Genomic DNA, 72,089 nt, shown 5'->3' on the forward strand with positions numbered 1-72,089 from the left:
AACTAAATCTAAAAATTCTACTAAAAATATGCTTCAAACATGTGTTAACTTACTATTCAGAGTGTTGTGATTAAGTTGTTGTATAAATTGATTGAGTGATAATTCATCTCCATCCCATATCAGAAATATATCATCTATAGAGCGGCACCACAGTTTACACTGGGGCAACGCTATATTATGATCCCATATATTGTCTGACTCCCAAAGTCCTAAAAATGAATTGGCTAAGCTAGGGGCAAAGGTAGTCCCCCATCGCCATCCCGCACGTTTGAATATAATAATCCCCCTTCAAACAAAAATAAATTGTGCTCTAATATAACAAATGTATACTCTCTAAAATAAATGGTTGTTGTGCTGAAGGTAAGGTAGTGGTGGACAAATAGCGATTTACTTGCCTTTTAACCATCGCTATGTTTTATAGATGTGTATAGGGCTTGAACGTCCATTGTAACTAATAAAAAATTGTCTGACCAGCTAAATTTGTTTAGTGTAGTAAGGACCAAGAAACACGGTAAAAAGAATACATTTCCCATGGATACTCCTATTTTTATAATGAAATATAATCCATTTTTCTCTCAAATTAAAAATGCACTTAACAAACATTGGGGAATAATTAAGGAAGACCCAATTTTGGGAAGGGTTATGGGAGACAAACCCAAGCTAATCTTTAAAAAGTAAAATATGGAGTGGCGCATGCGCAACAGCAAGGAGTGTGGACGCATAGGCTTAATGCTCTTTGCCTCGCTCAGTTAATAAACTGTGAAAAAACCACAAATCAGAGTAAAATACACACCACACAGCACGGAAAGAACATTAAACAGTCCAGGATGTCAAAAAGAGGATCGAGAGTCACAATGAAGAAGGGTTTGCCTGAATATTTTGGCAGAGCTCGGCAAAGCAGCGCGGGGTCAGAAATGGCGCCGATTTCAAATGCAGGCTCACAGACGGAGCCAGATGGAGAGGAGGAAGAAAATAACAGCCAGGCCCTGATGCCGGTTCGGCAATGTGACTTCACACGACTTTACAAAGATCTGCGATCAATGCTGCAAGCTGAGATGAAAGATCTCAAGAAAGGTGACAGGACTTGGAGAAAGGACTGGAGTCCTCGAGAACAAAGTGGATCAGTCCATCAAAGCCATCAAATGGCAAGACAGAAAGACATTGGACTTACAGGCACAAATAATGATCTCCGGGACAGACAGGAGGACGCAGAGAACCGGGATAGAAGAAATAACTTGTGGGTTAGAGGAGTGCCAGAGGCAGTTTTGGACTGTGATGAATACATCAAACGGTGGATGGAAACGATACTGCCGGAGACGCAGAAGAACCTGCTGACAATGGATAGGTGCATCAGGGCATTAAGTGCCAAACCACTGCAGAATGAACAACCAAGGGACATAGTGATAAGGCTACACCACTACCGGACGAAGGAGGCAGTGCTTCAAAAAACAAGGCCATTACCAGCAGTGCAGTTTGAAGGGGCCCGCTTACTGGTATTTCAAGATCTAGCTCCGGTAACACTGGCAAGATGGAAAAACTTAGGCCCGATCACCAAGGCTCTAAGAGAAAACGGCGTCCGATACCGGTGGTACTTCCCCTTTGGCCTGCTGGTAACGCATGGAGGCAAGGCTATGATTATGAGGGAGCCGGAGGAAGGCCCTGCATTCTTACACAAGCTAGGGAAGGCCCCTGCAAACACAAGCCCTGGGGAGCCAAGCCTGGACCCCATATGGTCACAAAACCCCAAATTTCCAAGAACGAGAAATGACACATAAAGACTAAGCAAAAGGGAACAAGGAGTTCTATGTTAACAGATCTGTTTTTACTCTGTTTACAAGTTTGAAGTAATCCCAGCAGTTACATGTGTGTGGTGCTATATATCAGCCATTTCTAAGGTGATACACGCACGCCAGCAAAGACTCACCAACCGTGACCTGCAAAGGAAATAAGTGTACCTGGAATCGATGGCCTTCAATCCCCAGGTCATGAAAACGAGGTCCGAAAAGATGGCGGCGGCGCTGGAGGCATCCCTAGATCCACGGTGACCCGCAGGACCAGGAAGGTACAGGATGGCGGGAACCTGGAGAGAGCGCGAACACCTCCGTCCAGTCAAGAAACAGAATCCAAAATGGCGGCGGACCGGAAGGATGTCATCACCCCGAGTCGAAAGGACAGACGCCATCTTGGATGTGGCAGCCAAAACAGAATATGGCGGGCATGGATGATGTCGGAGGAGGAGGGAGACGCTAGTAAAAGGACCCCAGAGGTGGCTGAACAGTGCCGGACCGGCTTTTGCCACATTGAAGGGTTGGGGACTGGCGGGAAGGAGTGGAGGAGGCTAAAGGGAAGCTGCGAGAGATAGGAGGAGAATAATAGTAGGGTAGGGGTGGAGGAAGGTAGGAGAGGGTGTACAAAGTGGAAAAGGAAAGCGGAAGGCGATAATGAAGGACAGCACAAGGTAGGCGGAAAGGGGTGCGGGGGAAGAGGCAGACAGAGAAGGGGATGGGGAGGAAGGGGAGTAAGGAAGAAGGAGTTAGGGAAGGGATTAGGCAGGGATAAGAATGTTGAGAGAGGGAGAAAGTTAAGGCAGGGGAGAAGCAAGTGTAAAGAAGGGTTAGGTAGGTAGATGGAAGGGTAGCGCAAGTGATAATGGGAGTGATGGATTGAGTAGGAGAGGAAGAGGTCGGGCTAGTTAGACTGGAGTCTGCGAGCTAGAAAGAGATAATGCAAGTGGGGTAGCCAGGCAAGTAGCGGAATGATGGAAGTAACAACGAAAATAGCGACGAGGATTGAGGGGAGAGAGGAGACATAGGAGTGCAGGAAAGCACCAAAGCGACAGGGGGACCAGATGGATAGGGGAGGCAGGTAGGATGGACTAGGGCGGATGGAGTATGATTCGGGAGCAATGGTGGTGGGTCACAGGTTACTAGGTGGGATAAATAAGTTTATAAGTGGTTTTAGTTTAAAGTTTAAGTTGAAGAGCGGGGCAGGAGTAGAGGAGGTCCTACGCCAAAGTCCGCTTGGGCCGTACGTTAGGAATGAGAAGCGAGGCTCTTCACCTGCCTAACGAAGTCCTTTGAGCCATCGCATCCGGAGGACACTACACACTCTCCAGGATGAAGGAACTAGCCCCGCAGACCGGGCTGGAGCTCAAAGGCAGCAGACTCAGAGCCAGAAGAGGAGAGGGAAGGCGCTGAGAAATGTCATTTTCTGTGGAATGTTGTCTTGTGTTTATGTTCCCCCAGGTTTCCCCATTTGTGTGTCCCCCCACTCATTGTTTCCTCAGGGAGGTTGGGCAGGAGGAGTGAAGCGAGAGAAGAAAGAGGTCGCGGAGAGGATCAGCTACACACGAGATCCGTAAGAACACGACAGATCAAAAGGCAGAAGTTCACAAATGAGTAAGGAGATAGTCTTAATTTCACACAACGTTAAGGGTTTCAACAGCCCAGCAAAAAGAAGGGTTGCATTTAAGGACTACAAGCGTAAGGGTGCAGAAATTCTATTTTTACAAGAGACACACTTTTCAAGAAATAATAGGCCCAAGTTTCTGGATAAAGATTTCCGGACGAGTTTCTTGTCCACGGCACAAGTTAAAAAAAGAGGGGTAGCCATCTTAATTCATAACAGATTACCATTCATAGCTGACAGAACACCCATGGACAGGGAGGGAAGGTACATTATAGTAACCGGGACTATCTAAGCCCACCCCATCACTCTTGCAGCAATATACGCCCCATGCGAAAATGCCACAGATTTTTTCAATGTATTTTTTAGCAAGCTAGGCAAAGTAGCGAAAGGCAATATTATACTGGCAGGAGACTTGAACCGGGCATTTAACACTGACTTGGACAGATGTTCTAACACTAACAAGGCCCACAGCCAGGACTTACTAACAATATCGAAAGGGTTGAAACACTGTCAACTCTTGGATATATGGAGGGAACAAAACCAGGGAGTGAAGGAATATACTTTCTACTCCCACCCTCACAACAGTTACAGCAGGATAGATTATTTCCTTGTGTCTAATAGACTGGTTCCCGGGATCACTCGCTCAGAGATACATGATATTTCATGGTCTGACCATGCATCTATAGAGCTGCGATGCACCTTAATACCGCTAGACAGACCTAGAGCGAATTGGAAACTAAATGAGATCCTTTTAAAAATACCTGATTTAGAAAGAGAAGTGGGGGAAAAAAATCAAAGAATATTTTCTGGAGAATGAGGGGAATGTAGCTACACACTCCACGCTGTGGGAGGCCCATAAGGCAACCCTCAGGGGGATACTAATGACGAAGGGAAAGAGAGAAAAAGATAAGAGATTTAGAAAAACAATTAGCAGATCTCTCAGCCATTCATAAAGCAAACAAGCAGGATTTTATCCTGAAACAGTTATTAGACACCAAAACAAAGCTCAATCTCCTGCTCTCCTCCCATGCAGAGAAAGAAATGATTTGGTCTAAGCGCAAATTTTATGAAAAAGCTAACAAGCCAGATACCATACTTGCCAACAAGCTAAAAAATAAGCTTCCAAATTCCCACATTCAAGCGATACGTGTCAGGAATCGGCGTTCCCCGCGCTCCCCACACAGAGCACTTTCTCCCCTCAGGGAGTCCCTGGACACACAAAACAATTCTGCCTTACCGGCCCCCGCGGCTCCCCACCCCTGCCGCCGTTCCGTGATCACTCCCCTCGGCGATTCCTCTGATCAGCGCCGGGCGCGCCCACGCCCGCACCCTCCCGCGCGCACACCTGCACCATCCACTGGCTCGGTCCACGCGCACTCTTCTTCCCGTCCCCCGGACCTCAGGCTCCGCCCACGCACACCGCACGGGCATACTCAGGTTACCAACAAGACTCACCTGGCCTGTTATGCCTGCACCAATCTGCAGTGTCTCCCTGTAGCTCTTCCTGTCCCGCCTCCATTCCTAATTGGACCTTCCTGCTTTATCTAGCTCCTCTCTGCTCTCAGTCTTTGCTCGACATAGTCTCTGTATGGAAGTACTTCTGGATTCTCTCAGTGTTTTCACAGGTTCTGACGCGGCTTGTACGACTACCCCCTCTGGCTCTCGATCTCGGCACTCCTTGAACAATGCTCACTCTGGTAACCCCTTGAACCCGGCTTGGACTACGACCTATCTCCGCTCTCCACTCCTTGACCTCGGCAAGCCATTCTTCACTCTATCTCTACAACCGGTACCGGCAAGTATTGTCTACCTTACTACACCTGGCCTGGCAACACTTTATACCACACTCCGGACACGCTCCCTTTGCTGTGGGTGCGTGTATTACCACTTCCCCCTTTAGCTCAGGGGACGGGTCTGGTCTGCGGGCAGCACCGGCGTAACAATACGGACCCAGATTGGGGATCTTAGATGCATTCCTGGGAAAATAGTAGAAGAATTTAAAACCTACTATGAAAAACTATATAATGGAGATAAAGTTCCCCACAACCTAAAAACAAAAGAGATGTTACAAACATTTCTGAAAGAGGCAAAATTACCCACATTGAACAGGGGAGAGAGAGAAGCATTACAGGCTGCTTTTACGTTAGAAGAATTATCAGAGGTAATTAAGAACTTAAAACCAGCTAAGGCGCCGGGGCCAGACGGCTTCTCGAACCTATATTACAAAAAAATACCTTAAATTATTAGCCCCCCACATGTTAAGATTATTTAACGAGATCCTAGCGGGGGCTTCCTTCCCAACTCAAATGCTTCAAGCCTCAATTTCAGTGATCCACAAACCTGGAAAGGACCCGGCAGACTGCAAGAGCTACCGGCCTATTTCTCTGATTAATTCCGACATTAAAATATACTCCAAACTCATAGCCAACAGAATGGGTAGTGTTCTTCCCAGGTTGATTCATACGGATCAAGTAGGGTTTATCGGGGGTAGGCAAGCATCAGACAACACCAGGAGAATAATTGATTTAATCGATTTGGCCAAACAGAAAAATATTCACTCCATGGTGTTGTCTGGACGCTGAGAAAGCCTTCGGTAGAATAGACTGGCCCTACCTAACAGCAACACTAGGCGAATTTGGTTTCGAAAGACGCCTCTTAAAAGCCATTCTTGCACTATACGAAGGTCCGACGGCACGGGTGAGACACCAGGGCTTCCCCTCCGAGCAATTTAATATTAGAAGCGGAACAAGACATGGGTGCCCGCTGTCCCCACTGTTGTTTGCCCTTTATATTGAGCCCCTAGCAGCCCACAGTAGACATAGCCCAGAAATAGCAGGAATTTCAATCGACAACCAATTACACCAAATAGCCCTGTATGCAGACGACGTCATTTTGACGCTGCCCAAACCTCTCACATCCCTGCCCAATGTATTTGCGATCTTAGGTAAATTCAACCAAATCTTGGGCTTAAAATCAATCAGACCAAATCAGAAGCCCTCAAAATAAATCTACCCAAAGAAGTGGAGAAATTGATAGAAATAAACTTTAATTTCAAATGGCAACCCTCCGCAATCAAATATTTAGGGGTATATATTACACGGGACTACAAAACGTTATATAAAGCCAATTTTCCCAGGTTAATTAAGACTTTGAGAGAGGATCTCAGAACATGGATGAAAGGCAGCATCTCGTGGATTGGGAGGATTCATAGCGTGAAAATGAACCTCCTCCCAAAGATGTTATATCTTTTCCAGAGTCTACGTATACCTATAGTAATGGCAGACATCCTCTCTCTACAGTCCCAAATTATGAAATTTATTTGGAATAAGAGAAAACCAAGACTTGCAAAGGGTATCTTAAAGAGACCCACCATAAAAGGAGATCTAGCGGTACCTTGCTTGTTGGCTTACTACAAAGCGGCCCAACTGAGTCAAATTACACAATGGCACATGGACCCAAGCTTAAGGAGATGGGTAGAATTAGAGAAAAGCTGCTGTGCACCTATTGAAATACACAATTTGATCTGGATACCCAAGAGAGGATTAATCAGGATTGCCACGCCACTCCAGACCATAGTCAGTTCACTAAAGGTATGGGAGGCCACTAAATTCAGATTCAATCTAACCTCAAAGGACTCACTTATGACACTGATTATCGGTAATCCAGATTTCGCTCCAGGGATGAATAGAAATAATTTGCTAGTTTGGGAACAGTCGGGTATTACACGGCTTAAGGATCTGGAGGGCAGAAAATATATACAAACATTTGACCAAATTAAGTCCACAAAGGCTATATCAAACAAGGAATTTTTTAGATACCCCCAGATCAGGGATTTCTATAACAAAACCCCAATCAGACATGTAAGAACAAATTTTGAGCAGCTGTGTTCTAGGGGAACGGACACAAGGGGACTGACATCTAGAATGTACAGGGAAGTGATCTGTCCTGAGACCCCCAATGAACCACGACTCAATTACATTAGACAGTGGGAATCTGACTTAGGCGCGACACTAGAGGACGAGGAATGGGACGAGGAATGGGACAAGATCATACAGGCTGTGGCGAAAAGTTTAATATGCACCACATTAAAGGAGAATGCATACAGTATAAAGTCCTTATGCGATGGTATTACACCCCGTTAAGATTAGCTAAATTTGTCAGGGGCTACTCCCCTCTCTGCCCAAAGCAGTGAGGGGAGGTGGCGGATTTGCAACACATGCTGTGGTTCTGCAACAGAGTGGTCCCAGTTTGGGAACAAATTCGAGATTGGCTGCAAAGGATTCTCAACTTGGAGATCCCCCTGGACCCGTGGGTGTTCCTTCTGAGCAGGCGGATCCCGGGTATATCAAATGCGACGCATAAATTGATCGTGCATTTTGCAACAGCCACAAGATGCGACATCGCAGCATTATGGAAGCAAAAGGAAGTACCAATCATCACCAAAATTAGAAACAGGATTTGGCATGTTTCCCGGATGGAACAATTAACGAGTCTTGTTAATGACACCGGTGAAAATTTTATAAAAGTCTGGACGCCATGGTTGGCACAGACAGATATCCCAAGGGTAAATACTACAGCAATATTTCAATGATAGCACTAAATGCGTCCTCCTTTGACGGCAAAGAGACCCGACACCACATAGCGAGGGACCGGTAGGCATAAAACCGACGACAGCCCCGACCACACAAAGACTAGAGAAAAGCAGGGCACAGGCGGAAACCCCCCGGGACAACGGTTGAACAGGGCACCACAGGAATCCAAGACAGATCCAAAAGCCTCAGCGAACGGCACAATAGCTCCCCCTCGCACAATGGTTCCTCCTCCCCCCCTCCCCTTCCCCCCAGGCCCTATGTCATGTATGTCTTGTGCATCACATCTAATGTGTTAGGTAATTCCCAATGTCTGTCATGTTCAATTACTGTATTCATTGTTCAATTAGAAAAAGAAACGGTGTACTTTACAATGGGTTGTGATACAGTATATTGTATACTTGAAAACACCAATAAAAAATTGAAGTTGGAAAAAAAAAAAGTTAAATATGCTTATGCATATATTAAGTCCAAGCATGCTTAAGGAACCCCCTAGGTCCGAAGCCATGACTCGGATACCTCCCAAACCACATGGAAACTACAAATGTGGAAAATCTGTAGTATGCAAGTTTATGACTTAAATAAGGAATTTGTTTCTCCATCTGGAACAATAAATCAATTAACAAATTCATTAACTATAAATCTTAGTTCATTGTTTATTTTATTACCTGCCCATGTGGTCTAAAGTATATTGGGAAAACCAAAAGAGAACTAAATACAAGAATCAAGGAGCATGTAAAAGCTGCAGTTCAAGCTGCCATTTAAAAAAAATATTATTTTCCCATTCAATGTGTGCATCAATACAATCTGCACACTGACAAGGGATTAGCTAAACTGCAGATCGATCGCTTGCTCCGGGTTATTTAATTCAGGATTGCACAGCATTCTGGACAATGTAGTCCTGGAACATGATTCAGTAACTACATATAATTGGTGCACTGCTAGAGAGAGGGTGGGGCTCAAGAGCCAGAGCCTATCAGAAGGGGAAGGGGGCAGTCACTTTGGAAATGCTTCCTACATTAGAAATATTAAAAATGTCTTTACAGGGATGCCCATTATCCCCTCTCCTGTTCGCTCTATGTATAGAACCACTGGCGGCGCAAATTAGAGGCAACCCGGACATCTCAGGGTTAAACGTATATTCTCAAACACATAAAGCGGCCCTGTACGCAGATGATATCCTACTAATTATTTCAAAGCCCCTCACCTCCTTGCCAAACCTATTGGATTTATTGGACAGATTCTCGAGCATTTCGGGATTTAAAATAAATCAAGCTAAATCTGAAGCCCTCAACATCAATCTCCCTAGACACGTAGAGAAGTTATTGCAACTGAATTTTAACTTCCACTGGCAACAGAAATACATAAAATATCTAGGAGTCCACATAGCCAAGAACACCAAAGACATCTACAATGCAAATTACCCCAACCTAATTCGGACGTTGATAGCTGACCTCCATAAATGGTCCTCTATACGAATATCCTGGATAGGTAGGATACATAGCGTCAAAATGAACCTACTCCCCCGTATCCTATACCTTTTCCAGACGTTACCAGTGCCACTCAGACTGAAGGATTTGCTCTCACTTCAGTCTGCAATCTCTAAATTTATCTGGGGAGGGAAAAAACCGAGAGTCAACAAATTAAATATGAAAAGATCTGTCCTAGCAGGGGGCCTAGCGGTACCCTGCCTGCTCTCATATTACAAAGCGGCTCAATTAAGCCAAATTGTTCAATGGCAATCCAGTCCACATTTAAAACGGTGGGTGGAATTAGAGAGTGCTGCCTGCGCTCCTTTAAAAATACGCAACTTGATTTGGCTACCTAAAACAGCACGACGATCTGCTAACATGCCGCTTTCCTCAATGACCAACTCGTTGTCTATCTGGGAGGCTAATAAGACTAAATACTCTCTCACAACGAGTAATTCTTCGATGTCCCCAATTTGGAACAATCCCAAGTTCGCTCCTGGCCTTCTGGAGGGAGATGCATCAATTTGGAAACATAAAGGTTATATACCAATTAAAGATCTGGAGGGTTACAATAGCAAGATTAAAACGTTTGATCACGTCAGAGAAGAAAAAGATATACCCCACTCAGAATTTTTTAGGTACCTCCAGCTTCGAGCATTTTATAACAAATTTGCCCCATACCCCCCCCTGACGTCATTCGAAAAGCTCTGTCTGGCCGAGACCGACACAAAGGGACTCACATCACAATTGTACAAGGAAGTAGTTGATTCTGCGAGCTTTAGACAGCAGCCACCGTCATTTAGAACCCAATGGGAAAGAGACCTGGGAGAGACATTAGAAGATGACGAGTGGAACGCTATATATATGGCCACGGCAAAAAGCTCCATATGTACCACACTAAAGGAGAACGCATATAAGGTCCTAATGCGGTGGTACCTCACCCCAATGAAATTAGCCAAGTTCGTGCCTGGATCCTCCTCACTATGCCCCCGGCAGTGCAGAGGATCGGCCGATCTGTTACATATGCTGTGGTCTTGCCCGCGGATCTCCCCACTATGGGAAGAAATTAGACATTGGATACAGAGAGTCTTCGACCTCACTATTCCCCCAGACCCATGGCTATTCCTCTTGAATAGACCACTAACGGGCCTGTCCAAAGCAAACAATAAACTAATAGCACATTTTGCAATAGCCACACGGAGCGAGATAGCAGCACTATGGAAACGCCCCGAAATTCCAAGTATCCCAAAGATTCAAAATCGATTGTGGTTTATCTGCCAGATGGAAAAGTTGACGAGTCTAGTTAACGACACTGGCACCAATTATCTCAAAGTATGGACGCCTTGGCTGGCGCAGACGGATATCCCCGGGGTTGAGAGGAACACAATCTGGCTGTGATAGATGAAGGTGCGTTCTCCTTTAGGAGCGGAAACTCAGCTCACGACGACTACACAGACAAATAGACAGAACGCCTACAGAGGTGTTAAACTGGAGAGGACGCAACCCACAAAGAACCTTACTAGGAGCGGTGAAGAGAACTAGCACGAGTCGATGCTCCTCTTCCGGCCGCGCCCCCCCTTTACCCCCTTCCTACCCACCTCCTTTTTTTTTTTTTTTTTTTTTTTCTTTATTGATTTTGTGTTTGTCAATTTGAATCAATCGTATTATGTGAATTATGTTATTATCTTTATTGCTAGTCTACCCAAAACAATCCGGTCGAGTAGGGCCTGAAAAACCGGGATATGTCTCACAAGCTGACATACGGTACTGTCTATAGCGGAGATTAACACTAAAAATGATTGTAATGTATACTGTATTCTGTATCACTTGTTTGGAAAAATGCAATAAAATTTAAGTTACAAAAAAATGTCTTTACAACATTTTTTTAAATGCTACAAGTATTTTCTCATAGTACAGAACTGATTTATTTTAAAAAAAACACACGTGTAGGATATTGCTTGAACTGCTACTTTAATAACAAAGAATGCAAAAATTCATTTGCAAAACCACAAAAAACTGCACAACGTGCACAAACATGTTTTATTGTTTCATAACTGTGAGGTAGATTATCTCATGTTTATGCGTTTGGAACAGGTCATGTTGAACAAAAGAGGTGGAGATAGAGAGATAAAATCCCTAAACAAAGAGAACAGTTCTGGATCTACGAGTTAGATACTAAAGCACCTAAAGGTCTATGGGGGCTATACGTTAAAAAGTGAAGCAGGGGACGCGATTCACTAAGGCCTTGAGCCCATTTTTTAACGTACCTGCTCAAAATAGCTCAGAACAGCCACAGCGTACGTGATGCTTTTTTTCTCCCTGCTAGCGTTCTTAACCTTTACGTACGCTAGCTGATAGAAAAAAAAGCCGCATGTAACATTTGCATGGAGATTTGCCATCTCCATGCAAGGCTGTTACAGGCGATCGTACACTAAATAAATACATTTTAATAATAGTGTACATGAGCAGGGGGTCTCAGGACCTGAACCGCATTGGTTTCAGGTCCGAGGACCCCCTACTTCAGGAGATATAGGCCCCGTTATGGGGTGCCGGTATCCCCTGCACTTTAAAGCTCCCGCCTATAAGGGGCCTATATCTCCTGAAGTAGGGGGTCCCCGAGGCTGAAACCAATGCGGTTCAGCTCAGGGGACCCCCTGCTCCCGCACACTATTATTAAAATTTACATTAATGCAGCTTCATTACCTTAGCAAATAGCCGCTAAGGCAATGAAGGGGTTAAGGCACATTAGCATGTTTATTGGGGACAATTGCCCCCAATAAACAACACACATCCCCCCTGCCCTCTAACACATACAGTACTCTAATGGGAAAAATTACTATTATCCACATTTGGATAATAATGCATTTGCCCATTTTAAATACATATAAATTACAATAAATACAATCAATATATATGACACTTACCTTTTACAGGCACCCACGATGAAGGCCGTCTTCATCCTCATCTTCATCCTGCCCATGCCCCTCCGGTGCTGCAAAATATGCACAACAATCACAATAGCCAATGTAATGTCCCTAACCCCTTAATCACCATAGCGGTTATTAACCGCTACAGTCATTAAGGGGTTAACCCACCCTCACCCACCACTCGGGAGGGCTACATACCCTCCCCCACCGGTTCTTCCCCGCAGGTGTCCCCCGTGGACCACGCAGCCTGGTACCCGTGAGAAGCCCGAGGATACCTCAGGTGGTCTCCAGAGGTCTCTCGCAGACCAAAGGAACAAACCCTGTATGTAAAAAAAATAAACCGGACCTATACATTCAATACATACATGCACCCCCCCCCCCCCAACGCATACAGTACAATAATGTGCAAAATAACTATTATCCAGATATGGCTAATATATTATTTGCCCATTATGAAACACATAAAACATGCATAAATCAAAACATGAATTCTTAATCTTAAAATCACCACATTGCATGTTACAATAAATCCAACATCGATTGTAAATATAAACCAACAAACCAGCAGCTACACAAATGTATATGAAATGTCACACAATTGCATTGAGTGTGTACAGTACATGATGCAATTAATCTGTGCATCATGTAACACTATGCAAAATATATGTAACAATAAAATACACTATGAACAATGTTCCCTAACCACCAATGCCATCATGAAAATCAAATAGAAACTAAGCAACATCAATACAATTAGCATCAATCAATTAATCCATTTCCTCAAACAATTACAATACAATACAAATCAATTATACAACTCCCTATTCAATTCCTAAAGCCAACCCATTGCCAAAAGAATTCTAATTTAAAGTAACCACCATCATTCTAATCTAACTACCAGAAATACGCCATTACAAAAAACCTGTAACTAAATACAAATTACATTATTCACAACAATGACAAAATAAAGCTGATAAATACATTAGCCATACATGAAAAGAACATAAACATTAGCAAAACAATCAATTATTATCCCTGTATGTCTATCCATATAGATAGATATACATAAAATACAGGGGCAATAATCTACTATATATTTGTGAAAGCGTCTTATGTGTCTATGTCTGTATGTGTCTCCCTGTGTCCCTCCCTGTGTCCCTAGCGGCAATCCCATTGGACCTTGGGCCAGGCCAATGAGATTGCTCCCTTGGCCCGCCCGCCCCCGCACATCTCTCATTGGCCTGAGGCGCAGTGACGGGCCAAAGGAGAGACGGAGACACACACACACACACACACACCCTTTCCCCCACGCTCTCTGCGGCTCTCCCCTCACATAGGCCGCTCCCCCAGCTGACCATCCCCGAGAGCGCTCCCCACGGCTCTCACCACCCATAGGCCACTCCCTCACCCCCCACCCGCTCACCCCCCGCTCTCCCCCTGCTCTTCCCCCCCGCCCGCTCACCCCCCTCTCCCTCCCTCCCCCCGCTCTCCCCCCCACTCTCCCCCCCGCTCACCCTCCGCCCCGCTAATCCCCCCCACCCACACACACAGAGCACGCTCTCTGCGGCTCTCCCCTCACACAAGCCGCTCCTCCGGCTGTCTCCGCCTCTCCCCGCGGGAGGCACAGCACCTTCTCACGGAGCGTCTCAGCCTCTCCGTGGAGGAGCCCGAGGTGGAGGAGGAGGGCGGCCGCTACCCGGAGGAACAGGAGCGCGGCCGTGTGCAAGGTGAGGAAACGCAGGGGAATTACCGCGTCCCTGACTCCCCCTGCCTTTGCCCCCTCCCTGCCCCCCCTACCCTCCCTGCCCCCCCTACCCTCCCTGCCCCCCCTACCCTCCCTGCCCTCCCTACCCTCTCTGCCCCCCATAACCTCCCTGTCCCCCCTACCCTCCCTGTCCCCCCTACCCTCCCTGCCCCCCTACCCTCGCTGCCCCCCCCCTACCCTCCCTGCCCCCCCCTACCCTCCCTGTCCCCCCCTACCCTCCCTGTCCCCCCTACCCTCCCTGCTCCCCCCTACCCTCCCTGCCCCCCCACCCACCTGCCCCTTGCCCCCCTGCCCTCCCTTCCCTTTGCCCCCTGCCCTCCCTCCCCCTGCCCTTTGCCCCCTGCCCTCCCCTGCCCTTTTCCCCCTGCCCTCCCTCCCCCTGCCCTTTGCCCCCTGCCCTCCCTCCCCCTGCCCTTTGCCCCCTGCCCTCCCCTGCCCTTTGCCCCTGCCCTCCCCCCCCCTGGCCTTTGTCCCCTGCCCTCTCTCCCCCTGCCCTTTGTCCCCTGCCCTCCCTTCCCCTACCCATTGCCCCCTGCCCTCCCTCCCCCTGCCCTTTGCTCCCTGCCCTCCCTCCCCCTGCCCTTTGCCCCCTGCCCTTTGTCCCCTGCCACTCTCCACCTGACCCTCCTCCCCCTGCCCCCCCAGCCCTTTGCCCTTTGCCCCTCCCTACCCTTTGCCCCGCCCCTCCCCTCCCTGACCTTTGCCCCTCCCCTCCCTGACCTTTGCCCCTCCCTGCCCTTTGCCCTGCCCCTCCCTCCCCTCCATGCCCCTCGCTCCCCTCCCTGCCTAACCCGCCCCTCCCTGCAACCCCCCCGCCCCTCCCTGCCCCCCCCCTGCACTCCCTGCCCCCTCCCCTCCTTGCCCTTTGACCCCCCCGCCCCTCCCTGCCCTTTGCCCCCCCCCCCGTCCCTCCCTGCCCTTTGCCCCCCTGCCCCTCCCTGCCCTTTGCCCCCTGCCCTTTGCCCGACCCTCCCCCCCTTCCACTCCATGCCCCCTGCCCTTCCATGCCCGGCAATGCCGGGTATATCAGCTAGTAGAGCATAAAATACAATGCATTTACATACAAAAATCACATACAATACACCCATTCAGTGTCTGTGAATGTATGTATATACATAGATACATTCACGGGCATTAAATGGGACTGAAAAAATAAAAGACTTGAATGAAAAATCCAAAAAACCTGTAAAAGTAAAAATAATAAACTTTTCTTTTGTTTACTCACCATTAGATGCCCACTCACCGAAAGTTTACTGCTATTGAAAATGCGTTACAACACTGGAGAGGCTGCAGTAGGGACATAGATCTGAGCAAACGCGAGATGTATTGGATACATAAACTTAACACCTTAATACCTAACGGACTTAATGCTGATTTTGAATTAGCCCCATTCCTTACCTAATACATCCATTGTACATCCTAATACATACATCGCTTCTCGGCCTTTTGGCTAAGATCAAGGCGATATGAGTGCTCCTCTCGACCTGCACAGCTATGACCAAATGCAGTACTATCCTATCTGGGGTTTCAGTAGGAAAGGTCTGTGGCAAGCATTTGGCCCTCTAGCTCGTTGAGAGGTGGTGTCCAGACCCCGGACCACAGAACCCCTGAGCCTTCGGGCTAAGGGGGGATGGCATTCGAACAACCAGCCCTTCGGGGCTGGGGTGCACCCGCACAACCCTCGAAAGAGGGGAGATGATGCGAACTCCCTTGCGGGCCTCGGGCCAGAGGGAGGAAGAGACGGATGTCCTGAATCTTAACGGAGGAAGGCATCAATGTCCCTGAAGACCTAGGCTTTCGGGCTGAAACCTTCAGGGAAACTGTGCACTGAGGGCGGGTCTGACTTCGGTTGGACAGTCCAAGGGCAAGCTCCCTATCCACTGAAGTGGACTGGGATCCGATGAGCGAGAGGGTGTACCCTCTCGGGAGGGGGGAAAAAATGTGACCATGCAGCAAGCTTAAGCCTATAGGGAACCATGTTAAAAATGTTTTTGGAAGCAAAAAGTGGCACTGTGTGCTCATTTGCATGTCATTCCCCAGAATCCCTTGCTGCAGTGGAAGTGCTGTGTGCTGGGTGATAATGGTGAAAGGCGGGGTTGCAGACCTACCTAAGACATGCAGATGAGCATACAGTTGTATTTATATTTGCTTTGCTGTGGAGGGTTTTTGTCACTTTTTTTACTCACCATAACTTAATTTGGGTGCAATCTATCGATCAATGTAATGACTGAGATTGGTTTCAGTTTATTAATATGTACCCCAGAGGAATATATGTTAATTGTTTAATTAGAATTACTAATTCCTCTAGGTATTGAAGTAGATGTGAGCGATAGGGCCATCAACCCCCGATGAAGCCCAGGGTGCGAAATGCATAGGGTTATGGTACAGGCACCCTTGTGCTAGTACGAAGCCAGACAGAATATTGTCGTCCCCTGTGTTCGGCGGATGCCAGAACCAAGGAGAAAGAGTGAGAACGGAGAGTGTCTGCCCCGCCGTTTGAAGCTTGGCGCCAAAAGAGAGGACGGAGGCAAAGACGCACGAGAGCACCACGTCACTTCTGGGATTCAGTGCAGGACGCTAATACCGGAGGAAATGCCATGTGAACCTCAGCTGGGACTACTGTCGAGATCTCAGTGCTCCACAATTCCCTGTGCCCGCGCTATTCCACGCCCGCCGGTGTTTTCTCACATGTGAGTGAGCGTTATTACTTTTTATTAGTATATCAATACATAATAGAAGCTATGCTTGTGTTTTCTTTTGTTTTTACATTACATCTTGTATACTTCCATTATTGTTCACTGTTTGTACTGTCTATATCCTTTTTCCTAGCTGCCCCCAATCCCAGCCCACTAGGAAGGTGTTAAGGCTTGACTCCTTATGGGTTACCTAATTGATCCCTCTGCTGGGTAGCATCAGTAGTGCTCCATCTCCTGTAGGCCCCTGTTGGCCTTGTACCTCTCTCTCTGTCTGATGCCAGTATCCCCATCTCCGGTACTGAATGCTATCTCACGACCTTCTGGGTGAGAGTCAGCTATAGACCCTCCGATTGGGTTGATCCAGCTATGCCTCTGGGCTGCGACTTTGCGAACCCCTTCAAGCATAGACTTCCTCTATTTGTATCATGACAGTAGTGTGTTGCTATTCCTGGGGATGCTATCTATGTAGGACACTGTCCCCAGCTATAAAACAATGAAGAGGATCTTTACCCTATATTCTAGACTATATTATAACCTAAAAACACTATTCACAGTGAGATCCCTCCTCTTCAGCTCCTCCGGGGACATGGACCTTTTGAAACCTCTCCCTACTATATATATCCTGCGATGACATCACTATCACTAGGCAGAAGTGGGCAGGGCTATTATTCTGCCTAGTCACCCCGCACCATGGGATAAAATGGGGTGTTACCCCGTGTCGGCCAACACAGTTAACCCCCTAAAGCCATAGTAATCCCAAAAGGGGGTTACATTAGAATACTTTTTTAACACGTCAAATAGCTCGTGAGTAAATGTTATTATGTCTCAATCACCATTACCAGTTTATGCCTCTGGAATACCGGGACTGCAGGCATGGAATGTTCTCTATAGATTGTAAACTCTCGCGGGTGCAGGGCCCTCATTACATTTTTACATATGTTTGTGCATACTTGTCCCTATTTGTATGTAGCTATTGATGTCATTATCAAATCCCTGTATGCCTGCTGTACCGCACTGCAGAATATGTTGGCACTTATATATAAACAATAATAATAATGTTCAATATGTGCCGAAATAAAAATGCGACTCCCATAAACCTCAGACTATTTGAATGAGATTTAAAGTTAGCCAAATATTCCATGTTGAAACCTTTTAGTGTTGGAGGTACGGTATGAAACCCTGCGGTATCAGGGAAATTAATTCCTTCCTTCCCCAAAGTTTTGGCACTCAAGTCACCAGATGTGTTGACGTTTATACCAGTGGAACAATGGTGTTTAATTAGACATAGGAAGTAATTAACTGAAGCTATATTACATTTATTGGCTTATGGAAATAATTCAAGTTGGGAAGTATTTTGTTAGAAACAGGAAGTAGTTATTCATTTGCTTAAGGAAGTAATTAATTAAAGGGATTTACGTCTTAGTGATAACAGAGGGTATCTACCAATATTGAATCTTTTTTTTCATATTGTATTCATTCTAATAGCGAAGAATGAAAAGCTGGTACATGTATAATAATCTTATTATTATTGAGTTTCATGGGCTAAAATGTAAAAAAGATAAACACCGGCATGATTAAGTAAATATTCTGGTTGTTAATTGCCAATAATTGCCCAGTAGAACAAAACTATTATACTAAATATATAAAATAATTGCAAGTTAAAATAAAAAAAGGTTACAATAGTGACACACGCCTTAAACCTCTCACTGACTGCCCCACACCTCTGGAATGCCATTCCTCTCAACATCCGACAAGCACCCTCTATATCAACCATTAAGACCCAACTCAAAACACACCTGCTTAAGGAAGCATATGAGTAGCTCTATGAGAGATAGTTTTACACTGTATACATAAACCTTGGCCCCTTGCAGACGCACTTACCAGAATGCCCTCCTACTGTCTCTATATGCCAACCAATTCCTACCAACCAATTAGATTGTAAGCTCTTCGGAGCAGGGACTCCCTTTCCAAAATGTTACCTTTATGTCTGAAGCACTTCTCCCCTTTATGTGTTATTTATATTATTTGTTATATATATTATTGTCACGTGTATTTCTGCTGTGAAGCGCTATGTACATTAATGGCGCTATATAAATAAAGACATTCAATATACACACCCTAAAAGAGGCTATAACCAGGATAATAATGCCCCAGCTGGGATAATAATAGTACTCAGATCACTGGTTTCCAACCTTTTTTTGGTGAAGGAACCCTATGTGACATTCTGAGGAACCCCAACCCTCTCTAATAGCGCGTCTGAGATCAGATGACCTGAATATTTAAGGGAACACTTTAGGGATGCCCGGGGAACCCCTGTTGAAATCACTGACTCAGATAATGCCATGTTCTTTGGGGATTATTACATACAGGCGCCTGTTCTACACACTATTTGAGATGCACAACATGATTACCTATTTAAGGGCTCTATGTACTGTATACAAGCACAAACATAAGCGCAAAGTTTTTATTTAAACGTAAATTGCACTGAAAAATACCTGCGCCAGTCAGCATCTATGTAGTAATCCTAGTTGCACCATTTGTGGGTAAGTGCGCGACGAGAAAAGGGATTTTTGAAGCGTGTGGGAGGAGTCAGGGTAGAGTTACATTTGCAAATGGCTCAGTTCTATGTGTGTAGTGTGCGGAATGTGCTACTTTTCTTGACGGTTTTCTCTGTTGTTTTTCTTAGTCCCCTTAAAGCAGCGATACTACTTTCCAACTTTTTTCCCCTCCTCCTCCTTTTTTTTTTTTTTTATATGTGTAGCATCTGTTCCCCCCCTTCCCCCCCTTGCCACAGGAGATCTGGCCACTACATGGGTATTTCCTTGGTACTGTAGCTCACCTGCTGGTTACAGGAGGTCTGAGTTGCTCCGCGGATGTTATGTGGGAGCAGCAACAGGGCAGGCTTTTCCTTCTCAGGGTGCAGGGCCTCCATCCCATGAGGATCCTGCTGGAAGCAGGATGGTACCCACAGGCAATTCTCCTTCACAATGACCACACATTATAGCTGGTACAACGGCATGTTTATTGGGTAGACAGCATGGCATCATCTCCATTTCCTGAAGCAAACCCCATGGGCTTAAGACCCCAAGAGTCCCTCCTTAGCTCCTTTACCCTTTTGTAGGGAAAAGGGCATCACACTATACCACACAGCCTAATCATAGAACAACTCAATTTGGTGGAGTGTCAGCTTTTATACCCGGGTGGAAGGGCTTGTAACCTGCCCCAAAACAGCACAGGTCTAGGTATTGACACTCCAACTGCCGGTTTAGGCCTGCCCCTAGATAAGGCAACATAGTACCCATCCATGCTGCAACTGCAGTCTAGGCCCTGTGCAGGACTTTAACTCCAACACTGCCTGTTCCTATCAGGACTTCTAGTATTGAGGCCAGTGAAAGGCTATAGCCAGGGACACTTGACTGCATACAGACGAGCCAAAGAGTATTCTAAAAGTTGCCTTAAAGTTGCCTTAAACTAGCCAGGTAACATGCTGGATACATGCTGGTTACATTTCAGTGCCATTTCTGCAGAGGCTAATGGCCCATCGGATTAACACATTTAATCACCGTTTGAATGGGACTGCTAGGGACCCCCGCTGTTAATCCGATGGGCCATTAGTCTGTCTGCAGAAATGTGTGAAATGTTGCAGGATGTACCCAGCATATACCCAGTATGTACCCAGCATATACCCAGCATATACCTGGGTCTCTTTGGAGATTGCCCCAGGTTTGTTTTAGAATAATTGTCGGCACTACAGAATGTAATGCATGTGACAATGTATACAGTAATTCTACATTTTTACCTAAGGTGGCAATCCAGCTAGTGCTCCTGTTATAAATCTGTGAAAATCCTGATTGTGTGCCTAAATTAGATTACAATGTATCCTGATATTACTAAGGTAACATTATCTATTGTTATAGTTTACAGCACAAACTGCTAGGAACATTTGCAACAAATGATCACAAACAGGAAAGTGCTGCAAAGATCTTGCACTGCTTGGGCAGTGGGCTAAAACCTGCTATAGAAATCAAAGGATGCTTTAAACTTCATTAAAAATGGCATTAAGAGTTGAATAAAAACAAACAAAAAAAATAACAGTCACTATTATATAATACTACAGAACTGATTTATTAAAAATAATATGTATATGTATACGTATATGTATATGTATACGTGTGTATATATATATATTTATATATATATTTATATATGTGTGTGTGTGTATATACACATATATATACACACACATATATACACATATATATAAACATATATACACACACACACACACACACACACACATATATATATACACATATATATACACATATATATAAACATATATACACACACATATATATATACGCACACACACACATATATATACACACATATATATATACACACATTATACACATATATACATATACACACATACATTATACACATATATAGATTTCACATGTTGTGCTGCTTTAAAGGTGGCTTAAGTCTTTCTTAGTACAGCATGTGCCAAGTTCAACAATAGTAGAAATAATACACTTAATAAATATGTCCCAAATGCATTAGCGCAGACCAATTTCTTAATACATAGACCCCTTCAGTTGTTTCCTATTTTAATATATTGAGGCCAAGGAGAACCCCTAATTTACATCGACTAGTTTTCACACAAGGGGAAAGCTTTTTGAGCATTTAGACTGTAGTAGTTTTAAATGTAAGCAATCAATAAATCCGGTGCCATAAGGTAATATCAGACATTTATTTTACCACATGGTAATCTATATCAGGGGTGCGCAAACTTTTGCCTGCTCACCCCCATGTTCGTGCCCCACCCACCCCCCACCCCTTACCTGTTCACATGCGTTTCTGACATGACGTCACGTGACCCTGCAGCGTCATTTGATGACAAATTATCATGGAAACGTGTTGCCAGTAGCCACCGGAGACCAGGTAAGGGACTTACAGAAGCCTCACGCGCGCTCCCCTGGCATTTAATTTAAATATTGTGGGGAAGAGCGCAGGGCCTCTGTACTGTAAGGACCCCCCGAAAATGTTATGCACCCCTCATCTAGATATTCAGTGCCCACACAACATTGCAATTGACTGTAGGACTGCCAATGCTTTACATTATTACCTTCGGCTGTGTTACATGTTTGCTCTGACAAAGGACCAGGTTCTAACCAACAGCTGCTGATTAGCAGGGAACAATCGCTCCATGTTCTAGAAGTGGGAACATTTTTAGCTAAGCTGCTACTTCTGCACCAATTCTGAGCGTGTTTACGGTATTTACGGTATTTGTTGGGAATGTATAGCATGTTTCTATATTAAAATTCATCGGGGTTATTTCCAAGTAAAGCAAGCCAGATTTAACAAGGAAAATGATTCCCATTGAAACCAAAATGGATTTTTTTTTCTTAAATCATAAATCTTGTGCGGTCATTTTGCAGCAGATGGGCCTCAATTCTACCTCCGTTATCTGCATTTCAAGGAACTGGAGAGAGAATGGGCGTAATTCATTTGTACATTAGAGGCTGTACGTGTACAGTATTATACACACTAATATTGTACTTATTTATGAAAAAAAATTCTGGGTTTATCAAGTTCAGTTTCAGAGTAATTAAATGCAAATCTATCTCAGAACACAGTGTGAAACGCGAAGCTTTTTCTAAAATCCTAATTGCTGGGATTTTGCATGAATGCACGGTGCCTTTCTTGACTTCCTAATTAATTTACAAAATGATCTTCTGGTTGAAAAATGAATAAACCGAGCCTTGCTCCTGTAAATGCAATGCCAGTTGAACATTAGATCACAATTATCTGCCTTCATTCTTCATACATTCTGACTCAAGCATTTTACGGAATGTAACATCCATAAAAAGAACATCATGTTATATAAACAACGTGTTAACAGTTATCGCTTTAGAATGATCTTCGTGTAGTTGGCCAAGCAAGTGAAAGCATGTCTAAGACTTTCTTTTTACTTGTAGTAGCAGTGCTGTTTAGCCTAAATGAAATGAGTAAACTCGAATACACTTTATCTCGGCAAGGGCTGGAGGGGCCAAGACATTTCTTTGTTCAAGTTAAAACAATGCAACACAGCTATCGAGGTCAGAGAGGCCAAATAATTATGGATGTGGGCTCTGGGAAAAATATGTACATTTCAATGAAATCATTCAAATTTCATTGATTAAGATAAAGCGAAGGTCTAATGTATAAAGCGGCCAAGGTTGGGAATGAGTGAATAAGTTGGGAATGGTCGCAATAAGTTACTGTAGTGCCGACGAGTATTCTAAAACAAATCTGGGGCCATCGCCAACAAGACCCAGGTACGTGCTTGGTACATGCTGGGTACATGCTGCAACATTTCTATGCGCTTTCTGCAGACAGACTAATGGCCTTCGGATTAACAGCGGGGGTCCCTGGCAGTCCCATTCCAACTGAATGGGACTGCCAGGGATCCCTGCTGTGTTAATCCGATGGGCCATTAGACTCTGCAGAAATGTCACTGAAATGTTGGAGCATGTACCAAGCATGTACCCAGCATGTACCTGGGTCTTGTTGGTGATAGCCCCAGATTTTCCAAGGCAAGATTAAGGCAAGTTTTAGAATACTCGTCGGCGCACCTGTAGCTTTGCTCCAAAGCAGAGAATCTTGGCAGGCCCGATGCTTATTATGCATGGTACATAAAAGGAGAACATCTTTCAGTCCGAGTGGCATTAAATCTTCCACTGTGTAAGCGTTTTAAATACTCCCATACACTTTCATCTTAATACAATGGAATAGCAATGACAGAGGAGACAAAAGTGAGATAGACCAGGCAAAGCATTATACCATTCAAACCATCTCCATTAGCTCTTTGGTATACAAAATCACACCCTTGTAATGTAGTTAATTATTAATAAGTATTAAGGGGAAACATTTACAGCTATTTCGGTAATGTAATTGACTGCATTTGATGGTTAACTGAGGTCTCTGCAGATGTATAAAATGTGCATGGGTGGGGAACAAAAGTGGCTTTCAAGTTAATTATTTCCCATCAACACTATTACCTCAGTCAAAATCATTAGCATCTAATGCTTGTGGTATTAGTGAGATGAGGAAACTCTTATTAATGTGTTTTTTTTTTAAATAAAAATAATAGTAATATCTGTAAGAGTGTCTGTCATTGTGAAACCATGTCTCCAGTTTTAGGTTTCTAACACCCCACATGCTAATCGTACAGCAGATGTCTTTGTAAATCTTAAAGAAACAGGAACGAACTGTATTTGCAAAATTATTTTGTGTTAAAATGTATTTTAATTTTATAATATTGTATATTTGCAAAGTGTGAAACAAAGCAATTATGGAGAAATTAATATTGATGGTGTCCATTGCGAAACAGCATGTGGCTGGGTCTGACACAATAGTATGGAGTGACTTGTGTAAGGCAATTTCAACACTCAGTCCATGCAGGCTCTCTACTGAACTCAGCCCAGGCAAGATTTAGACATTATGCTATCCACACATGCTTGAGTACACACATTACCCACAAATCTGTAAGTTGCCCACCCTACAAGACAGAAGCACAACACAGATTTCCCTGAGACAAAGACACAGAGCCAAGCAACCACATACTCTGTCTCTGCTCTGACCTCAGCTGGCATATCACAGGTCAGACATGACCTTGGAGCCTTAGAGCAACTCCCCTTCTGTTACCTCCCCAAACGTAACCCCCAATGAATTCCAGGTAGCCAAGATCGGAGGTAAAATTGGGCAGCAGCATTATAAATAAACAATCATTTGTTTAAACCAAAAGGAGACAGAAACGTCCGTCCACCCTGCCAGCATGTCTTGAAACAGATATGTGGTTCCGTGATGCCCTACCAGGGCTAGACAAGTGCAACCCAGCACATTGACCGCTGCAGAACCGAAGGACCACCAAGGGTAAGCCATCAGTACCTACCGCCCAGCAAATATGGCTTCCCTTCCCTCTTTTGGCCCAGTTCCAGGTGAAACATTAATCAGATTTCCAGCTGACAAAGTATAATCACCCAAACTTCTCCAAAGCTTCTGCAATAAAACAAGGTTATTTAAAGCATTACATTAGCCCTGTTACCTCCATTCCCATTACAGCTTCCGCCATAACAACCCACAGTGCCACGTTGCCAGAGCTAGGCAAATATCAGACAGATTATCCCCATCAGACATAAAAGGCCACCCATATCCTCCTTGAAACCAAAATGGCAAACAACCCAGTCGTCCAACTGTATAAACATATTTAAAGCTCTGTTCACATAATTCTGACTACACCCAAATGCATTAGCAACACAAGCACCCCTCCGTAACAGCATCCCACTATCACTGACCATATGACTTATATACCATGCACCCACCACAGTTCTACATCCCCAATCACTGCATGTCTCACATATTCCTATAGGGTCCTCCCTCTATTTCTGTAATGCTCACTGTACTTGCCATGCAAAACTACCCATCTACCAAACTCCTACACGTTCCTGTTTCCACCTGGAACCACCAACTGGTTGAGGTTGCTCCCAGGGTCTTGATTGCCCACTGCAATCTCTTTTTGTAACTCCAAACCTGCACTATGGCGAGAACCAACCCCTCAGTCTGAATGTGAATGATACCTGTGCCTGGGAATCTGAATAAATGTATTACAAAAGTTCCTGGTGCCCATTATCCTACAACCTTGTCACCTCATTGCCAAGCCACCTGCATCCAGCACACAGAGTCAAGGTAACCCATGCGGAGTAGCTACACACAGTATACCAATGTAGAATCCTTATAAGCCGAGCAGGGAGCGCTACCCCACATTTGCACAATAAAGCACCCAATTAAGCACCCAGACAACCAAACACAGTATTATTCAACATCTCAAATAAACCACCCATTCTTTTAGGAGTAAAGATTGGAAACACACCGTATGGTCTGTTAATGAACACACTGAATAAGGCTGAGGTGTCGGCGCTGCACAGGGTTTTTAATTTGAGGTTTGTTTTGGTGATTGGCAGGTTGTATATTGCCTGGCATGGTGGCAGCTCATACCCACAGGGCATGGGTGTGCCACCGTGTCAATCAATTGTATTTTTGGCATTTGTAATGGGTTTTTATTTTCTATGTAATACTTTGTTTTATTTTGGGCCTGTTTTTTTTTTTAGCTTTCCCATTTATTGCTATAGTGTTAAAGCATGCCCGTATTATATGGGTATGCTTTAACACTGTGCCAATCAATGGGTAGCGGGGGTTGTGTCCCCGGGTTGGGTGGGCAGCGGGGGAGGGTGGGTTAACCCCTTTATTACTATAGCGGTAGCTAACCGCTATGGTTGTTAAGGGGTTAGGGGCAATAAGATTGTATTTTTTTTATTGTACTGTTGATGCCCACGGAGGACAAGGACGGTGATGAGGATGAGAACAGCCTTCATTCTGGCAGGTGTAAGTGCCAGTTTAATTTACTTTATGCTGCTGATTTATGTTTTATTTTACATGGGCAAATGCACTATTATCCATATCTGGATAATAGTAATTTTGCCATTATTGGGGGGTGAGGGGGTATATTTATTTGAATATAGTGCATTCTTTTATTTTTATGCACAAGATTGATAACGCAGGCCAGCGGGGACCCCCGGATATCCACATGGACAACCTGAGGACCCCCGTGGGGGCCCTGGAAACCCATGGGGACCACCTGAGGACCCCTGAACCCCTGCGGGGCCCCTGAATACCCACAGGGTCACCCAAGGACCCCCGTCGGCCTCTGGTATCAATCCTGCACAGAAAAAAAATATTTTTATGTGGGGACACAGGAGGGGGGTGGGTTGGGTATTGGTGGGTAGTACATATTGTAATGTTTATTGGGGCAGAAGGGGTGAGTGAAGGGCCAAGTACCCCCTTCACTCACCCCTTCTGCCCCTAATAAACCTGCTATTGTGCTTTAACCCCTTCATTGCCTTAGCGGCTAGCCGCTAATGTAATGAAGCTGCTTACCTTTTATTTTTATTTATAGTGTGCTTGAGCAGGTGGTCTCCTGAGCTGAACAAAGTTGATTTCAGCCTCGGGGACCCCCTATTTCCCGAGTTAAAGGCCCCATTATGGGGTGCCATTATCCTCGCAAGTTAAAATCCACATGGGATCTAAACGAAGCAGAGGGATACCGGCCGCCCATACCAGGACCTGCATCTTGGGAAGTAGGGGGTTCAGCTCCGGAGACTCCCTGCTACATTACTGGAATGTTAAAATTAAATAAAACAAGGAGAAGGAGTGGCTCAGTGAGTAAAGACACGGACTGGCACTGAGTTTGAAGCAGCTTCAATTCCCGATGTCGACTCCTTGTGACAAGTCACTTTATCTCCCTATGCCTCAAGCACCAAAAAATAGATTGTAAGCTCCACGGTGCAGGTACCAGTGCCTGTAAAATGTCTCTGTAAAGCGCCACATATAACTAGCAGCGCTATAAAGGAACATGTTTATTATTATTATTATTATTATTATAAACCCCCCCCCCGCAATCACCTGTTAGAGGCACGCAGGTACAGTAGAGTGACTGATTTAGCCTGTCTCATACAGAGAAGTAGACCTCGGTAGGATTCACACAGCAGGGACCCCTGCTGTGTCAATCCAATGAGCCATTAAGTCTGCAGCAGACCTTCTCTGACCACCACTCACTATAGTGCGTGATTCAAGCCGGTAAATTGTTGGATAATGGCCGCTGCATCTGTATAAACAGGTCCTCGGGGCCATAGACATTTCACACTGAATTGTTTCAAGCTTTGGCTGCAAGGTTAGATCAAATGAGCTATTCCCGGCCAGCTGAGAAATTCCACTTCCTAGATAATGACACACAGAACTGTTGCGTACCATACAGATGCATGCGTATATGACACAAGGCCTGCATTGAGCATTAGAATGACTTGAATAACAATGGGACATTGAACTTGTAAAAAAAAATGACCAAACCAAAGGGGAAAAAATCATTTTTTATCTTTCTAAATAAGGAGAGAATAAATTGCAGGACTTGGAGAAACATAATGTGATGGATATTTGACATATTTAACGAAATTAAATATTTTTAATATGATAAAAAAAAGCTGTGTTTAATAGTTTTGTTAATTGACCGTTCCGCTATTGTATTCATTGTTTAATGCTTCTTTTATACTTTGCATGTTTGGGGCCGGGTGAAGACAACGTGCAGGACAATACACCTGGAAACTCATCCATCAATACTGCCAGGTAATGTACTGTACTGTACTTTAATCCATGCCATGTCTTTTCTTGTCAAACAAAAAAAACCTCAGAATTGGATAATGGAGTCATTGTTTAATTCTTATATTCATTTATGTTTGGCAGGTTTAGCATCAGGACGAGTCCAACACCATATTCATGCAGAAAAGACATCCAGCGACACTGTCAGGTAATGTAGGTACTGTAATTTGTGCAGCTACTGTAGTATACTAGTTTTATTTCCAACCAGGCTCTATATTGACACGCATACGCAGCACGCTACTACTGAAGCTGCGATTATTAATATTGAATATTGTCTCTTTCTTTACAGACCAAGACGTCCAAGAAGGGCCAGCCTGTTCGAAGAAGAAAAATAAAAGAAGTTTGTAAATTTGGAAGGAGAGACGACTTTGTATTTGCGCATTATTCATTTTTACTTTATTAGCGTTTGTAAATAAAACATTTCATTCTTTAAAAATACTTTTTTGTGTGTTCAAGTTTTTACTCTTTATATTTAAATTAAGTACACTTACAGTAGTAATGCACATAAAGTACTAATCTCATTTCAATATATATAAATATCTCATTTAAAATATTTTAAATATATCATCCCCATGCCCTCTAATCCCATCATTAGACATACAAATGTGTAAAAGCTCTAGTAGCCAAATATGGCTAATAGCACTTTGCTTTTGGCCATTTGTGTTGAAAAATAAAAATACACAATACAATAAAATGTACATTACAATGCACAGTAGGCAATAAACACTGGAAATTGATTGGACATTGATTGTCACTGGAAACCTATACCACCCATGGAGGCACAAATAACCACATTGGCAGCGAATGGGGAACAAAAAAAATAAAATAAATGCTATGACACGCATATGCGTTTAAACCAGGTTCCATATTGTATTGTATTGTATTGTATGTCTTTATTTATATAGCGCCATTAATGTACATAGCGCTTCACAGTAGTAATACATGTGGTAATCAAATAAATAACTGATAATATAAATAACAGATCATGGGAATAAGTGCTTTAGACATAAAAGTAACATTTCAGAAGAGGAGTCCCTGCCCCGAGGAGCTTACAGTCTAATTGGTAGGTAGGTAGAACGTACAGAGACAGTAGGAGGGAGTTCTGGTAAGTGCGTCTGCAGGGGGCCAAGCTTTATGTATCGTGTTCAGAATATCCACAGTGCTATTCATATGCTTCTTTAAGCAAGTGTGTCTTAAGGTGGGTCTTAAAGGTGGATAGAGAGGGTGCTAGTCGGGTACTGAGGGGAAGGGCATTCCAGAGGTGTGGGGCAGTCCGTGAAAAAGGTTTAAGGCGGGAGAGGGCTTTAGATACAAAGGGGGTAGAAAGAAAACATCCTTGAGAAGAACACAAGAGTCTGGATGGTGCATAACGAGAAATTAGGGATGAGATGTAAGGAGGGGCAGAAGAATGTAAAGCTTTAAAAGTGAGGAGAAGAATGGAGTGTGAGATGCGGGATTTGATCGGAAGCCAGGAGAGGGATTTCATGAGGGGAGATGCTGAGACTGATCTAGGAAAGAGTAGAGTGATTCTGGCAGCAGCATTTAGGATAGATTGTAGGGGAGACAGGTGAGAGGCAGGAAGGCCGGACAGCAGGAGGTTACAGTAATCAAGACGGGAGAGAATGAGGGCCTGAGTCAGATTTTTAGCAGTCGAGCAACAGAGGAAAGGGCGTATCTTTGTTATATTGCGGAGGGAAAAGCGACAGGTTTTAGAAATGTTTTGAATGTGAGGGGCGAATGTGAGAGAGGAGTCGAGTGTGACCCCTAGGCAGCGTGCTTGGGCTACTGGGTGAATGATTGTAGTTCCAACAGTAATGTGGAAGGAGGTAGTAGGGCCAGGTTTGGGAGGAAGTATGAGGAGCTCTGTTTTAGCCATGTTGAGTTTAAGGCGGCGGAGGGCCATCCAGGATGATATAGCAGAGAGACATTCAGAAACTTTGGTTTGTACAGCAGGTGTAAGGTCAGGTGTTGAAAAATATATTTGTGTGTCGTCGGCATAGAGGTGATAATTAAACCCAAAAGATGTTATTACATCACCTAGAGAGAGTGTGTACAGAGAAAAGAGAAGAGGTCCCAGGACAGAGTCCTGGGGTACCCCCACAGAGAGATCAATAGAGGAGGAGGAGGTGTTAGCAGAAGAGACACTAAAAGTACGATGGGAGAGGTAGGATGAGATCCAGGATAGAGTTTTGTTCCGAATACCTAGAGTATGGAGAATGTGGAGGAGAAGAGGGTGGTCCACTGTGTCAAATGCTGCAGAGAGGTCGAGTAATATGAGCAAAGTGTAATGACCTCTGTCTTTTGCAGCATGGAGGTCGTCAGTTATTTTAGTGAGGGCTGTTTCGGTGGAGTGAGCAGTGCGGAAGCCAGATTGTAGAGGGTCTAGGAGAGAATAGGTGTTGAGAAAATGGAGCAAGCGAGAGAATACAAGACGTTCAAGGAGTTTGGAGGCAAAAGGCAGGAGGGAGACAGGTCGATAGTTAGAAAGACAGGTAGGGTCAAGCTTGCTGTTTTTGAGTAATGGTATGAGTGTTGTATGTTTGAAGGAGGATGGAAAGGTTCCAGAGCAGAGGGAGGAGTTAAAAATGTGTGTGAGCGTAGGGATTATAGTAGGAGCTAGAGGTTTTAGGAGATGGGAGGGAATGGGGTCAAGAGGGCAAGTGGTAGAGGGAGAAGAGGCGATCAACAGTGACACATCCTCCTCTGAGACAGTGGAAAAAGAGTCAAGGAAGGCAGGAGGAGAGTTAGGAAGAGGTGTAGGATGGGAGGAAGAAACAGAGGGTTGTTCTGCCGTATGGATTCCACCTTTTCCTTAAAATAGTCAGCAAAGTCCTGAGCGGAGATGGAGGAAGGAGAGGCAGCTGAGGGTGGTTTGAGTAGAGTATCAAAGACAGAGAACAGTCGGTGCGGGTTAGACTTGTGCATGTCGATTAGTGCAGAAAAGTAGGCTTGTTTAGCTTGCGAGAGGGCAGAGTTGAAACAGGATAGCATAAATTTGTAGTGAAGGAAGTCTGCGAGAGTGTGAGACTTCCTCCAGAGGCGTTCAGAGGAACGAGTGGAGGAACGCAGCATGCGCGTGTGGGAATTTAGCCATGGTCTAGGTTTAGAAGGGCGAGTGCGGCAGAGAGAAAGCGGGGCATGTAGATCAAGAGACGAGGACAAAACAGAGTTGTAGTTACTGACCAGGTTGTCAGGGTCTGTAGCAGAGCTGAGAGAGGAGAGGGAGGAGCTTAAAGTGGACTCAATGTCAGGTAAGTGAATAGAGCGCAGGTTTCTGCAGAACCGGGGGGGTAGATGGAGGTGGAGAAGGGGAGAAGCGAGATAGAGAGAATGAGATGAGGTGATGGTCAGAGAGAGGAAAAGGGGAAATGGAGAAATCAGAGAGAGAGAAGTTTTTAGTGAAAACCAGGTCTAAGTAGTGGCCATCCTTGTGGGTGCTGGCTGCAGTCCACTGTTGAAGGCCAAAAGAAGAGGTTAGAGAAAGAAAGCGGGAAGCCCAAGAGAGAGAGGGGTCATCAATGTGGCAATTGAAATCCCCAAGGAGAAGAACAGGGGAGTCTGAGGAGAGAAAGAAAGAGAGCCAGGATTCAAAGTGAGAGTGAAAGGCAGAAGGGGGATGAGTAGAGGTAGGTGGGCGATAGATGACCGCCACATGGACAGGGAGAGGAGAGAAGATCTGGACAGTGTGAGCCTCAAAGGAGGGAAAAGCAAGAGAGGGGGGAATAGGAAGGGTTCGGTAACAGCAGAGAGAGGAGAGCACGAGCCCCACGCTTCCACCCCTGCCATCAGGGCGTGGAGTGTGGGAGAAGGAAAGGCCACCATAGGAGAGGGCAGCTTCCAGAGCAGAGTCAGACTGAGTGAGCCAGGTCTCAGTTATAGCAAAGAGAAGCAGGGAGTGAGAGAGAAAGAAGTCATGTACAGAGAGGAACTTGTTAGAGAGAGAGCGAGCATTCCAAAGGGCACAGGAGAAAGGGAGAGAGGAGGGAGGGTGGCAGGGGATGGGTATGAGGTTGGAGGTGTTGACACCAGAAGGAGTAGAAGTTGCATATGGGAGGCGAGGACGAGAGCAAGTAGAAATAAGACAGGGACCAGGATTGGGAGAGATATCCCCAGAAGCAAGGAGGAGAAGCATGAATAGAAAGAAGATGTGTGAGGAGGATTTGTAGGGGTGTTTTTTAGTGCAGGATATATAGCTGTGTGGTGTCAGAGGACGCAGGTAAGAAAGGAGTTCATGTGAACAGAGAAGTGGTGAAGGAAGGAGAGATGGAGATATATGAATAGAGTTTGAGACATACTGAGGCTGGTAAAAAGAAGTGCATAATTTGAGAAGAAGTGAAGTCACAGCAAATATAAATGGTAAAGGCAGCATCACAGCAGTAATGATGCAGTCTGGTATAGATGATTTCCTCCTTTCCAGCGTAGTTCAAATGCAGGAAGTTCACTTCTTCACTTCTTTTGAACTTCCTTTTAAACTTCAGTAGTTCAGTAGTCCTGCCACTTATAATGTGCCACTTGGATATGTGCTGCAGGCAGACTAGCTGTTCTGACACAGTTTATATGGGCCTAAAAAGTCACCTGACAGTGTTGTTCTGTCTGCTTAATTAGCACATCTGAGGCACATTCAAACAGATGGTTTTCTACACAGGGTGTTCCCTGCCTAGGTGTCAATGCTTAATTCAATTAACAGTTGAAGCAGACAGGATTCAGATATGGGATATTACCTAAGATTGTTTCAGTTGCATATACTGACATACACACAGCAAAGAGTTGAAGCAGACAGGATTCAGATATGGGATATCACCTGAGATTGTTTCAGTTGCATATACTGACATACACACAGCAAAGAGTTGAAGCAGACAGGATTCAGATATGGGATATTACCTGAGGAGAGAAGATGATTTTTGTTAGGGTAAGGGGTCCTTCCTTTTAAACTTCAGTTGTTCAGTAGTCCTGCCACTTATAATGTGCCACTTGGATATGTGCTGCTTAACACGCATGCGCAGAAATGCTATGACACGCATATGCGTTTCAACCAGGCTCCACAGCCAGCGACACGCATGCGCAGCACACAACTACTGTATGTGCGATTATTAATATTGAATATTCTATTTCTTTACGCAAAGACGTCCAAGAGCCAGCCAGTTCGAAGCAGAAAAATAAAAGAGCATTTGAAATTTGGAAGAAGAGACTTGGTATTTTTGTATTATTCATTCTTACTTTATTATTGTGTGCTAATTAAACATTCCATTCACTAAAAATACTTTTTGGTGTGTTCAAGTTTATTTAATTGAAATATAAAGAGTAAAAACATGAGGTACACATCTGTTTGATATCGGATCGTGCACACATGAACAGGAATAAGTGACAGGTTGCATTGCAGTTAGATTTTTGTGGCACAATAACGCGCGATCGGCGACTTGCGTTTCTGGCCGGTATTGCAGACAACGCAAAATTTCAATTTCTGCACATTTTCAGATTACGACGAAATTGCTTGAAAATTAAGAATTTCCGCGGCGCGGGATAGGAGGGGATTAAGATGGCGCATGGGACCCGCGCGGCAAGTGGCTCAGATCCGGCAGTTGCATCTGTACATAACATGCTACCTACCGTAAAATAATCGTAATGAACCAGTTATCTTAGCAGTGCTGATATTTAATCTGAAGTGGGCACCAAATTATAATACATCATGAAGCCTTATAAATTATTACCTTATTCTAGTTCCATGCCCATAGGTGCTTTACATCTGCATTTTATTATCAAAGACACGCAAAAAACAGTAGAAATAAGTGTAGTGCCCCTATATATTAATTAATCCCTGTATCCTGAAATTATTCCTTAAATCAGCCAGCACAATATACTATATCAACTTAACATGAATAAGGGAAGAGTCATTCTAAGAACACTCTGGCATCATCACTTCAACACAGCTTGGTACAAAAAGGGAAGGAATCAACCCTGATAAAAGAGCCTGCAGACTGATTTTGATGCTTATAAATTCTATTGAAAAAAGTAGAATACACAAATACAGATACAAAGAATCCCTACATCCCTACAAGTCTGACAAAAACTTGCATGAGCAGCACAATTGATGAGTCGAAAATGAAGAGGAAAAAATAGTTGTCTCTTCAAGAGAAAAATAGGAGTACAAATCAACGTATACCGTTTGTTACTACATATTCTGCACATTTAGCAGCAATCAAATATATCATTATTCTGGCTGACAAGAGACTTGTAGGGATGTTCGAGGATCCACTAGTGATGCTTTATAGAAAGGCTCAGAGGGTTATAAATTCACGTGTGAGCGTTGAATTACTTGTCTCTCCTCCACCAACAACCTGTCTTTCTGTGCCCAATGGAATATATCTATGCGGCCATTGCACATACTGTAGCAGTGTTATAAAAGGGGATATTTTTAGACATCTGAGAACAGGTAAATCCTATCAGATGAAAATGTATCTTAACTCCCAGTCCATATTTCTGGATCCTTTAGGTGGATGAGACCACAAGGGCTCTGACCCAACATGTTGAGGAATACGAGTATGATTAGAGCTATTCAATTCCCAGTAGCTAGACACTTTTGTGAGGCAGGTCAGAGGGTAACTCAGCAATGCTTTCAGGCGATTGGTCATGTTAAAACACTGACAAGGGGCGCACGTGATGTCAACGCGGATGCACGCATGCAAGCTAAGCTCCATACACTTCGCTGCCATACTACATTATAACCCCCTGATCGACACACAAACTCTCCGGGACATGCCGGGGGAACCAGCGGGGATGTTCGCGAAGAAGGATTTGAAGTCAGGGACCCCGGATCTGTCCCGCTTCAGCGGAGGGCAGTCAGCAGCGACTGAAAGGAGACAAAATAAAGATGGCACCGAGCAGAGCGCACGGAAGTGCGCATCGGCGAATACAGGTTTGGAAGGTGAGAGACAGGCTGTGGGACCAGAGGGGGTCATTTCTGAGAGAAGGGCAACTCTAAGAAACTCTGCAGAGAAAAGCACTGCAGGAAAAGAGATAGGAGGTGAGAGCTGACACTGAAAGTGAAAATAATATGGCTAAGGGAGACACAGTGATCACAAAACAGGACCTCCAGAACATGCTCAAAGAAATGCAAGTTGGCGTTCAGTCATCTGTGGATAGAACTGTAAAGGAATTAAAAGCAGAGGTCTCTTTACTGGCCAAAAGAACTATGGAGCTTGAAAATAAGATGGACGTTTCCTTACAAAACCAGGTGAATACTGACGATGAGGTCCTGCGTCTCAACAAAGAGATAAGAACCGTGAGGGACGGTATGAATGACCTGGAGAACAAGGATTGAAGACAGAACCTACAAATCCGCCATAACCCTGCGATGGTGTCCGCGGAAGCCCTCCAGTCATATCTTAAGAGACTGTTTTTGTCAATTGACCCCGAGCTACAAGATGGCGATCTTTTGATGGACAAAGCTAACAGAGCCTTGGGTCTGAGATTTGATGACCCCAAAACAAGAAGAGACGTGGTTCTGAGGCTTCATCAATATGCAACCAAGGAAAGGATTATAAATGACTGCAGAAAAAGAGGCTCAATTGGCATCGAAAATTACTCTATCCAGATCTTCCAAGACCTCTCTATGTTGACAATAGATAGACAAAGAGGGCTGCGACCGGTGACTGTAGTACTCAGGAAAAGGGGATTCACGACCGTTGGGCCTTCCCGTTCCGTCTTATAATCAATCACGAAGGCAGGCAGATATCGCTCCATTACCCTGAGGTATCAGCATCCTTCCTATCAGCTCTAAATATGACCCCAACAGAGGGAGTGGGTCAGCAGTGAAGATCTCGGGAATAGAACACAGAGGACGATCATTCGGTTGAGGGGGCGGTAGCCCGTAGATGAAAGATCTAAGATAGGCCATGTTTTTGGAGGAGTCCTGCTGAGTCCCCCTGCTGTTTACCAGAACCTTGGAAGATTCCCCTAACCGGCGATCCGGCTTCCCACAGCAACACTGAGAAGTCTACACCGGACCTATAGCAATGTTTGTTTCCCCTCTGTTTTTCCCCCTGTTTCCCCATCTATTCCTCATAATCTACTCTAGGAACTGTTTCATCAGAGATTTGGAGCCTTCCGCCTTATTTATGGATGCCAGTCCACTGACTGGTGGATGAAACCGGTGTACGAGCGGATTGAGGGTCCTGGCGATGGGTGAGGGGGCCTTGGCCAAAAGACTAGAAAGGTTTTGTTTATGTTTATGGACACGAAGGACATTAAGCCTCACTGAAGGTCAAGAGCAATTTTTGCTCGAAACCTAACACTTTTTTTTTTTTCTAACACTTTAGATATTGAACATTTAATGATGATACATAAAATCTTTTTTATATCTTTGTCCGGGAAGCCTACCCCTATAATTGTATGCTAATATGTAAGGTTTGATTTGTTTACCGATCTCACGGCTGTTAGGAATTGGTGTGTTTATTAAGGGGTATTTTCCTTTTCCCCTTCCCCTTTGCTCTTTATATATATATTCTAAGCATGTTTCGATGAGGGAGCGATTAGCGGAGTGAGAATAGAAGAAGACGGCTTGCGTGGGGTGGGTGGAAGCCCTGTATGCCTGACGTCAGGTCCCCCCCAGTAGGGCTATAGGCCCGCCAGGCCGTGTAAAGTCTGGAAGCAAAATTAAGGGCTGGTTACACATCTATCTTTGCAGTTTCATTTTTTTTTTTTTTGTTGTTACCCATGTTTCAGGAGGAGGAAAGTTCCCTCTTTTTTTTTTCTACCCCCACTTCTTCACAACCACCATTAAAGCTCTACGTTCACAACTTTCACTTGAGAGAGACACGGTATTGGGAATGAGTAGCCAAACGCCATTGAAGTTAGTATCCTTGAATGTTAAAGCCCTTAATAGTAATGGTAACCGCAAATTGGCTCTAAAGGAATTTAGGAATCTGAAGGCAGATATTGTTTTTTTGTATTGTATTGTATGTCTTTATTTATATAGCACCATAAATGTACATAGCGCTTCACAGTAGTAATACATGTTGTAATCATATAAATAGCAAATAATATAAATAACAGATCATGGGAATAAGTGCTTCAGACATAAAAGTAACATTAAGGAAGAGGAGTCCCTGCTTCGAGGAGCTTACAATCTAATTGGTAGGTAGGGAGAACGTACAGAGACAGTAGGAGGGAGTTCTGGTAAGTGCGTCTGCAGGGGGCCAAGCTTTATGTATCATGTGTCCAGGATTATCCAGTGCTATTCATATGCTTCTTTAAGCAAATTTGTCTTAAGGTGGGTCTTAAACGTGGATAGAGAAGGTGCTAGTCGGGTATTGAGGGGAAGGGCATTCCAGAGGTGCGGGGCAGAAAGTGAGAAAGGTTTAAGGCGGGAGAGGGCTTTAGATACAAAGGGGGTTGAAAGAAGACATCCTTGAGAAGAACGCAAGAGTCGGGATGGTGCATAGCGAGAAATTAGGGCTGAGATGTAAGGAGGGGCAGAAGAGTGTAAAGCTTTAAAAGTGAGGAGGACAATTTTTGCAGGAGACACACTTTGACACCCTTAAGTATGACCCTTAAGTAATTTTGCGGGGCATACCCTATAGCATTTTACTCGTCTTTTACTAGTAAAAAAAGGAGGTTGCGATAGTGATAAAACAGGATATCCCGTTCCAGACATTGGAGGTTAGGAGAGTGATATCAAGGAGGGAGGTCCCTCGTGGTTTATGGGCTCCTCTCTGGCCAAAAGATTACGTTAGTGAATATTTATGCACCTGTAGCCCTGTGTGGTTTGGGCTATAGATCTGCCTTCTTCTGTGCAGTAATTAAGTAAAGAAAATCACCCGGCGCTCTTGTGACCAGAATATATATTCACTTGTATAATCTAAAGTGAAAATTAATGTATATGAATATATAAAAGTGATAATAAAAATCAGTAATACTGGTAATTGGTGCCTTATCTGCTTCTACCCTCGACGAACCCTCCTGATGGATTCTTGAGAACACAGCTTGTAGAAAAAATGCGGGGAGCTCAGGAACCATTACATACAGTATGTAAGAAATAAAATAGAAATACATAGTGCAATACTGTGAAAAAAATTCCAAATGAGTGATTATGACACCTAATGAGTGCACACTCACACTTTCACAGGAAAAAATAAGCAATGTGCCCTTCTAGGGTTGCCTCTGGATAATGGTGGGGTGCTTGATAGTAGTAGGAGTTCAGATCATGTATCAGCTCCAAGATGAGCGTGTGGATGACAGGGTATGCACACAGGAAGAAAAAGCAGACTAAGTGTAGGGAGTTATAACAAATTTAGTGGAAACATTCAAAATGAGAAATGGCCACTCACATCTAGCCCCCATACAATGTACAATGTACGAAGTCCACCCATGTGGATACCGGTAGTTGGAAGACGGATTACAGGTGAACATCGCTCACTTCAGTCACTGGTGCGCACACAGCAGCCGGTGGGAGCTCCCTGCTTCCGCGTTCCTTGGCAGCGCTGTCGGCGCTTCGGGAGATGTCACGGATGATGACGTCACTGACCGGGTCCTTCTGGGCTGGAATGAAACAACTCTACGCGTTTCGCAAAGTTTTTTTTGCTTCTTCAGGAGGTTTTTATTACCCAGTGTCCAGCAGTATAAATGATGATATGCAGCCAATCAGATCGCAATTACACATAAATTGAATATATTAACTAAATAGATATAATTTAACAATAATACTTAAAAGAGATCAGTTACAAGTTAAAACAATTTAATACACAACCTTTAAATAATACAATAAACAATTAATAAAACAATAATTAACTAGAGATATGGAAATCCATGTTCTAGGGAGACATAAAAAAAGTAAATATTAGCAATGCCCATGTCTCCATACATACAAACAATAAAGAGATGGATATATATAATGAATAACACACATAGTGGTGAAACTAAACAAGTATCTTACAAAATGATTTAAAAACTAATGATTTTGAAAAATAGAAGGGAACATCCAATTTAAAACCTCATGATATAACCATGCATGTATAAAACACATGCACATGCGTATGTGCATATATAAAACACACACATAGACATATGTGCATATAAAAAATATATTTAAAACTATTAAAATGCTGTAATATCAATATTAAGACTGAGTGGAATCAGTGATTTCATTTTAAAAATCCAGAAACTTTCTCTGCGAATACGTTTTTTGTCTCTGTCACCCCCTCGTCAATGATTCTCAACGTGTTCTATTGCACGATATTTAAGGCCAGAGGGGTCCGCATTATGGCATGTTAAAAAGTGCTTGGGGACACTATGGGTTAAAAGTTTATTTTTATTGTTCCCCAAGTGTTCTAGTATGCGGACCCTCAAAGGTCTAATTGTTTTCCCAATGTATTGAAAGCCACAAGGGCATTCTAGGACATAAACTACATAACTTGTTCGGCTATTTATTAATTGTTTCATTTTGAAACACTCGTTAGTTACATTAAATTTAAAATTAATTTTTTCATCTGAACCGTATTGGCAGGCCTTACAGGTTGTGCATTTAAAAAACCCTATTGGTTTATTTAGCCAGTTGCCTTGTGGCTGATTGCTTCTAAAAGAACTAAGCGATAGGTGATTTTTAAAATTAGGTGCTTTTCAAAAATTATATTTGGTCTCTTATCCAATATTTTTCCAAGTATAGGGTCTTCTCTTAAAATATGCCAATACTTTCCTATGATGTTTTTTATTTGTCCTGCTTTTCCGTTGTATTTAGTAATAAAAGAAGTATTAAAATCTTTATTATCTTTCTTATTTTCTTTCTTTCTTGGAACCAATAAATCGCATCTTTCTATATCTCTGTTTTTCTTATAGCATTATTGATTTCATCAAGATCGTAATTTCTATCTATAAATTTCAGCTTTAAAAATTCCACTTGGTTTTTGTAAACATCTTCCTTTGTGCAATTTCTTTTAATTCTTTTGTACTGCCCATATGGTATATTGGCAGTCCAATTATGGTGGTGACAAATGTTTTTAAGTATGTAATTGTTTGCATCTACATTTTTAAAATAAGTTCTCGTTACTATCAGATTGTTTTCAATATAAATCACTAAATCTAAAAACACGGCCTCTGAGATACTCCATTGACTGGTAAAATGAAGATTAAAAAGGTTTTGATTAAGATACATTAAAAACAATTCTAAAGATGCTTGATCACCCTTCCAAATAAAAAGGACATCATCAATAAATCTTTTCCAGAGGACCAAGTTTGCACCAAATGGGTTGTGGGTCCAAATATATGCCGATTCCCACATACCCATAAATAAATTAGCATAATTAGGTGCGAACCTGGTCCCCATTGCAGTTCCACATTTTTGTAAAAAGAAATCACCATCAAATATAAAATAATTATGGTTAAGAATAAATACAATGCAATTAATTATAAAATCTGTTTGTTCTTTGGTCATATCTAGATGATTATTATTTAAAAATCCATGTACTGCCTCACAGCCATGTTCATGACTAATTACAATGTATGGAGAGGTTACGTCAGATGTGACTAATATATACTCTTTGTCCCATTGAATTTCTTTAAGGATTTCTAAAACATGCATTGTGTCTCTTAAAAAAGATCTAATGTCCACCACATATTTCCTTAGAAAATAATCAATGTATTCAGATAAGTTTTCTGTCAGTGAGTTTATACCCGATATTATGGGTCTTCGAAGGGTGGTGTTTGACGGTTTTTGTGAATCTTTGGAAGAAAGTAGAACACCGGTTTAACGGGTCTACTCTTCCAAAGATAGTCAAATTCTGCATTTCAGTTAAAAGGAGATTAAGTTCCTTCATGTATAGGAGGGTGGGGTCGGATTTCAATTGTTCATATGTGTTTTTATCATTAAGAATTCTTTTAGCCTCTTTGACCTAATAGCAGGTATTCATCACTACAACCCCACCTCCTTTATCTGCTTGTTTAACTATAATCTCCTTATCATCTAGCTGCTGCACCGCTATCTTTTCACTCTGGTTCATGTTATTATAGTAGTGTTTATCATCTTTTTTTGTTATTTTTTCAAAATCCTTAATTAAAAGATTAAAAAATGTGTCTAAATAGTTGCCCTTGGAAAAACTGGGATAAAAAGAAGACTTATTTTTAAGATTCGAATGTATAAAAACATCAGCGATATCAATTGGATGATATTGTAATATATTTTCCTCAATCCTAATTTTTTGTATTGATATTTCCTTATGATTAGCTTCCATTTGTAAAAAAAAAACGTTTACAAGTTAATTTTCTTAAACATTTATTCGCATCTATAAAAAGTTCAAAGCCACTTGGACCTATTGTTGGGGCAAAATTCAAACCCTTTGCTAATACTGAATTTTGAGCGGGGGAGAGAATTTTAGCACTTAAATTGAAAATACTTTTTAATGGTTGTGTCTCTTGGACCTTATTTCTTCCTCATCCCCGCTTCCCCCGTAACCTCTTTTTCTTTGTCTTTGAGGTTTCGGTGTTTGGTCTGTTAGTCCCTTGTCCTCTAAAATTGAAAATTTGTTTGTCTGATTTGTTGAAATGGGAGTCCTTCCCTAAAAAATGATTGGATGTTCTCTCCTTTCCACCTCTATGATTGTCCTTAGGACTATGAATGTATTTAGAAGACTTGCTCCATGGTATCCCCATTTTATCATCCCTTCTTTCCCTTGATCTGTGTCTCTCCCTAAAATCTCTAATTGGAGACCTTCTGTCTCTAAACCTCTCCTCTCTCCAATGTACTCTCTCTGTTGAGGGTTTTCTATATTCTCTAGATGAGGTATGCTTATATTGTCCTCTACTCCTTTCATCTTTATTATTAACTTTTAGATGATGAGTATCTCTATATTTTTCCGATATATGTTCTTTATCTATTTTATTTTATTCCTGTCTTTTAGGGGTTTGTTCTGCCCTGTCAGTTCTACGCTCTCTTGAATAGTCATTTTTTCGTAAGAAATCTTTTTTTGTTTTGCTATTCCATTGTCTGTGATTACCTTTTATATAATCATCTTCATCCCTATCAAATTTTTTCTTTTTTATCTCTAATATTTCTACCTCTAATTTATCATTAAGGGCCTGAAGTTCTTTAATAAGATAAGATGTGATTTTCTAGATAAGACGTTGGAGGTATTTGGATTTTTGGGGGGAGTTTTAAAAGGGGTCCGGGCCCTCTACCAGACGCCAACAGCCACTCTGAAGGTCCATGGGGGGGAGAGGAATCTGATAACATATTAAGAACGGGACTAGACAGGGGTGCCCCCTCTCTCCTCTTCTTTTTGCCTTGACAATCGAACCCCTTGCCGCTACAATCGGAGCTTCCTCAAATATACAAGGGATTAATATAAAAGATGAGTGTTACAAACTATCACTTTTCGTGGATGATATTATCCTTACTATAGCTAACCAATTGACATCTCTCCCAAATGTACAATTCGCTCTCCAGAGGTTTGGGGAATTGTCTGGGTATAAAGTTAATGTGGGGAAATCGGAAGTGCTAAATTTAACGTTAATGTAAAAGAAGGTTGAGGATCTTAAACGACATTTTGATTATAGGTGGGAAAAGACCCATATGAAGTATCTGGGGATATATCTTACCAGGGACTACAACTCATTATATAAATATAACTATCCCAAACTTTTTTCCAAGATTAGAAAGGATCTACAAGCTTGGAATTCTCACTATATCTCCTGGATAGGGCGTATAACCGCGGTTAAGATGAATATCCTCCCCAGACTTCTCTATTATTTCCAAACATTACCAAATGTAATATTACAGTATGCAAATATAAAAGAAATCCAAAATTTGAAATATGCAATTTATTTGGAAACTGTAACGCGTAGCTCACCACAAACGAAGCGCAATCACGGTGCTGAGGTAGGGAATTGAGAAACGCCAACCCACAGCCACGCGGGCGCACCTAGGATGTAGATTAGTCTTACAAGCAAGGTCAGGAGTACGGAAGGTAGAATAGTCGTTATACTTGCCAAGTCTGGATAGGAGAGTAGAGGATCGTTGGAGTACTTTGCCAAGGTCAGGATTGGAGAGTAGCGGATCGTTTACGTTCTTTGCCAAGGTCAGGGTTGGAGAGTAGCGGATCGTTTACGTTCTTTGCCAAGGTCAGGGTTGGAGAGTAGCGGATCGTTGGGGTACTTTGCCAAGGTCAGGGTTGTAGATATCAGGATGATCAGAGTTAGAGAGGTGCAGAGCCAATGAACAAGCAGGGTCAGGCAGCAGGGAGATCAGGTGCAAGGCAGGCAAGGCACAAGGTCAGGATGCAGCAAGGCACGGCGTCACACAAGGTTATGCTCAGCAATGAGAGTCTGGGCTGAGCAGATATATAAAGGAACTTCCCTCCAATGGGAAGTGGGGCGGAACAAGAGAGAATGTGCTGATAGGCTGCTGGGTTGCACAGGCACGTCCTATTGTGCAGCCTGATTAAGTTGACGGGCAGAGCTACATACCGCGTGCGTCACCGACGTCAGGGGATGGCGATCCGATTGCGTGCCACTCGCGCACTGCGCATGCCCATCATCCGAACGGGAACGGACCCTGGAGGCGAGTCCAGGGGAAGCCTGTCTTCCGCGCATCACTGACGTCAAGAGAAGGCAACTTGATCGCACGCCACCCGCGTACCGCGCATGTCTGACTTTGGACCAAGGGCGGAGACTGGGAACGGATCTGGAGGGGCAGGCTGATCGCGCATTGCCCACGCGTGAGCGTAGTGGAACCGCCGTGGGACCGCAATACTTGAGTGCCAGATGTAGAAGGCTGGGGAGGATGGCGAATCCTCACAGAAACATAAACAACCAAGAATAGCCAGGTCAATTATGTAGCCTCTCATTTGAAACAAATGGTTTCTTGGCACTCCCCGGGAGGGACCTCTGCTTGGGTGAATCTGGAAAGCTCAAATAAATACCCGGTTGGCCTGCCTACTTTGCTGTGGTCGAGCTCCAGGACTGGGCTTGTGAGACAGCCTGAGCCGGCGGTAATCGGGTTTGCTTTGAAAATCTGGCAGTTGGCAATAAAGAAATATACAATTATGTCAAGTCCTTCTAGATTTACGCCCCTATTCGGTAATCTAGGGTTTCTGCCGGGTTTTCAGGGTTGGGACTTTGACAACTGAACATATAGAGGTATTCCAGAGATGGGAGATGTATTAGAAAAAGATAAATTGATATCGTTTGAGGAATTGATGAGAAAATACGGTTTACCTCAGAAGGAAGTGTTTAAATATACGCAGGTCCGACATTTTGTGGCCAGGGTTTCTATGAGGAGGAATTCCCTAAATACACATGATTTGAAGATTTATGCAAAACAAAACAATATTCAAAAGGTCTGGTCTCATCTCTGTACCAAGGTTTACTCTCCCAAAAGGATACCCTGGCCCATAAATATATGGACCAGTGAGCTCTGAACTTCCAGACTGAAATAACAAGAGAGGACTGAGAAGATATATGGGATAATGCGGGTAAAACCTCTATATGCACAGTTACAAAAGAGAATATTTATAACATTTTATTACGCTGGTATTGCACCCCCAAAAGGTTAAAGCTAATAGAAGATGTAACGGGGATCAAGGTTCCGCTAGACCCAATTTTAATAATTTTGGCTAAGCCTTTGGAAGATGTAAATCATTGCACAGCTAAATACATTTTGAATATACTAACGGCGGCTAGGAGCGCGGTAGCAGCAGCGTGGAAAAGGACACTGCCGCCCTCCAGAAGTGAGGTCATTAGAAGGGTTAACGATGTACAATTAATGGAGAGCCTCACCTCATTCCTGAATCACACCACAAGGAAGTTTGATAGAGTCTGGGATCCCTGGGATGTTGGATAGGGGGGTAAGGCCCCAATAGGATAGAGGATCCGGGAGTGACGAGTGTAGGATATGTCACTGATAAAATGTTATAAAATGTTGTCTAATGTGTAATGTGACTGTTGTCGATTGTAAGAAATCTGATACAAAATGGTTGTTCTCTCCCTCCCCTCTTTTTTTCTGTACCCCTCCCCTTCCCATTTACTGCACCGACACACTTTATTCGAGCAAATACCCAGTATGTACCTGGCAGATACCTGGAATACGCCGCTCCTCACCTCTGACAAGCCCCGTTGCGTTTGCCTTCCCAGCCTGGGTTCATGCCTGGCTGACGGGCGGCTGATCTGTTAAATGATAATGATTAGGATTTAATAGGCTGCAATGCTTCGCGTGTCTACCAGATGGCATAAATTCATGAATTGTAATGCAGTATATATATATATACTGTGCAGTATTGCAGCCAGCGGGAATAAAATGCTTCAATCCCTGCCTGGAAAATAACCCAATGCACTCGGGCAGAAAACAGTCACAAACCTCAATACACCCGGGTATACCCGAATTCGTGGGACTAGCCGAGCTCGAATAAAGTGTGTCGCCAGTGTATGTTTGAAAATCTTAATAAAAATATGTTTTAAAAAAAATGTCATTATTGAATTAGTTGTAAAGTTTGCTTATTACCAGTGTGATTATCCCTGAAGAAGGTATTTGTACACCGAAACGTCGGATGGTTTGTGACTGTAATCAGTCAATTAAATGAACTCTTTCTAATCTATTGCATTTATATTGGTGTGCTCAGCTACCCTTCTGTTCTCAACGTCATTACCCCCCTCATGAATACATATCATATCTGGCAACCAAAACCTATTTTTGTTCAGCACAACTCAGGCAAAATGTGCTTCCAATTAAGTGCCTTGTGTCCTTTTAAACAAGCCTTGAAAACATAAATGAATTGAGCTTGGTTAGCACTGACCAATCTTTGTGCACAAATAGGGGGTCTTGAACCTCAGGTCTGCTCCTTAAAATGATTTTATATTGTATACTGTACAAAGCGGACATCCTGGCAAACTACCGAGATGCAAACCCTTCCTTCTCCGTGACTTATACATTTTCAAAAGTCTTATAGCATAGTATGACTCAGTCACCTGTTAAATCGACATCAGCAATGAAAATAACCCCAGGGCAATTTTACTCCCTAAAACTAGCTCACTGATCCTTAAGGCTGCAAGCATGCCAACAAAAAGCTTTGCATAAGGTAGATTCAAATGTTGAAGGGTTTTATTCAATCCCTTTGTACCGCCAATTTAAAGGAAGAAAACAAACCCCGCTAATTTCTGATAGCGCTCCTTTTACCAAAAGCAAAATCGGGATATGTTTTACAAAGAGCCATGTAGGCTCGAAACGTTGCTGTTTTTATTTTTTTTATAATATTGGATACATTAAATTTATACCTTTTTTATACTAAGGACGAGTGCTTTGGATTTTTCGGATGGGGGCTAATTTAATGGACTGGATTGATGTTCCCGGTTATTTCGCTGGCACCACTGGCTGATCAGTAGTGTCTTTTGTTAAATTAAATAAGAAGCATGTGAGACTCCCTTCTAACACTTTCTAGGAACTGTATTTTAAAAAGCTGTTTCCCACATTTGCATATACGGGCCAAGATGCCTGTGATAAACATTGTCTTATTAAATTACCTATTGCAGTCAGACTAAATCCCACAGGAATGGGGGACATCTCCAACCCTCTCTGTCTGCCTGCGGTGCTACTTACCAGAATGCTTCCCACTGAAAATTAGATCATTTATTTCCTATTGGGTTAGAAACGCCTGGCATATGCTCAGCTCTGCTCCACATATTCAGTTCCAAACACCTGAGTACCATGTCTCAATAATCTCACCGCTGAGGGTGAATTAGCAGTCAGGCTATTTATTGCTAATAGTATCCTAAAGGTATTAAATATCACATTTTCCCCTCAAACAGCAATCCCTATATTAACAATCAAACCAATATGGGGAATAATTCCAATATTACATTTTTTGTGAGACCCAAATCTGCCCATACCGCCGGCCAATGACCGTTCCAGAATGCACCATAACCTGCCGCATCTGTAAACAGCACAAAGTTTACATTATTCATGCACTTCCTTGCCGGCTGGAGCAACTATTGTAATTTTCTCACAGGTATTGCATACCTTGAGGTCATCTTTAATTTCTCTAGACACTATAACCTGCCAGTTCAGGTTCTTAATGCAGATGCTGATTTCCTAGAAAATACCTTCGCCATTGGCATAATGTGGGACGCAAAAGCCAAAAGTCCCAACAATGACTGCTGCTGTTTGAGCCTAATCTTTCTTCCCATTGTTTCAGACACCAGCTTGCTTAACATCTGCAACAAAATACATTTTGGAACTAGAAAAAATGCAGAGAAGAGCCACCAAATTAATAAAAGGGATGGAAAATCTTACTTATGAGGAGAGGCTAGCTAAAATAGATTTGTTTACAATAGAAAAGAGACGTGTAAGAGGGTGTGACGGAATTGTACCAAACCATTGGGTGGTTAATATCTCCACAAATACAACAAAACATTGGGCACTGTCCCTTTAAGGCAAAACACAAAGCATAAAAAGAAAGCCTACTCCCAATTGGGTGACTTACTAGACTGGATAGGCCCTAGCTACCTGGCTGACAAGCTAAACCAGTTACCAACCCTAAATCATACAAAACAATATCTGCGGACAATATAAAAAGTCCTTATCTGCGTGTGCTGGTCTGGCATCTCCGGTTTCTCCAGGTGAATGTAAGATGCAGGCATTGCAGTCTTGCTGCTCCCAAGAAATCTCTCGTCTACTCCTGCCCTGCTTCTGTGCAGGCTTCTCTGTTGTTCGGGGCTTTGGGGTCCTGTTACTCCCAGGCAAATCCCTCTGGTGAACAAGAAGCAGGCTTAGCTCGGTTGCTGTTGGGTGAGAATCCAAGCAGTGCCACAGGCAATCTGTGGCCCTCCTCACTTGCAGAGAAGGAACCAGAACTAAAACAGTCAGTTAATTCCTGCATTTCAAACCCAGCTCAATGTGGAGTTAATTTGAAGCAGCTCAAGCAAGACACCTGAAACTAGTGTGTAGTTTCCTTATCCTGGCAGAGGGAGTGAGTCAACTCTTTCACTCCCTTACAGAGGGGATATGATAACTATATGAATAGTTCTTTTGAAAGCTCCTTATATTATCCCCAGGGATGGATTTCCCACAAGGCTGACTATAGCTATTGCCTAGAGCATAATTTTTTTAGGGGGCAGCAATTCTTTTGGAAGGCAATTTGTGTGGACATGTGTGAGTCTAACTATCTTCGGAGTGACTCACCTCCTGTAGCATCACATTGTCATGGTGACTCACCGTGAAATGACGTCGCAACGTCACACGATCATGTATTGCCATGACAACGTGTCATAACATGCTGACGTGATGTCATGACGCCGCTATGGAGGAGATGGAGGGCCGCTGCTGCCGAGCCTGTTGGTGGCAAAAAGGTAAGTCCGCCACTGATTTGTCCCCGAATATATTTGTATATAGTTGTAGCAGGGTCCCTCCTGGCCCCCCTTATTTGTGTCCTGTTGCGGGGACTCCCGCGCCCTGTCGGGCAGCTACAGGGGCTCCCGGTGCCTTTGTATGTAGGGCGCCGCAATGTTTTACGTGTTTGCGTGTGCGCGGAGGATTGCGCATGCGCAGACGCGATGCAGTGGCTATTACAGAGAGGGAGGCAGGTCACAGATGGCGCTCCATAGTGCAGGGACCTCTAGAAGTCGCACATGAGCAGTTAGGGCGATGCAGCGGCCATTACAAAGTTGCGCAGGCTCAGTGGAGAGTAGCGGCGGCCATTACACATAGAGCATGCAGCCCCAATGCTAAAGAGGTCCTGAGTGGACTACAACTCCCAGCAGCCTCTGGGGACTGCCCTATGATCCCTGTCACATGCAACCAGAGAGCCACCAAGGCTAACACATTCTCATGCTGCATTTGGATACATTGTTGTGTGCAGTCAGGAAGCAGACAGTGAAGCACATGAGTTAGTCAGAGCTGGAAGCAGGTTGGGGAACGGGTTGTGTAGGGAGCAGTAGCCCCTGCATACTAGGCCAGGTTATCCCCCCAGGCCCCAGGTAGGCCCTGAAAAGGCTTGAAGGTTCCTCTTGTAGGAGTATGCACCACGCAGGGCCGCTGTACTTGATACCTCCATTGCCGTCTGCAGGGAGTAATGGTTTGATGCCTCACCGCTTTGCTGGCTGCTGATGGTTCTCAGGTCATCTGGACCGCTGTCAGGTACCATCTCCGCTGCACTGGTTACCTTGATGGGGTCAACTCTGCTCTCTGGTCTGCAGAGATCTTCTAGGGGGGACACCTCCACAAGGACGCGATGACGGGGTGAGCCCATTGCCCTGGTGACCATACCCTTGGAGCCACCGTGCTCCGCGATCACCAGGGAGCTCACACCCAACACCCCTGGGGCAGTCAACTCACCCCTGTCGTCGTTGGCAGGTACTGATCCCAAGCCTGGGACAGATGGTACCTTCGTTGTAGGCCAGACTCGCAACAGTAGGGCACACGATCCCACAGCAGGGTCCGCAGTAGATGAGGCAATCAGACCGTTGTCCTCAGCTTCACTTGAGTGGTCCACCGGCTGGCGCATCACCACGGCTGATTGGCTACTGTCATCAGTAGAAGAGGATGGGGGTAGAGACACCTTACACTCCTTTGGTTCCATCATCTGTGGTTCCGTAGACCGAAGCAGCATGGGCTGCAGGAACTGTGCTCCACAGCAAGCACTCTTGGGTCCCAAAGTCAGTTCTCCATCTGGAAAGTCACATTTGCTACAGAAACATTGTACGCACCCCTGCTTGTCCACCTTTGCCACCAGAAATTCTATTGGTATTTGATAGGGGTCAAAGTCCATACCGCCATGCTTATTCAATTCTTTTTGTAAGCACAGGCACAAAAGATAGGGCACTTTCACTCCTCTTACTCACCAAACTCTATATAACTGAGGGTGCGGTTTGCTGCATCCTGTACCGCCCTGCTGGGGAACAGAAGTTGTGGACTGAGACTCACTGCGCTCTCTCCCCCTGGTGGAATCCTGAGGAGGGGCGCACAGTATCAAGGAGTGGTTCTGGCTCTGTGCTGAGCCACTGACGTCACGGGGGTGGGGCTCTGGTTTTCACGCCAGACCCGGGCAGGTTACTGCATTGTGGCGCAGCCTGGCCGCCATTAGCACGTGCGCTCTCCTGACTTGGAGGGAGACGCCATTTTAGGCGTGACTCATTATTAGCATCCCTGTTTGAGGGGCCCAACGAAATTGTGAGGTCAGGATAGATAATTGGGCACCCATTGGTCGGACCCTCGGGCAGATTTAGAAATTGGGGCCTATCTTCCTCACATATGGCATAGCCCACATTTATTATCATGGCACTCCACTGACAGAGGGAATCATACCTTCGCCCTATGACCCAAGCTTGCGCCAGTCCAGGGAGTTTGCGAACATGCTCCTGGATGTCTAGCACAAATGCGTGAGAAAGAAATCCGCCTACAGCGACCAGGCGGTTGGTATTCGGGCTAATCTTTGTGTCCCATGCGTGGACCTCCTGCCTTGAGGGCATCCACATAGTGGAAAATGAAATGTAACAATTTGACTAAAAAATAGAATAGGGCACCCCAGGTCTGAATCTCAGCAGCGCCTCCAAATATAACACAGTTTCCCCCCCTCCCAATCGCAGATAGGGACCATGTGGGGAAATCTACATATGTTACCAGGTGTGGGGCAATACCTGATAGGCTCACAGGAGGCCTGAACCTCTGCCACTGGGAGCCTGGGGTAGCCAGGAACGTACTGCTTACAGCGCCTCCACCTGTGCAGGGATTCTAGTGTGTAGAATAACCCCTTACACAGGACCCACATACAGTAAGTACTTACACCAGAGTATGGATAAAACAGTTTACTATATGCACTAAAACATAACACATTACAATACATCAACAATAGCAACACAGCAGTGTCACCCTTTAACCTGGCCTCAATGGGCCGCAACCCCCCAGCATATACCCAATGTCCCAAGAGTCCCACAACCCCACCCAAGTGTGGAAAAGCGCTGCACACTAATATGAGGTGTGTAGTTGGTGCACTTGGTGACTTGATGGTACCTGCCGGGTGTGTCCACACCCTGGCGCGCAGATGCTGTACTTGGCTGATGGATCCGAAAGCATGATCCACGATGCTTTCGCTCTTGATGCGTGGGGTGGCATCGCACCAGACAATCCCACCAGGAAGATAGTCTCTGTCTTGAGTGATGTCTGCGTCCAGACACAATTGTCAGGGTCTCGCAGCACTGCAGCTGTGTCCCTGAACTTAACAAATAACTAAAGGGGCAGAGCACCTACCTAGGGCCTGTCCCTGTCGCAACCACAATCTGGGTTATGTCTCAGGGCCTACCTGGGGCCTAGGGGGGTACCTGGCCTAGTATGCAGGGGCTACTGCTCCCTACACACACCCTTCCCCAACCTGCTCCCAGCTCTGACTAACTCATGTGCTTCACTGTCTGCAGCCTGACTGCACACAACAATGTATCCAAATGCAGCATGAGAATCTGTCAGCCTCAGTGGCTGTCTGGTTGCATGTGACAGGGATCATAGGGCAGTCCCCAGAGGCTGCTGGGAGTTTTAGTCCACTCAGGACCTCTTTAGCATTGGGGCCACATGCTCTATGTGTAATGGCCGCTGCTACTCTCCACTGAGCCTGTGCAACTTTGTAATCGCCCTAACTGCTCACGCACAACTTCTAGGGGTCCCTGCACTATAGAGCGCCATCTGTGATCTGCCTTCCTCTCTGTAATGGCCACCACATCGCGTCTGCGCATGCGCAATCCTCCGCGCACGCGCAAACACGTAAAACATGGCGGCGCCCTACATACAAAGGCACCGGGAGCCCCTGCAGCTGCCCGACAGGGTGCAGGAGTCCCCGCAACAGGACACAAATAAGGGGGGCCACGGGGGACCCTGCTACAACTATATACAAATATATTCGGGGACAAATCAGTGGCGGACTTACCTTTTGCCACCAACAGGCTCGGCAGCGGCGGCCCTCCATCTCCTGCATAGCGGCGTCATGACATCCCGTCAGCATGTTATGACGCTTTCTCATGGCAATACATGATCGTGTGACATTGCGACGTCATTTCACGGTGAGTCACCATGACAATGTGATGCTACAGGAGGTGAGTCACTCCGAAGATAGTTAGACTCACACATGTCCACACAAATCGCCTTCCAAAAGAATTGCTGCCCCCTAAAAAATTGATGCTCTAGGCTATAGCTATAGTCAGCCTTGTGGGAAATCCGTCCCTGGGGATAATATAAGGAGCTTTCAAAAGAACTATTCATTCCAATGGCAGTATAACCAATATGAGGTCAAGGAGATTTCACCAGCAACAAAGGAAAGTCTTCTTTACAGTAAGGGCAGTTAAAATGTGGAATTCATTACCCATGGAGACTGTGATGGCAGATACAATAGATTTGTTCAAATAAAGGTTGGAGATCTTTTTAGAAAGGAAAGGTATACAGGGATATACCAAATAAGTACACATGGGAGGGATGTTGATCCAGGGAGAAATCTAATTGACATTATTTAGAGTCAGGAAGGAATAACATTTTCACCTTATGAGAAAGCATTAGATGATATTTCACTCGGGTTTTTTCGTTGCCTTTGATCAATATTCTTTGTGGAATCGGCAACCCCACCCATTGGAATGCTAATGAGCCAAGGGCACACAAAGAAAGATCTTTTTGTTCACAAATGCATCAGACTTCATCTCACCCACCTCAGCCTACATCTGCGTTGCCCCAAAGGCACACAGCCTGATGCCCCCCCTCCCCCAAGAACTGCTCCCCTCTGCACAGGACCAGCATGCTAAGGGTTAACATGTGCTTGTTCTTTGTGGAATCGGCAACCCCACCCACTGGAATGTTAATGAGCCAAGGGGACACAAAGAAAGATGTTTTTGTTCACAGATGCATCAGACTCCATCTCACCAACCCCAGCCTACATCTGCGTTGCCCCAAAGGCATACAGCCTGATGGCCCCCCCCCCCCCCCAAGGACTGCTCCCCTCTGCACAGGATCAGCATGCTAAGGGTTAACATGTGCTTGTTCTTTGTGGAATCGGCAACCCCACCCACTGGAATGTTAATGAGCCAAGGGGACACAAAGAAATATCTTTTTATTCACAGATGCATCAGACTCCATCTCACCCACCCCAGCCTACATCTGCGTTGCCCAAAAGGCGCACGGCCTTTGGCGCAGTCGAAGGGCAGCCAAAGGATGTGAGCCGTTTGCTGCCATTCGCTGATGTTGGTTGATGTTAAAGTGATGTTAAAGCTGCTCTATTTCTATCTGAAACTCATAAGCCCTTTATCCCTTGTACCCAATTTTCCAACTCTATCTGTCCATGAAATGTCTATGAATTCACTGTATAACCCTGTTCTTTTAATGTAACCATGTATTTTTTATAACTCTGTGCCCAGGACATACTTGAAAACGAGAGGTATCTCTCAATGTATTACTTCCTGGTAAAACATTTTTATAAATAAATATTCTGTAAATGCAAATATAGGATAAAATGTATGTCGTCTAAATTTAGCATTGGGTTCCCCTGATGAAGCGCCATTTGACGTGAAACGTGTTGTGGTGTAAGTCATACCACCCTTTGCTACGTCAGACGCTTTGACAATGGACGCCTGACGTACCCATCCCTCTGAAAGTATCCTATTCTCTAACGTCGCTGCGTGAGAATACGTCTGCTGCCACTCGAATCGATTCACCTCCGGAGGCTTCAAACCCACTCTTAAAGCGCTGATATCTGGAAAAACAAAATGGCGGACGAGCTCGGGAGAGGGCAGTAATTGAGTCAGACAACCAGTGAAGCTTTGTCAAAAACTGTTCTCTCATTTATTAAAGATTTTGAGTCAGGTTATATAGCCATCTTGAGCATAGAAAAAACACAGATATGAATAACATACTTCCCCTTTAATTCATAGTCTGTCTACCTCAGCAAATGACAGTTAGACAGTTTACGATCTGGGAAGTGACCTGAGTACCGAGTTTGGAGGCAGTTGAAGGAAATGTCATTCTCCAGGACAGTATATTGTGTAAGACATTCACCCCACCCAAGAAGACGCCAGCTTCGGCAGCTCAGACACTGATACCGGCTTGGATTTCTTTCCTCATACATCATCTAAGACTTTGCCTGGACTGTGGGACTATTCTTTCTCACCCCTTTTATCCGGCTGTGCCTATACTCTTCCATGTGGGGTAGATGATTTATTATGACCTGATTGCATATGTAGCCAGGTCCCCCTTTCAGTTGAATGGCCCTGCTCTGATACGGTCAGACGTCAGAGAATCCTGGAAAGCCTCCGACCCCCAGCAGCCACCATGGTCAGTGCACAGCGCGACCAAGACCTCGATCTCTCTGCTCATCAGATGGTAGACTTGTTAGTCCAGATCTATGGCAAAGATGAAGAGGAGAGTGAGCTGTGGTTCAAATATTACGGTCTCAGACAGAAGGAGAAGGAAGACCTGTCAGACTTCCTTCAACGAATCCAGCTGGTCCTGTGGAAATTGCGAACTTGCGGCCTCATCCTAGCCTCAGAGATGGACGCATACCGGCGCAAGCAGTTCCTCCGAGGGGCCATTCCCACGCATCACATAGTGATCATGATCAGGTGCTCACTAATGGAGTGGCCTCCCCCTACCTTCATGGACATTTTGGGGATCGTCAAAGGGCATGAAGCATATACCAAGCTGCATACAGGCACCAAGATCAAAGATCCCCCTGCGAGTGACATCCCGGGAGCATCCGCTCGCCGGATCAAGAAACCTGTCAAAGAGGAAGAGGAGCCACCCAAGTCGCCCTCAACGAAAGGCTGGACTTCGGGGAGATCCTCCCCCACTTACCCAAGGCGACTAGATCCTAAACATATCGTCTGCTATGGTTGTGGACAGAAAGGCCATTTCTCCAGAGAGTGCCCGGATGGAGTCACCCAAGAAAAGAAAACGCCCAGTAAAGGAAGCTCGGCTAGGTCCATGATCTGTTGGATACAGATCACAGAAGCCAAGACATCCGAGGCCACCCCAGCGCCTCCCGAAGCTCCTACTGACCTAAGCCCAGGCGATGGAATTCTGGCCGAGGATGGTTACTGTCAGGTAGGCCCCTCTGCCATCGTGCGCGTGGTTGTAGAAGGAGTCTATGCCTCTGCTTTACTGGACACTGGGTCCCAAGTGACCATAATATACCGACAATTCTACGACCAACACCTTAAGCACTGTCCCCTGCGGTCGGCGGAACATATGAAGGTGAGGGGGTTGAGCAATGAAGATTACCCCATCGATGGGATTGTGAGAATTCAACTGGAGATACTTCAATTGAATACCGGCAAGAAACATCCCATGCATGTGGAGGCAATGGTATGCCCGAAGCCTCAATGACAGTGTCAGTACCCGGTCATCTTGGGAACAAATACGGATGTTGTGCAAGCCGTAATCAGAGCCTACCTGAAAGAGACCAATGAATTGCCAATGGCCAATCCACTCCTTGACCCTGTACTGAGAGAGGAGTGTAACCGAGTATATGGCTTAGAGCGTCACGGGGACCTCTACAATCGTCAATGCGGACTGAAGACCATTTTAACAGGGGGAGTGCAACGCATGGCCGTCTGGTGCTGTTATCCCGATCGAGATGAGACCGATCCTCTGTTCTCTCTGGAGAGTGCCCCTGAGGAAGAGACCAAGAGAGGCTATAGGGTAATACCCGAAGTGAGAGAGTGGATGACCAAAATTCCTCTACGAACCTACGTGTACTGTATGTTCAAAATATCTCTCCATTCCCGATGGACATTGATGTAGGACAAAGTTTGGGCAGCATATACCCCGTCAGCCCGGTAGAAACAGTGCCCCAGGTGAACGCCGCTGCAGTGGGTGAGCAGTTAGTCGATCTGGATTTCAACTTAGGAGACTCGACGTTGCCAACTGAGTGGAAGGATCGACTGACGGCCAAGCTGAATGAAAGAAGGACAGTATTTTCCACCAGCGAGATGGATGTGGGCCGCAGTCGCAGCGCCCAACACACCATTAGGTTGAGTGATGCCACTCCGTTCCGTGAACGCTCTCGTCGCATTGCCCCCAGGGATGTGGACAATGTAAGGAACGTCCTGAAGGAGATGGAGACCGCTGGGATATTGACGGAGTCTCGGAGTCCTTATGCATCACCCATAGTGGTGGTAAGGAAGAAGAATGGATCTGTAAGATTGTGCGTCGATTATCGAACTCTGAATAATCGTACGGTACCCGATCAATACAACCTTCCTCGCATTGAAGAAATCCTGAATGCCCTAACCGGGAGCCAATGGTTTAGTGTGCTCGATTTACGATCTGGGTACTACCAGGTACCTATGAGTGAAGAGGACCAGGAAAAGACTGCCTTCGTCTGCCCCCTGGGCTTCTACCAATTTACGCGTATGCCCCAAGGTATATGTGGAGCTCCTGCGACCTTCCAGCGACTGATGGAGAAAACAATCGGGGACATGAACCCTCGAGAGTGTCTTGTCTACCTGGACGACATCATTGTCTTCGGGAAGACCCTGGAAGAGCACGAGGAGAGGTTGCTTAAGGTGATAGACAGTCTTGGAAAGGAAGGATTGAAGTTATCCCTCGGCAAGTGTCGTTTCTGTCACACCTCGGTGACCTACGTGGGACACATCGTGTCTGCTAAAGGAATTGCTTCCGATCCAGCCAAAGTAGAAGCGGTAGTGAACTGGCCGCGTCCGGAGAATGCCACGGAACTACAATCTTTCCTGGGTTTCTGTGGGTATTACCGTCGCTTCGTGGAAGTGTACTCTAGTCGAGCTAAACCCCTGAACAATCTGTTGAAGATATACCCCGAAGATACCGGAAGGAAGGCCACGTCGGCCCGTCAACCGTTTGGTGACAAGTGGACGTCCGAGTGTGAGCGGGCCTTCCTGAACTTGAAGAAAAGCCTGACTGAAGCACCAGTGCTTGCGTATGCCGATCCAGAACAACCATACGTTCTGCATGTGGATGCCAGTCTCAATGGACTGGGCGCTGTCTTACATCAGAAGCACCCAGAGGGTCTTCGGCCTGTAGCCTACATCAGCCGCAGTCTGACACCCAGTGAACAGAAATACCCTGTACACAAGCTAGAGTTCCTGGCTCTCAAATGGGCGATCACAGAGAAACTTCATGATTACCTCTATGGTGTTACGTTTGAGGTAAGGACGGATAAAAATCCCCTCACGTACATCAATACTTCAGCCAAGTTGGATGCAGCAGGGCACCAATGGCTGGCAACCCTATGTAACTACAGATTCTCTCTGAAGTATAAGCCTACTTGCTCTTGTTGATTTTTATTTAACCCTACTTGCACTTGTTGATTTTTATTTAATCCTACTTGCACTTGTTGATTTTTATTTAAACCTACTTGCACTTGTTGATTTTTATTTAATCCTACTTGCACTTGTTGATTTTTATTTAATCCTACTTGCACTTGTTGATTTTTATTTACACCTACTTGCACTTGTTGATTTTTATTTAATCCTACTTGCACTTGTTGATTTTTATTTAATCCTACTTGCACTTGTTGATTTTTATTTAATCCTACTTGCACTTGTTGATTTTTATTTAATCCTACTTGCACTTGTTGATTTTTATTTAATCCTACTTGCACTTGTTGATTTTTATTTAACCCTACTTGCACTTGTTGATTTTTATTTAATCCTACTTGCACTTGTTGATTTTTATTTAATCCTACTTGCACTTGTTGATTTTTATTTAATCCTACTTGCACTTGTTGATTTTTATTTAATCCTACTTGCACTTGTTGATTTTTATTTAACCCTACTTGCACTTGTTGATTTTTATTTAATCCTACTTGCACTTGTTGATTTTTATTTAATTCCTACTTGCACCTGTACACAAGCTAGAGTTCCTGGCTCTCAAATGGGCGATCACAGAGAAACTTCATGATTACCTCTATGGTGTTACGTTTGAGGTAAGGACGGATAAAAATCCCCTCACGTACATCAATACTTCAGCCAAGTTGGATGCAGCAGGGCACCAATGGCTGGCAACCCTATGTAACTACAGATTCTCTCTGAAGTATAAGCCGGGGCCGTTGAACATTGGAGCTGATGCCCTATCACGACGACCAGGACTAAGTGCTACGCCCAATGATGATGAATGGGAAGAGATCCCCGGGCCAGGGATGCGAGCCATGTGTAGCATAGCGGCCGTCATCAATGATCAGGTGGCCTTCTCCGAAATACGAGTTGCAGATTCGTTAGAATGCCAATCGCAGGCTATCCCCGCCGCCTACTGCGATCCCAAGGGAATGAACATAACCCATGACAAAGTCATAAGATGGAAAGACTTAGTGGACTATCAAATAAGGGATCCAGTAATCAGCATCATTCGGCAAGCTGTTCAAAGAAATAACCCAGCTCTACTGAAAAGTGCTCCCCGAGACCTGATCACGTTGCTAATGCGTGAGGTGGACAAGTTCGAGATAGACAATTGCTTGCTCTATAGGGTAGTCCAATATCACAAACACCCTGATAGGCGACAACTGGTTCTACCCCATAACTTGAGATATATGGTGTTGAAGTCTCTACATGATGAGCATGGGCACCTCGGTGTAGAGAAGACTTTTGGGTTAGTCCGAGACCGTTTCTTCTGGCCCAAGATGTGGGAAGCGGTGGAACAACACTGCCGCCGTTATTCCCGGTGCATTCAACGCAAGACTTTGCCTACCAGAGCAGCACCCATGGCCCATCTCAAAAGTTCTGGCCCAATGGACCTGGTGTGTATGGACTTTTTGTGTATTGAACCCGATACCCGAGGAATCTGTAACGTGCTGGTCATCACGGACCATTACACCCGGTATGCTCAGGCCTTCTCCACGAAAGACCAGAAGGCCATCACAGTCGCAAAAATACTATGGGAGAAGTACTTCGTTCACTACGGTCTTCCAAACCGACTTCACTCCGACCAAAAGCGAGATTTTGAGAGCACTCTGATCCGAGAATTACTCAAAATGCTGAACATTGCCAAATCACGAACGACTCCATACCACCCCGAAGGAGACGCTCTGCCAGAACGATTCAACAGGACCTTGTTGGACATGCTCGGAACCCTGAAGGGTGCGCAGAAAACGGAATGGAGACGACACGTAGAAGCTTTGGTACACGCATATAACTGTACTTGCCAGGAGCCCACTGGGTTCTCCCCCTACTTCCTCATGTTTGGGCGGGAGGCAAGACTCCCAGTAGATGTGCGTCTTCGAGTATAAACGGATGGGATACACAATGCTACCCATTTCAAGTATGTGCAAAGACTAAAGGACAGTTTGCAACAAGTTTACCAACAGGATGAGAAGTCTACAGATAAACTGAATGCTGGCAATTAGAGACGATATGACAATAAAGTCAAGTATCAGGGAGCTACGTCCTGGGGACGCTGTGTTGCTTCGTAATCTGGGGGTCCCCGGAAAACATAAACTGGCGGACCAATGGAGAGACGGCGTATATGAGGTGGAGTCACAGATGCCCGGCCTCCCGGTCTATTGCATCAAAGACACTGACGGCCGGGTAAAGGTTTGGCATCGTAATCATCTTCTCCCCATCCCCCAAGTGGGAGACGAAGAAGCAGAAATACTGGCCACACCGCTCAACGGTGAGTCCGACTTATCAGAGATAGGTCAATAGACTGTAAATAACGAAACCAACTCTGAAACTCCTGAAGACCCTATGGAAGGACCCTCTCAACGGGACTATTCCACAGAAGGGGCATCTCCCGGAGGCGCTACGGGTAAAGGGCCCCATAGGCCAATGCCTACTAAGGTGGCACCAACAGGCCAGCCTTTGGATCCGCAGAGCCCGTGCTTTGTGCCAAACAGAGACTGTTCAGAGACATTTCTCCCCTCAAGGGAAGAGGCTGAGCCTCAGGACTGTACTTATTACTCCCCAGAGGGAGTTGCTGAAGAACAGCTCCATAGGAGCCAAAGAGTAAGGTACCCTCCAAACCGGGTAACCTATGATCAAATTGGGGCACCCCATTATGAGGCTCAGCAGTGGTCTCGCAGTAGAGTGCAGTCCATCATTGTGATGTTCAATGAAATGTACAAACTGATATAGAGCTGATAGTGTAAGATCGCATTTGATTGTTGCATTTTTATTATATAATGATGTTGTGCCATTTTTATTATATAACTGCTGTATATATTTATCAAGTTATGTGTCCCAAGCGAGGTCGTTGGGGTTTTTACCAAGGGGAGGATGTAGCCAGGTCCCCCCTTCAGTTGCGGACCCCCCCCCCCCTCTGGGTACTCACTGCGGCCGTTCGCTGGGAGGTGTGGGGGCATGTGCGCGCTCAGCGCACTCTTCTCAGATGCGGCCGGTTGCCGGGGACGCGTGCGGCCGGTTGTCGGGGACGCGGTCGCGTTGCGAGGCTCCCGGCGGCTCCCTATGCAGGGTGCCGCCATTGCTTATTGCCTCGCGCATGCACAGTCAGACCGAGGCGACGGGAGGCACAGAGACAGCTCGCGCATGCGCAGAACAAGCGCGAGATGCAGCCAATCACAGGAGAGCTCACAGCAGGGACTACAGATCCCATGAGCCTTAGGGGACCCCACGTGATGCCAGGGAGCCAATAGGGCTACAGTATCTCCCTGCTCACAGATAGATACATTTCGCAGGGTTTTGCAGCTAGCCAGTCAGCGTCAGGAGCAGCTAGGGGAAAGAGGTAGGGTGCAGGAGTCAGTGACTCCATGCACTAGGCCAGCAGCCCCCTAGGCCCCAGATAGCCCTGAGCCATCAGTAGCTTTGAGTGTTTCAGGGACAGGCCCCAGGTTAGGGACCCTGCCCCTTACTATCCAGAGCCAGTTAGGGACACAGCGGATGCTGCGCTTCCTTCCAGAGGCTTGGGATCAAGCCTGCTCAGCACAGAGAGTGGAACCGTACCAAGGGTGGACCGCCCTCACAGATCTTCTCACCGGAGGAACCGGACATCGTCCTAAAGTCATCTCATCTTTTGCGAAGAGTCTTTAACGCCCAGGTGCCGTCGCACTGGGCAGGTAACGTTACGCACGTACACACACGAGAGTACTCTCACATAGTGGCAGCGCTGACCATGGGACAAGGGGGGTTATTCTGTGGACACGGTGTGGGGGTACACGGTGGTGGGTGTCGGGATTATGCAATATCCTTATGCCGTGCTAACCTTTAATGTGTTTAGTGAACGTTATTCTCATATATGCAGTAAAGCCTGTTCTGTTTTACAACTGTTTGCTTAACGTGATTGTTTCCTGTGAGGGCCTCCTCCCACTCTGTTGGGATCCCTCCCAGGTGGAGGCTTTGCACCACGAGATCGCATTATATGTATGTACCCCAGGCTCCCCAAGCGGAGGCTTAGGCTCCTGAGAGCCACACAGGTTTACACAGCAGGTAGTAGCGTCTGTATTCACAGGGAATACCCGTTACACATATGTAAGTTTTTAACCTGTTTATTTTTTACATTCATTTTTATTAATATATATTGATTGTGCTCTCCTTTTTTGCGCTCTATTTTTGTTTTTTGATTGCTATAGTTGGCCCCGCTGATCACGGGAGAATATTGAGCTGTACGAGGAACACTCATGCTTGGGATAATACTATAATTATAATAATACTAGTACTAGAAGTTTTTTGCGAAGAGCGCGCACTTCCTTCTCTTCTACTTGTCTATCCAATGCAACATCTTTACCAATTTCACCGGTGTTATCACCTTTACCCATATATTTTCTGTTCTGTACCCAGAGCATGGCGTTACTGAAGCGCTTGAAACAGCGAAATGTGGGGTGGTTACCTGCACCTGTTGTGCATTCATGTTTAAACTTATGTGTAGCCATGGCTGGGTGTAGCTACTATTCTTTCTTGTCTTGACATATCAGTCCTGGTAAGAGCTGGCAGTGTTGGGATCAATCATGGGTTTTCCCCACTCAAGGCAGTACCTTTGAGTGAAAGGTGGGGAGGTGGGATCAGGTCTGTGTCCTACCCAATCCTGGGTTCAGACTTAGTACCTTCCCCCTGCTTTACTGAAGGGGGTTGCATCTCCAAATTGTTAGTTGGTCTCTACCATTGAGAGAGACAAGGTATCACAACCAGGCTGCTGTGCACTGGCAGGCCCAGGTTAGCTTCCCTTCGGGGGAGTGAGTGATTACCTATACCCCTGGTCCTGCTAGAGGATCAGAGAAGAGCTAGGACTGCTGTGGGGGCCCTTGACCCGTAGTGCAGGTCAAGGGACCATCTGAAGTTTGAGACCAGAGCTGTGACTGAATTGGGCAGAGTTGCCAAGAGACTGCGCAGAGAGCAGAAGAATAAAACCGTTCCTGTTATATATACAGTACCTCCTGCCTGGTGTGTAATCTTTCCTGGGGAAGAGGAGTCTATTATACTGTGGGAGATTACCTTCATACATCTGGAGCCTGCGGCAGATGGAGACGCTGAGTACCATGGAGTAAATGTTGGGTATGTACCCCAGAAAAACAAAGAATATAAGTGTGTTACTAAAATAAATTCAGTGAAAAAATGTAGGCTATTATCCAACTACCCCACACTAATTAAAGTGTAATTATATCACACCAGCAGCAAAATTAGTGAAAAACATACATAACCTTGTATAAGTGATAAGAGAAGCGTCTGCAGCTGTTGATATAAGGGTGGCTCAGCACCCCTTACACTACACGAAATTAAAGACAAGAAAAACAGTGCACAACGCTCATGGTGAAGTATTTCCAAATATAAAAATATATTGTAAGGGTAAATAATCTGTGCACATCAAATTAAGCAATACAAGCGTTCCATGTATTAAGACATGGGTTACCCAGCGACAGAACAGGACAGGGACAATCATCGTCTCTACACCCTCAGATAGTACCCTCGGATGGTCCTTGGACAACGTAGTTCTCCCACAGGTGGGTGGCCTCTCCCGTAGCTGCACTAACAGTCCTCCTTGGAACAGACGTCCTGTCAGCTGACTTCTCTCTGGGGCATTGTCGGTCTTACGTGTGGTAATACTATTTGTTCAGTGTCCGTGATTTTAAGCCAAAAAAACAACCCCTCCTCTTATTTCCAAACGGTTTCACAGTATAATCATGATCCGTGGGTGGTGAAACGTGGGGGTATTACCATAAGGGCCACGTGAACAGATAAATAAAACTCCGGAAATCAATACCTGAGCTCAGAGTATACACTAGCAGTATGCTGCAAGTCAGTGATAGCACTGCGAAGGCGCTACTTAGTGACGATCGAAAACAGGAAACCACTATAACCCGCTAAGCAAATACACAGTGCTAGAGATTCAGGGGTGACCCAACAATAAAAGCAAAACTTAGCTTAGAGAATTGGTAATTGATAATCCTACGCGTTTCGTAGCATAACGCCACATCATCAAGGAATAGTTTACACTGAATTAAACAGGGAATTAAATACCCATTGGTCTTCGTTGATTGGCTGGGTATAGAAATCACGTCCAGCCAATCGCAGTCGAGCAAAAGGTAATACAACAGCTGTGAGCATAATTACCCTAAATAGGTGGAACAAATTACGTATAACACATTTCTTTATACAAATAATCATAAAAAACAACGCAAACAGCACAAGAAGAAGGCTGCAATAAAAAAGCAACAAAGGAAGGAACTGTTAATACTAAGACATTCTTTAAAGAAATTGATGCTAACAACTTGCTACTGGCCTCCAGCAATCATAAACACACCTGGATCGATAACATACCAGGAGGCCAGTTTATGAGAATAAAAAGAAATTGCAGCAATGATACTGATTTTGAATTACAGGCCAATTTTTTACTTTCAAGATTTCTTGAAAGAGGGTATTGTCTTACAAATCTGAATAAAGATCTAGACAAAGTAAGAAAAATGGATAGAAGCTGTATGCTCAAAGCTAAAGTGGATAAGAAACAGGTTGCCTCGAATAAAAAAGTAAATGTGGCCTTCATCACAAATTATAACTCTGTGAACAAAAACATTGAGGGAATATTTAAAAAACATTGGGGAATTCTATGTAATGACCCCATTTTGGGTGAACACATTGCACGGTCCCTAAGTTCATTTACAGAAAGGCTAAGAACATTAAAAATGCATTAGCTCCAAGTGATATAGGGAAGAATTTAGATTTGACTACCGACACCACTTGCTCAATAAGAAACCTCTAGGTAATTTTGTACTGTTTGTGGCAAATGTTCCATTTTCAAATTCTGTCACCCAGAAAAAAAGACATTTAAGTCAAAAACAAGTGATGTAGTTTTTGACATTGGGGATTTTATAAATTAAGCGACAGAGAAGCCCAATGCTTCATCCAATATGACAAAAATACACAGTAAAATACTTATATATTCTCTTGAATAAGGGTCATTTAGTTTAACCCTTTGGCTAAAGCATCGTAAGCCTGCAAGCCACGTCAAGGCAGACCCAGTTTGCAGGTCTTAACATTACTAGATAAAATATTAATATACCTTTATTAGAATTAAAATTCTCATGTACCTCTATTAGGAAGGAGAAAGACCAACATTGGATCTATATCCAGCAGAATGAAAAAGACCTGCTGACTTGGGAAGTGGGGAGGGACGGGCTTAAACCCTGGGAAGGAGGAGCCACTAACCTCCAACAACTGAGACCAGCTGAAAATAAGTTAACAAACAACACACAGAACCCCAGCAAGCTCATTTTAGGAACCCCTGAGCCTTGACACTTATATACATATATATTTTGTGGGGGCTCAGGGGTTCTTAAAATGAGCTTGCTGGGGTTCTGTGTGTTGGATTTTATTAATTGCAATGCTACCTATGTAGTGTACCTTGTTGAGTGCTCATGTGGATCTCAAAATGCAGGCTGCACTAAACGTTGTCTGAAAATCTGTATACTAGAACATATTAGAAACATTAAGAATGGCTTTGATAAGCATAGTTTGTCTCGTCACTATGCAATATACCACAACAAAGATCCCTCTTCCTTGACTTTAAAGGTATTAAGTGTGTTCCCCGTAGCAGAAGGGGAGGTGATAGAATTAAAGATCTCTCAGCCCAGGAAACACTTTGGATTCACAAAAATACTGTGAAATGAAGTGAGCTGCTAATAATTGTCAGTGCATACGGTATGTAAATACCTCACAATATAAGTTTACGTTACATGGAACATGCAGGCATGACTGGATTTGTATTGCTGTTGGTGTGTTTTTTGTGGTAAAATAATTTGTGTACCCAAAAAATATAGTTTCATTGTTCCTAGGAACAGAAACATACTGTGTGGTCATTTGTCCCGGCATGAAAGTATTTGATGGGGTGACTAAGACATTCTCAGTTTATTCCCCTATGGTAAGGTGCACAGTGTTGTATCTATTCAAATCCTTTGCATACATGTCTATTATTAACTAATGTATTCACTTGAAAAGCTGAATGGTTTCAAATTAAAATGTCCATTAATGTAAAAAGGCTGATGCTCTCCTTTGAACATATGATATTAACATAAGGTGATGCTACTTCATGTGGAACAAGTTGCCTCAATACAATTTAAGCTAACAGCAGGAGACAATACTAGAAAAACTAAAGTGCGCTGTGTATGATGGGAAACTGCTGTGTGAAAACTATTAAAATGTGGTTGTTATTCTTTAGCACAACATCTAGACTTTTGTTCCATATGAAATTATTGTAGTCTTGATACATATATAATCAGCCAAACACAAACAAAATATATTGTATTCTAAGGCGCTTATTCTATATCCGTGGTAGCAGCCGACTGGCCATTCAGACGAAATTCCCCATTGAAATATATTTACTACTGTATGTCAAGAGACAATCTCTATTCCCCAAGACAGAAAGTATATACTGTAAGAAATGAGGACGACACCAAGGTTTGAAACAATAGCAACAAATGTGCTGAAATACAACAACAGGAATACATGGTTGCTGAATTTAATTAAATTTACCTTAAAACAAGCCGTTTTCACCAAAATCCATAATAACCAGGCAGACAAAATATTATGATGAAAACGGCCACCGCATTTATTAAAACAAATACCACATAGTCCTTGCCATCTGTCACGTATGGCCCACCTGTGAGCACGTGACCTGCATACGGGACAAGGGCTAATACACAGGTCTCTAGCTAGCCCATGTTTCCCCTTCACAAAGGTCCCTCAAATGAACAATATCTCCCCTCAATCCGTCCCCATATACCACCTGTCACAGACAGCACACATGTGAGAATGTGACTTTGATATGCAACCAGGGCTAATACACACGGCTACTGTAGCCAACTCACCTATCTCCTCCACAAGTCACTTTCCATTAGTTAATATTAACCCCTTACTCGATTGAAATCATATCTATCCACTGCCGCCACCCAATACATTTCAAATATTAAATTGTTTGCCGTCTCAGGTCCCTGTTTATTAAGAAAAACAATGAACATAACAAAAAAAAATCTGTTGTAGCTAAATTTGTCTGAAAATTTAAATTACTCTCTACAAAGCATGAAAACAGTTCATTCAGACCTCAAAGCATCACTTATCAAATGTATGTATATATATATATATATATATAGTGCAGAATAAATGAGTTCTTCAGTATTAGGTGATACCTTTTTTATTGGACTAACAATTTATGTCATAGGACAAGCTTTCGAGAGTTCTCCTCTCTTCTTCAGGTCAAGCAATACTGATTTACACAGGAATCAATGCTAAAACAGTGTAGAGAAAAAAAAAAAAAAACAGATATTTACTGTAGATAAGGTCGGGTGTTAAGTGTTTGAAGCCAAGGGGCAGTGTCAAAGAAAGGTGGGGAAGGGATGCTGGGGGGGGGGGGAGAGAAAGTGTGGATAAGAATAGAGGCAAGCAGGATAATTACAGACAATTTTGGTAGGGTGTGAGAAAACCCATGTCCACATTAAGTCCCTTGGTTTTGGTGTCAAAGAGTCTTATCATTCTGAGCTCAAATGTTTTCCGTTCTTGGGTGCTTTTAAACATTCCATTGAGGATTTTGATTTTTAAATCATTTATGGAATGATCTGGTTGTGAGAAGTGATGTCCCACAGGTGAGCAGTATCTTCCTTCTTCGTGATGGAGTATAGAGTGTCTGTGCATATTCATTCTTCCTTGTAATTTTTGGCTGGTTTCCCCAATGTAGCAACCTTGGTCACATTTGTTGCATTGAATCATATACACTGTATTCGTGGATGTGCAGCTGTATGATCCTTTAACATTGAATGTTCTATGGTTGTGACTGGCTGTGGGATCCTGCCATAGAACATTCAATGTTAAAGGATCATACAGCTGCACATCCACGAATACAGTGTATATGATTCAATGCAACAAATGTGACCAAGGTTGCTACATTGGGGAAACCAGCCAAAAATTACAAGGAAGAATGAATATGCACAGACACTCTATACTCCATCACGAAGAAGGAAGATACTGCTCACCTGTGGGACATCACTTCTCACAACCAGATCATTCCATAAATGATTTAAAAATCAAAATCCTCAATGGAATGTTTAAAAGCACCCAAGAACGGAAAACATTTGAGCTCAGAATGATAAGACTCTTTGACACCAAAACCAAGGGACTTAATGTGGACATGGGTTTTCTCACACCCTACCAAAATTGTCTGTAATTATCCTGCTTGCCTCTATTCTTATCCACACTTTCTCTCCCCCCCCCCCCCCCCCCCAGCATCCCTTCCCTACCTTTCTTTGACACTGCCCCTTGGCTTCAAACACTTAACACCCGACCTTATCTACAGTAAATATCTGTATTTTTTTTTTTTTTCTCTACACTGTTTTAGCATTGATTCCTGTGTATATCAGTATTGCTTGACCTGAAGAAGAGAGGAGAACTCTCGAAAGCTTGTCCTATGACATAAATTGTTAGTCCAATAAAAAAGGTATCACCTAATACTGAAGAACTCATTTATTCTGCACTATCGCAACTGGACTAACACGGCTACTTTCTGCTTTATTTATATATATATATATATATATATATATATATATATATATATATATATATATATATATATATATATATTGTGACAAACGCCCCTCTTTTGTAGCGCTGACGTCTGTCTGGGTTCTTCCCGACACAGTCTTCTAGGGTTATTTATACAAAAACAGGATCATGCAAAGTATTATGCTGCTTAACTCAGGCTTCTGCCTGCTTTATTTTCATCCAAGTAAGGTACTGCAGATTTAACATGTGTAGGCAAGAGGCATTCAGATATTTACATTCAGCGGTTTACTCATATCAGTGTTATAGTATTTCCCACACTGTTATTTCAAGTAACAAGAAATACAATTATATAAACAAAATCCTATCCCTTTCAGGGATCTAACTACACATCATAATCAGCCTCTAACTGCTGCTGGGCCAACTAACCTGGTTCCCCAGTTTAAAACAATGCCTTCTTATTTAGGGTCACCAGATAAAGCATAGTCTTTTAGAAATAGCAATACATATTTGTTTGTCTTATCTGTTCGTGGTGGGAACTGGGTCCCAAGGGTCCAGGCAAATCCTCTGGTACTGTGATACTTGGAGGGGCCGTCCACCCCGAACTGGATGCAGGGGAGCAGCGAAACCCCCAGCCTCCAGGCTCTAAGGAGAGAGACTGAAATGCAAACCTCTCTGCTCTAAAACCCGGGGCAAGTGATTAGAAGAGCAGGTGAGGGAGAACTAGACCCATTGTAATCTGTGGTCTGGATTTTCCATCCAGCAGCCTGAGTTAATGTGAAGCTGTGGAATGGATCATTTTTAACTATTCCTGCACTTTCTGACCTAAAATGAGGCAGAAAGCTGCCTAACATCTTTGGACTATGTCACAATATATATATATATATATATATATATATATCCCTCTTTCTTACGCTCTAGAGTGACTACGGGTACTGCATACACACACCTGTGGCTCCAGGAGATCTGAGCCTCCGCTAACTGGGAGCCTGGGGTATTAAGTATCTTACTGGCAGCGCCTCCACTTACCCAGGATCCCCATCGCGTTAGATTCCCCTGGGTAAGAACAATAGCAACACACATATGACTGAAACTTATTTTCTGTAACGCAAGAATAACCCTTATTACTTAACCATGGCAATAACACATATATCACATTCATTAACTTATACTTATAACGCTAGTGGCTCGGCCACTCTCTGTTAAGGCGTAATGTCACTGTACCGTCACCGTGTGCCCCCACACCGTGTCCATGTACTGTATTATGTATATAGGCTCAGTCCTTTGGCCACTCCACTAGTGTCTCCAAAGAGTGTTCCCTAAGGCGGGATCAGCGCCTGTTGACCGGTGTTGGTGCACTTTGGTAAATACCTTCCAATCACTGTGATGACTGGTAATAACTTCAAAAAGGATCCGCCGATCCAGCGCCTGTGTTCCGGTGTCACGATGCTCAGAGGCCTGGTCCCAGACGACTAGCAACAACCTCGGATCCACACACTTTGTCCCTATCTGCTATACAGTAAAAGGGTGATGTCGCTACTGCTACAGGGCCTCCCTGCAGTAACACACTCTACTGTGGCTCAGGGAATCTCTTGGGGCCTACGGGGAAGATCTATCCTATGCAGGTGGGTCACGGACCCCATGCACCCACACTATCTCTTCCCTCGCTCCTCCGGTGCCCTCTCACTAGCGTGGTCTCTCCCTGTCAGGATCGCCGCCAGGCTCCGCCCCCAGCACGCGTCACGCGGCTGTACCTCTGACATTCACAGACCGCTATCGGTGCGCACGCAGCTGCGCAATGCTTCATCCACGGAGGCGCGCTCCCGCAGTATCAACACAGCACCCGCACGCCAACGAACACTAGCAGCATCAGCTGTGTTACACCAGTAGCCAATCCTGCACTACCCTATCGGCTCGTGGCTTATGTGTGAGGTCATCATCTGCTAGTTCCTGATTGGTGCTTTCCCCTTTAAATACCTTCCTGTTTCACTTTCACTTTGCTGGACATAAACACTGTTGTGCTGTGCTTGCTGCTTCTTGGATCTTGTCTGTTCCTGTGCCTTGCCTGACTCGTGTTGTGACCCCTGCTTGTACCTGGACCTGTCTCTTCTCTACCCCTGGACTTCGGCTTGTTATTGGAACCCCGCTCTCTCCTCTCCTTGATCACGGCTTCGGATAACGACGATTCTTCTCTCTCCTCTCCTCGACCACGGCTTCGGATACGATTATTCTTCTCTCTCCAACCCCGGATCACGGCAAGTACCACGGCTTCCCCGAACTCTCCTGCCCCGACCCAGCTCCACGACTATGACAACGCATTCCGGACCTGGCTCTGTGGTTGTAGGGCGGCGGTTATATACATCCCCACCTCAGCCCCACGGTCTAGTCCTGTTTGTGGTGAGCGCAGCGTGACACTATGTTCAGCCACACAAACTCGGACCCCACTGAGGTTGGGTTAGGCTTGTCCCAGTCTGAAAACCTGTCCCAGTCTGAAAACCTGTCCCAGTCTGAAAACCGGTCCCAGTCTGAAAACCGGTCCCAGTCTGCAAATCAGCCCCTGTCTGAAGATCAGTATATATTTGAGAGACTACCTCTGCCTGAAACCCAGTCCCTGTTTTTTGGCCTAACCCCGTCTGGGAAAGAGCTCCGTAAAGAACTCCTGATTAAGGCCCAGCGCCTTCGATAATTAAAACAGACTATGATCTCCTATGTTCCTGCCCCTGGCTCCCCTGTGACCTGGAAAAACGTAAATCCTGTGAAACTGGCGCAGAATCAAGATACCTTTCATGAATTATCCCTGTCTTTGGACCAGTACACAAGAGATCAGGATCCTATCCTCGCCTGCGACGCTGCTTTGGGACTGCTTTCCTGCGCTACCAGTCCTGTTGCTGGATTGTGGATTGTTGTAAACCCCTGGATTTACCTCCTTCTCCTGGTAATTACCAAGCTGACTTTGTTCCTCTTAAAGCACCAATGCTAGATGAACCTAGGCAACTAGGAGGGACCAGGCTTTCGTTTGGTGAGAGGCAGCGCAGACGACGCGCAGGTCTATGCCTATACTGCGGGAACAATGGGCACCTACTGGCTACCTGCCCGCTGAGACCGGGAAAACTCCACAACCCAGTGAAAGTCGGGAGGATCACGCCGGGCACCGCATGCATAGCACCCTTGCAACCTTCCACTAGGATCAACCTCCCCATCACCATTTCCGGAGAGACCTTCCGAGTCACGACACAGGGCTTTCTGGACTCCGGGTCGGGGGGAAACTTTATCGACCAAGAATTTGCGGAGAGACACCGAATACCCTTGGTACTTAAGGATCGTCCCGTGGCTCTCGAAGCGATAGGTGGCCGTCCGCTGCAACCCGCGTTCATCTCCCTTCAGACTGTACCCATCCAGATTTTGACCGGGGAGTCTCACTCCGAGACTATACAATTGGACGCCATTCATGCCCGCTCGGCAGACGTCATTCTGGGGCTTCCGTGGCTGCGGACACACAACCCCCTAATCGACTGGACGGAGTCTTTGCCTATCCGCTGGAGCCCTCAATGTCAGAAGCATTGCTTACCCCCTTCAAAGACTTTGGCTGGAGTATCTGTACCTGATCCAGACAGAGTACAACTTCCAGTAGAATACGAAGACTTCCGGGATGTGTTCAACAAACAGCAAGCAGAGGAACTTCCACCGCATCGCCCATATGACTGCTCCATCGATTTGTTGCCCGGTGCCATTCCGCCTAGAGGTTGCTTCCATCCACTGTCTCTTCCTGAGACTAAAGCTATTAGTAAAAGAGAACCAGGCGCTTACCTTGAGTTAAAAACAAAAGTGGGCTTACAATGAAGCGGTCAAATCAACAATGGCTCTCTAGCAAATGCTCTGAGCCAGCAATAGAATCCCTTCTGCTTCAACCCCAGAAAAAGGGTTAATCCAGAGCCCTTAAAGAGACATAAAAACAAACAGGCAATGGGGGAGCATGCTCCCCCATTGCCTGTTTGTTTTTTTGAGACTAAAGCTATGAAAGACTACATTCAGGAGAATCTTCAGAGGGGTTTTATTCGAAAGTCTTCCTCACCTGCTGGCGC

This window comes from Ascaphus truei, chromosome 1 (genome assembly GCF_040206685.1).
Source record: "Ascaphus truei isolate aAscTru1 chromosome 1, aAscTru1.hap1, whole genome shotgun sequence".
Lineage (NCBI taxonomy): Eukaryota > Metazoa > Chordata > Amphibia > Anura > Ascaphidae > Ascaphus > Ascaphus truei.